At 41.6% G+C, this 59,111-nt stretch overlaps 2 protein-coding genes across 3 annotated transcripts; one reads left to right on the forward strand and one right to left on the reverse strand.

The window, feature by feature from the left end:
* The first annotated feature begins 3,636 nt into the window (after positions 1–3,636).
* Positions 3,637–23,458, forward strand: POLH (DNA polymerase eta). Its single transcript, XM_060244484.1, has 10 exons — positions 3,637–3,952; positions 5,920–6,054; positions 9,620–9,837; positions 11,126–11,295; positions 15,538–15,641; positions 16,345–16,464; positions 17,445–17,568; positions 19,003–19,068; positions 21,418–21,590; positions 22,301–23,458. Exons 1-10 carry the CDS (start codon positions 3,816–3,818, stop codon positions 23,157–23,159), a joined length of 2,106 nt encoding a protein of 701 aa, XP_060100467.1. The 5' UTR covers positions 3,637–3,815; the 3' UTR covers positions 23,160–23,458.
* A 2,777-nt stretch (positions 23,459–26,235) lies between these two features.
* On the reverse strand, positions 26,236–47,033 carry GTPBP2 (GTP binding protein 2). Of its 2 annotated transcripts, XM_060244495.1 has the most exons (12): positions 46,722–47,033; positions 42,310–42,336; positions 41,592–41,776; positions 40,698–40,806; positions 39,295–39,492; positions 39,036–39,210; positions 38,469–38,688; positions 30,316–30,451; positions 29,692–29,750; positions 29,089–29,260; positions 28,474–28,638; positions 26,236–28,243 (listed from the first exon to the last, which is right to left on the reverse strand). In XM_060244495.1, exons 1-12 carry the CDS (start codon positions 46,899–46,901, stop codon positions 28,046–28,048), a joined length of 1,824 nt encoding a protein of 607 aa, XP_060100478.1. In that variant the 5' UTR covers positions 46,902–47,033; the 3' UTR covers positions 26,236–28,045. The 2 variants fall into 2 exon arrangements, with proteins under 2 accessions (XP_060100478.1, XP_060100485.1); XM_060244502.1 differs by lacking the exon at positions 42,310–42,336 and having other exon boundaries at positions 27,489–28,243; positions 46,695–46,999.
* Between the last annotated feature and the right edge of the window lie 12,078 nt (positions 47,034–59,111).

Below are 59,111 nucleotides of genomic sequence, written 5' to 3' on the forward strand. Positions count from 1 at the left end.
GCCTAGTGACATCCAAGAAAGTAAAAGAATGTTTATTCCAGCACAAACGGAAAGTGATCTTGGGATCTTTACTAAACCTCATTTCTCAAATTGTTACTCACACATAGCCCAATGAAAAATGTGAATTGTATTGTGGAGATTATCAGAATATGGACTGGAAATAAAATGGCAAGTACATTGGAAAAGTAAAGTGGGAAGTACTTTGGAAAGTCCATGAATTAATTGCCTGTATAGCACTGTGTAGGTCAGAGGGGGGAGGAAAGATTGTCCTTTTCTGCACCAAGATTATAATTGGGGTTTAAGGTAAAACTGAAGTGTGTGAGGTTTTTCATTTTAAGGAAAAGGTGATTATAAAGTCATTTATAAGATGCATAGTGAGCAAAAAGTGGACAACATTTTTTCTTGCCTTTACCCAGTGACTCAGAATCATAGAGTGGGAAGGGACCTCAAGGGTCATCTAGTCCACACACCCCCTGCACAATGCAGGTGAAGGGGAGTCCCTGAATAATTAATTAATACCCCCAGTGATAATATTTATCATATTGAGTAAAAATACGCTTTATCTTCAAACTAAGGGGTCTACTGTAAAACTGCCGTTAGAAACACTACTGCCCAGTGGGTGTGAGCTCCAGCTGTAAGATTAGATAAGGGAACAGCCTCCTACAGGCGACTTGCTGTATATAGACAAGTAAGGAAACTTAGTCATGGAATTTTACCAGGGGGAACTTAGTGAAGGCGGGACCCTTTCAAATCAAATAAGCTTGTTGCCTGCCTGCTGGTTTTCTGTGTGAATAAAACTGTCTGTATGTAGAATGATTTGAACTCAGTCATTTTGGGGGCCCATGCCCGACTGGGTTCTGCTTATGGTACCATAAAGTAAACCTTGCTTCAAACCAGTAAGTCTGTGCGGACCTCGTTATTTCTCTGCTTCATAGGAACTTCACAAATACCTCCCCCAAACACACACACATACAACCCCAGTGACTCCTGCTCTATGCCCAGAAGATTATAAATGAAAAAATGTCAGGGTGAAACTATACTATCAAAACATATATGTAATAGGGAAAACCCTTTTGGCCTCTACTTCTGAGTAGACTCTGCTCCTAAATAAGAGAAATAATATAAATGTGCACAAAAGGCACTTTAATAATCCAAAGCTTCTACCTTAAACAGACTGCAATATGAAACACAAGAGTGTATGCAGGCACTTAGACATGACCTCTATTTTCAAACAATCTGCACCAACAGTCTGCAGAAAAATCACAGACACTTTTAAAGTGCACGCAGGCATTTTTAGAAGGTTAAGAGTCTACTGTAGACTAGGGTTGCCAATCCCCAGGTGGGGGCAGGGGATCCCCCGGTTTGGAGGCCCTCCCCCCGCTTCAGGGTCGTCAGAAAGCGGGGAGAGGGGAGGGAAATGTCTGCTGGGAACTCTGTTATTCGCTATGGAGATTTATTCCCATAGAAAATCAATGAGAATTGATCCGCGGGTATCTGGGGCTCTGGGGGGGGCTGTCTTTTGGGGTAGAGGCACCAAAATTTCAGTATAGCATCTAGTGCCTCTCCCCAAAATAGCCCCCAAGTTTCAAAATGATTGTACCAGGGGGTCCAATTCTATGAGCCCCAAAAGAAGGTGCCCCTATCCTTCATTATTTCCTATGGAAGGAAGGCATTGAAAAGGTGTGCCGTCCCTTTCAATGTGATGGCCAGAACTCCCTTTGGAGTTCAATTATGCCTGTCACAGCCTTGATCTTGGCTCCACCCCTAATGTCTCCTGGCTCCACCCCCAAAGTCCCCAGATATTTCTTGAATTGGACTTGGCAACCCTACTGTAGACTCATGAATCAAAATCATATGAGAACAGTCTGTAATGAATTCTTTCATCCAGATTGAACATAGAGACTTAAAGAAACCGATTATCCCACTTCACAGTCTTGCTTGTTCAGTCCACTGTTTTTGCATTGAAGTGTAGGATAATAAGTTCATCCACATTAAACCAGTCCACTAGCTGGTTTCAAACGTTTCGTTGCCTTTTTCAAGACTGATGGCTTTTAAGTGGAACTCAAAAATCCTGTCTCTTCCTTACAAGGCTCTAGCTCATTCTTTGTAAGGACAGAGTGGGTTCTCCTCAGAAGATGCCCAGAAGATGACAAAACCTCCAAGATCCCTTGCCAAACTGGCCCAGAGAAAAATTGCTGACTGACCCCAAAGTGGCAACCAGCATTTTCCTGGGCATGTATGAAAGGGCCATGAGAACTAAACCCTGATGAAACCCTTCCTGCCTTCCTTCTCATGATCTACCTAATTCACTGAATCAGCAGTGCAGTTTATGTGCAATTAATTCAGGACAGATGGTAGAAAGTACTTGTTCGCACTATCACAAATCTGCTACTGTCTGAATTTATTATAGGACGATACAAAAACATTTCATCTAATTGTATGTTTTTTCCTTGCACTGTTAACCTGATTGAAAATTGGTTCACGTTTTTCCATCATAGATTCTATCTATAGGCATGATTGGATTTATTGGAATCTGTGCTGGCTGATAAAAAGATGTAATCTGAGCAGAAAACTCTGAAGATTATTGGTAGAGGTTGACCAGACACTACAGTATCTGTGGTTAAATTTCTGTTTTCCACAGTGAGAATATGGGCCAAGATAATTTTCTCAGATTCTAACCCATGTTCAGGGAAAATGTTTTCTGAACACTAGTTACTTGAGTGCAATAATGGCTTGGGAGATGTTTTGGTTTTGTATGTTACTTAAAGATTTCTTGGACATCTAGAGGTCTTCTGAAAGAAACTGGATGGACCTCTGATCTGATCCAGCACTGCAGTTCATTGCAGGATTGTCATTAACCACTATCAGTCTACTGCTCCTCATTTGCAATGCCAGGTTGTTAATAATGGACTGTGTTAACATGCACAAATCACTCCACCTCAGCTGCTTGCAACATGTGTATAATTACTTTCCTCACATGACCTTTATTAAACAAACAAACAAAATACAAAAAGAACTGCACTGAGGACGGGAGGCAATAATCATGATCTTTGTATGAGTGGCATTGTTTCAAAATCACTGCAAAGCAAAACACAAATTCTGGGTTTTTCCATTGTACCCATGACTAGCTGACACTTTTGTATGTGTGTGAGGACTTCTGGGAAGCAGTCAAAGAAATAAATCCATGTGACACTTTTTATTGGACTGATGGTATTAGTACAAAACACTGCAAGCTTTACAGCTTACCAGGACTCTATCAAATTTGCTGTTAATGACAGAACGTTGGAAAACAGGTGCCACGATGTAAAGTCTGATCTTGCAGCCTTCATCAGTGATACGCTAGCAGGATAAAGCTTAAATTTATCGCTGCATGTTCTCTGGAACGCTTTGTTAAAGCCGTCTCTATTCTTTGCTCTGACGAATTGTCAGTCCTGTCTGTTTTTTATCCTGTCAATTTAGACGAAGTGAAAATACCCCACTGAGGCCCTAAAATTAATCGTGCTCCTCGAGGACAGGTTCTGAGCGTCTTTTTCTCAGCCGTCGTTCGGGAGACAGATCTTCCCCTAACACTACATGTCCCACTGTGCATTACTGAATGAGTAAGAGTGATGCGGGGAAGGAAGCATGCTGGGAGTTGTGTGTTCTTCTTCCTTTGCCGTACTAAGGGCGGGAATCGAGAGAACTTTGCTGGCTTGGTAGCAGACGCCGACTGGGAGCCTGGAAGGTCCCAGTCTCCGCTTGGCTCTAAATGGAATCCCTCAAGTTTAGGCCTCATATGTAACGTTTTCCTTGTCCTGGCCAGTTAGTGTTCCGGTATGTCTCGTGGACGGGATCGGGTGGTGGCGTTGGCGGACATGGACTGTTTCTACATCCAGGTGGAGCAGCGCCTGAACCCCAGTCTGTGCGGCAAGCCGTGTGCCGTGGTACAATACAAGAAGTGGAAAGGCGGCGGGTAAGGACCGAAACCTACACTTTAAAACGTTTGTTTTACTTATCCCACCCTTCAAGGATCAAAGGTTGAAATATATTTCTCCTCACTTCCTTCTTACAACAACCCTGTAATGTAGGTTAGGTTGAGAGAGTAACTGGCTCATTAGTTATCCATTGAATTTTACGACACGGGAGATGTGAACCCAGGTCTTTGCAGTCTGAGTTCCGCACTCTAACCATCAGGCTAAAGTAGGAGTCCAGTAGCACCTTTAAGACCAATAAAGTTTTATTCAGAATGTAAGCTTTCCTATGCATGCATACTTCAGACAAGGAATGAGGTATCGTGAGCAGAACTACATATAGCTGGTGGGCAGTGGTTGGTGTAGAATGCAAAGTGGAACAAAGTTAAAATCCAGTGGCAGAATAGTGAAATTAACAAATTGAGAGAACATTTGGTCTGGATAGAATTTGCCTGGGAAACCAGTTAAACAGTACCGTGTCAGAATGTGAGAATGTCTTTTAATTACTCTATTGCTAGCAAGCCTGGGCCAAAATGTGGACATTTCTTTCTTAGATGTTTTTCCACATCCAACTAATTTACCTTTTAACATGTAACATCCATATAAACATTGTTCTAGTTTGCCATTAGAAAAAAAATACATTAGTGGAAGATGAGTTTCGTATATGTAATGAGGTAAACAGCCAATATCCCTTATTTGAGTATGTCAATACAAAAAACATTATTCTGATACATTATTCTAAAAGAGAAATACATTGGAATACTGACGATATATAGCTATATTTGGTGAAACCAACCAACAAAACAACACTACAAGAAAAAAAAAACTCCACATGGACTTCTCCTGAGAGTCGCAGTGCTACACTGGATCACTCAGTATGTTGATTGCTTTCGCAGTAGAGTTCAGACTGATGTGATCAACAAACAACACTACCCACAGTTCTCAGGTCCATTCAGCAGAGACAAGCTGGCTCAAAGCATCAAGATTTTATTTGCAAGGACACAACTCCATGAAGATACAGCTTTAGCTGGCCATATGAACGCTGGAAAGTGAAACTGAGCTCCACTCTATCGAAACACATTGCAGCACAGACAAAGTCGCAAGGAAAATATGGAATGGATTTTCCATTACAGTCTCTGGACCCAGATACACTATCTGTCTATCTGGGTGCAGAGACCTTAATGGAAAATCAATTCTGCATTTTCTTTGCAGCTTTACAAGCCCAGAAGAGTTTCCTGCTGCAGCTGGCAAAGAGAAGGGAGAGGAGCTGGGAACTTTGGCAGCCTTGGAGCTTCAAAGGGTGAGGACAGGAGGGGGGAGAAAAGAGCCAGGGGCCTGATTAAAGCCCTGGGCAGGCCGATTGTGGCCCCCAAGCCAGACATTTTGCACCTTGGTCCTAGAATCTTGGTGAGAAAGGTGGGCTCTATGAAAAAATAATAATCCTTCAATCCATGATTTTGTGCCAGTCCTTCTGCTTAAAATATATTGATGGCTTTTTTAAAATGGTAAAAACAAAATTCTCCAAGCTGCCACATTAATGCATAGCAGGAGCATCTTATGGATATCACAAGAAATGAAAATTTGGCCACAGTTCACATCACCTCAGAAAAACAAAACCCAACATAATGGAATCCACCTTTCATAAGAAACCATATTGCTGTCAATTTCTTGTGGCCCAATACAATCCTAACACTTCATAAAATGTTTCCCCAAGGTAGATAAATTATAGTCTGCCTTCCAGCCTCTGGCATCCTCCAAATTTTTAGTTATGAGTGAATCTCCTTGGTATGGTGGATAAATGTGCTCTGATGGGGGGAGAGTCCCCATTACTCCTGGTCATATGTAGTGGTTTGTTTGCTTACTTGTTAAAATTCTGTTGCATGATGTTAAACAAGAAATGTTCTGAAAAGCTGTGCGGAGTGCACCTTCTCCCATCAATTATTGGCTAATATTTTAATCTTTGCCTCAGGATAATTGCTGTGAGCTATGAAGCTCGTGCTTTTGGAGTTACCAGGAACATGTGGGCTGCTGATGCCAAGAAGATATGCCCAGACCTTCTGTTAGCTCGAGTGCCAGAGGCTCATGGCAAAGCAGATCTCACAAAGTAAGTCCTGAGATTTGATGCTGTCTTGCAGCGTCATATGTTTAATAATATGTGGTTCTTGTCTTTACCTTATTACAAACACTTGTGGAATATAATAGTATTTAATGCAGTTATTGATCATTGTACTTGTTATGTCTTAGATTTCTTTCTGGAAAGATTTGGGAAGTGTTGCTGACTTTCCTAATATAGATGCAGCTTCTTATTTTCTTACTAAATGGCCTGCAAAATACTGTTAGACTATTGATCAACATAACTCAAGCTCTGACTATTCTGAATGTTTAGTTGGTGATACCAAAGATGGAAATTTGGAGCTTCTGTATATAATATTGGGGTCCTATCACTGATCTAAAGTCCCTCCATTTGCCCAGCATAATCACCTCTCTAGGAATAAATGTACAGTCCTTTACAGCTTTTTGTAAATTGGATAAGTCAGTTTGTTCACCAAATTGTTCATTATGCTCAGTTTCTAAGCATATCTACAGTGTGTAATATAGGGATCCTTACAAACTAAGATGAGTAACTTCACTGAGGTTAAGTAGCTCTGGACTTGGCTAGTACCTGGATTAGAAACCACCTGGGTACCTATGTGTGCTGCCTTGAGTTCCACGATGGAAGAAAGTTGGGGCATAATGTATATATGTATATATACATGTATATATATGTATATACATACATACACACACACACTGTGGCTAATAGCCACTGATGGACCTCTGCTCCATATTTTTATCTAACCCCCTCTTGAAGGTGGCCATGCTTGTGGCTGCCACCACCTCCTGTGGCAGTGAATTCCACATGTTAATCACCCTTTGGGTGAAGAAGTACTTCCTTTTATCCGTTTTAACCTGTCTGCTCAGCAATTTCATCGAATGCCCACGAGTTCTAGTATTGTGAGAAAGGGAGAAAAGTACTTCTTTCTCTACTTTCTCCATCCCATGCATTATCTTGTAAACCTCTATCATGTCACCCCTCAGTCGACGTTTCTCCAAGCTAAAGAGCCCTAATCTCTGCTTAGTTAGCTACCAAGTCAAATAGCCATTCCAGTTAGAGGAGACAAGTGAGGGACCTGCAAGGACTTGGCAGATGGCATCTCATTTCACTTCCCATACTATTTCCTCTTTCCTTTCTGTGCAAACCCCAATAACTTCTCCCCTTTTCCTGCTTCCTTGTCTCCTTTCCACCCACCAGGCAACCTACCTTTCCTCTGTCTTCAGCTTCCCCCTCCCTTTCATTCTTCCTGGTAGACTGTACTTGAGAAAACTATGGCCCAGTTGGGGAATTTGCAAGGAGCACCTCATTTATCCCTGTATCTCCCTTCCCATGGTATACCCTCTTTCCTTCCTCCTGGGAATCCTATATATTCACTTTTCCCTTCTCTCACACTAACCAACCTAATTGCCTGTACCCTCCAATTTCAGCTGTATTTCATTTGTGCACTGCTTCCTCCCCCGCCCCCCATGGAGACCCAAAGGGGATTACATAATACTTTTCTCCATTTTTTTTACTGAAGCCATGTGAGGTAGGATAGACTGAGAGTATACAACTGGCCCAAGGTTACCCAGTAAGTTTCTGTGGCAGAGTGGTGATTCAAAGATCCTAGTTTGAAACTCTTAACCACTATATGATGCTGGCAGGTTGGCTGCTGTTGAGCAGTAGCAAGCAGCCAGCCCTGAGTGAGTCAAGCAAGTCACATGTTAGCAAGTTTATTTATTTATCAGATTTATATCCCACCCTCCCCCGACAGGCTCAGGGTGGCTTAGTGAAGAAGAAGAAGATATTGGATTTATATCCCGCCCTCCACTCCGAAGAGTCTCAGAGCGGCTCGCAATCTCCTTTACCTTCCTCCCCCACAACAGACACCCTGTGAGGTGGGTGGGGCTGGAGAGGGCTTTCACAGCAGCTGCCCTTTCAAGGACAACCTCTGCCAGAGCTATGGCTGACTCAAGGCCATGCTAGCAGGTGCAAGTGGAGAAGTGGGGAATCAAACCCGGTTCTCCCAGATAAGAGTCCGCACACTTAACCACTACACCAAATTGACTCTCCAGGCTCTCCAGAAGTGGTTGCTTCCAGGCCTGATCCCAGTGAGTCCTCCCTCAAAGACTGAAAGGACCTTGCCCTCTGCCCTTATTGACAGAAACCAAGATCTCCCTTATTCTTTTAAAGTTTAACATCTGTTCATTATTAATGGTTACATGTTTGTTTATTCATCAGGAAAGGGAAAAAAAGAACCCAGATTCCAGAGTCTTTCTTCCCGAAGATTAAAAACTTTTAAGTTCCTTTGATTTCTGCACCCAAATTGTATCTGAGGCAGCCCATTTAATCACAGTTTATCTTTTGGTATCACATTTCATTTCTTAGTCAGAGTTCCTTGTTCAGCCATTCACCAAAGCAGAAGAAAAAAATCCAAAATCCTTTTTTTGAATGGCCTTCCAAATCCAGATTTGTTGATTGGAGTGCAGCTTTTCTCTTCTTAACATGGCCTGCCCCCTCAACCACAAGGGGAAGAATTCATCGCCATTTTTCCTTCTCCGCTTGATTTTACTGCAGCTTAATTTTGAAAGTGCGTCAGAAGAGACCATCTTTCTTTTCCTTTGTTTGCTTCGCAAAATATCAGTTTTCCCTTCTACTTTCACTGCCATCAATACACTCTCTTTAGTACTGGACCCCTGCAGATTTACCGTTTCATTAGCTGTTGGATCTTCTTCCCTCAGATCATTAGCTGTCAGCATAAAATAATCTCTCAGGAGCTGCATAAATGAGATAAGATCTTAAGAAAGCTGAGATTTGCACAAATATCTTTTCTGCGTGCCATTTCATTAAACGGTGCCATATAAAAACTCAGTCTCTTAAATCAGATGGTACATTCGCTTCAGGCTCCCGTTAGTCCCCGTTCTACAACAGCTTCAACTAAAGTTTTAGAAACCATTCTTTCAAATACAGTCAGGCAATAGAGAGAGAGCTCTTTACTGTATGTCTCCTTTGTGTTCAGATCGTATTGCAAATTCTTGGTAATCTCTTTGATATATATCCAATCATAGTCCGGGTCAATTTTGATGATTATATTCAATCCAATTTAAATAGTTAAGACTGCTTGTAGCGTTTCGAGGCCTTTTGAGCTGATCTTTTGAGCTAGTCTTTTGTTGTTATGCAAAGTGACCCATCGGGGAGTAGAATTAGAAAAAACACCTATTTGTTAAGTAGAGTCATCACTTTAGAAGTGGAAAGATGCTGCTTTAAAGATGTACTGGGAAAAGTGAAAGCATAAAAGCGGTCGTGAGTTCTTCTTTTTCTGCTGGTATGCCAGCTTTCATGGCCGCGGAGCTTCAGGACACATGGAGAGCATAGAGGGCAGTTGCCGTTGGCCCCCTCCCCTCTCCCGTAAAAGTCCCATGCTGAAGAAAAAGCCCTCCGGGCTTTTCCTATGGGGGCATCACTTCTGTGACACCCCTCCAATGGCTAGACTCAGAGTTGCTGCAGGGAGATGATCTGCAGGCAACTCTGAAGCCAAGATGACGGATCCCGAAAGTCGAGAATATGAGTGTTCTTGTGTGTTTTCCCTACAAAGGTACCGAGAAGCAAGTGCTAAAGTGATGGAAGTGATGACATGCTTTGCAGTGATTGAGCGTGCCAGCATTGACGAGGCCTACATGGACCTAACTAGTGCTGTGCAGGAGAGGCTTCAGAGGATGCAAGGACAGCCTGTTGCAGCAGAACAGTTGGCAACCACCTATATCCAGGGATTACCAGAGAGCTCTGCAGCAGAAGAGAACACAGACAGCAAAGGTATTTGCATAGTGTTAGTCTTGCTGTTCCACTTGCCCCATTTTGTCTTTTTTCCTGCATGTATGCTGTCTGTTACGTTAGAGACAGCTGAAATTTGTATGCATATGTGCATGTAGAAGAGTAGTATAAGGTATGTAAATAATCTCAAAATATCAAGTTGGTTTATTTATTGCTCCAGTGTCATATGACAGGTACAAATGGTTAGAAATCTAACAGTATGATTGTGACAACCAGGGCCTTGGGAAATGATGGGTGTGGCAGTGCAGTCTTGCTGTTAGTTCTTTGTACCAGAAGTCCTAACATGCATCTGTTGATTGATATAGAAATATCCTTTCCATGTTTAATCATTTTCTGACACAATTCTTGGGCTCACTTTTTTACATTTGGAAAGGCCAGTAAAATTCAGATGAACTAGGCCTCCAGGGGTGCTAAGGAGAAACATAAGGCTACTTCCTGGCCATCAGATAAGATGAGAACAGGGTTTGCCACTGGAAGGCCAGAATTGTGGAGGAATAGGTAATTAGAATAGTGGCAAACAACATGAGTAATCAAAACTAAGATATTCTGAGAGCTCATTGTTCAAGTTTGTGCAGCATTTTTCTATGTTACACTCATTGCCGCTAATACCTTCAGCTCACTAATAAAGTTCGGCATCTGGTTTAAGCTATCCTGAACATATGTGGAGGTGAGCAGTGTTCCCTTTAAGCTGAGTTAGCGTGACCTAGCTCACAGTTTTTTAGCCTCTGGCTCACATTTTTGTCTTAGCTCAAGAAAAATGTCCCCAGTGCAAACTAATTTATGCCGTTGCTCACAACTTTAATGCTAATAGCTCACAAAGTAGAATCTTTGTTCATAAGACTCCACAGTTTAGAGGGAGTATTGGAGGTGAGTGCTATATGAAAGAGTTCATTGGCAGGCCTTCAACCATATTAACAACTCCTGTTGCTAATGCTAGAGTATTCTTTCAAAGACGAACAATATGTGACTTTCCTTGTGTACCAGCTGTATGCTAGGATACTGGTTAAACTCTCACACTGGATTAATCTTGCCTTGGAACACTTGTTTCAAAGGAACTGCATCCCAAAGTCAGAAACCACACAGGCTAATTTGAGCAAAATTGGTTTCACTGGGTGCTTTCTGTCATCCTCTTTCTGCAGGTTATCTACAACATTCTCTCTCTCTTCCTTTTGTAGTTCTCAAGCCTTGTCATTTAGCCATGAGAACTATTGTTCTTTAATGCAAAGTGGATTAAAGATGCTTCATTTGATGTGCTTTTGGTCTCTTCTAGAAGAACTGCGGCAGCGTGGCGTGTGCCAGTGGCTTGAGTTGTTGCCTTATGGAGATCCTAGCAGCCCAGAGCTGCAACTGACTGTGGGGGCAGTAATTATGGAAGAAATGAGGGCAGCTGTGGAATCTGCCACTGGATTTAGGTGTTCAGTGGGAATTTCTCACAACAAGGTATGAGTGAGATGAGTAGCCACTTTTGTTTTGAGCTGTCCCACTTTTGTCTGCCACAACTAAATGTAGCCAGTGTCAGATGACATCATATAAAAATGGATTATTACTGTGAAGTTGCACAGTAAATATAAGAAGGAGGATGACAACAGGATAAAAACTTAATTATAGCTGGAATGCGTTCAGCAGCCTGACTTTGGTAGAAAGCTCTCTTTTTGAATAACTGGTTTCCTTTTCCAGAAAGTGGGAGAGGATAGGACAATGAGAGGACATCAGTATTTAAATCTCCTCTGTGTTAACAGAAGTATATAACTAGGTCCATTCTTTTGTCACCTGGATGGCACAGATGTGAGGCTAGCCAGCAAAATTATTCAATAGCCTTTACCAGATTGGATTATGCTTGTGACAAAGGCGAATCAGTTGTAAATGGCTGTCGCTGAAGAGTCAGTGTTACATGGATTGCATGGGTCTGATTACAGGCGTGCTGGGCAATACACATACACAAGGGTTCGTTGTTACACTGTGTATATGAGGGTCAGATTGTGAGGGATGCCAGTGGAAGAAAGAGACCTTTAATATATGGAGTTTTATTGTTGTTAAATATCTAAATTCACACTAATCACTCAACCATAGCTCAACACACACAGGCCTAAGAAACAGAGAGGTGATCGATAGTGACAAGAAGGGATTGGATATAGATTAGGGCAATAATCACTTGATCCTGAAGACTGGAATCCATGTGGAGAAAGGAGGGCGGGGAAGACATGACCAACAAGCAGTTCATGTCAAAGGCTCAGAGTACACTCTTATGTGTGCCTCAAGAGATGCACAAAGTTGGGTCACACAGTGCCAGTTAAAGTATGTTTTGGGGAGCCAGGGATGGGCTGGCCTAAAGTGTAATGAGAGGCTGGATTTAAACTGGGTATGTGTAAGATGCTTGGCTTAAATTTTCAAGGTCCAGAAAGTTGCCAGTGTTAGTCTTTCTGTGTGTCAGTGGCTCAATGTTGAGTGGAGAGAGGTGCTAGACCTTCAAAATTGTTTTGCAGGAGACAGTGCAGCTGTGCCAGAGTTAGAGGAGTTGGGATTAGGGATTAGTAGGAAGACAAGAAATGGCTATCAATGTTGATTGTATCAGTCATGGGGTCCTGTGTACGTGCTTGCTCTCAGTACTCCTTTTGGCTTGTCTTCCCCTGGGTCTGTTAGGCTGGTTCAAAGGTGGAGGCAGCACAGCCTGCCTTGTGACAGTCCCTTGTGAGATGGGAAGCCTGGTCTTATTGCCTTTCTGGTTGCCAGGTCCCTCCAAGTCTTTGGGGAGTGTGAGCTTAGTGCAGGTATATTTGGGGAGGTAACAACAGCTGTAATGAACTCATTCTGATTATGGAGCTTAGACGTTTCCTTGTCTTACTGTGTTGTTAAACAGTGCTGTTGCTGATCATTTAAAAGGTTGGAGGAAACAACAAAAAAGGAGAAGTGAGGGATGATCAAGATGGTCAAGCCCAGGATTATTTGTACAGCTAGTACCTGTTAGGTGATAAGTTCTGTTAAGGCACAGTTATGTAGCAGGGTGGATAAAAATCCATTTTTAAAAAAATCAGATTTCTTAATTTAAATTGGATTTTTAAATTTTAAATTGGAATTTTTTAATAAAATGCTTTTTGAGGGGAAAAAATCTATTTTTTAAATTTTCTATTTATGATATAGTCTAAAGGTTAAAAAGGTAAAGGTAGTCCCCGGTGCAAGCACCAGTTGTTTCTGACTCTGGGGTGACATAGCATCACGATGTTTTCATGGCAGACTTTTTACGGGGTGGTTTGCCATTGCCTTCCCCCCAACGAGCTGGGTACTCATTTACTGACCTTGGAAGAATGGAAGTGAGTCAACCTTGAGCCGGCTACCTGAACCCAGCTTCCACTGGGATCGAACTCAGGTCATAAGCAGAGAGCTTCGACTGCAGTACTGCAGCTTTACCACTCTGCCATTAATCCATTCACAATGTCATGCTCTTGTAGAGGTTTCTGTAAGATTATTGGGCAGTTTTTCTATCTAGAAGATAATATCACAGATGCTTGGTTTTACAGTTCTCAAAAATGAGTTTGTGTCTGCAGATATCACATGCTCTTCTTCACAGCAAAACTGTTATAAAATAAACATACAGAGTTTAAGACACCTCAGTCCTATTGGTCCTTTGTAAATCTATGCCCACAGAATCAACCCCTTATATCTGCAGTGCTAAGTTTTAAGAAGTTCAATGACTACAAGATTGTTTGGGTGGAAAAGGTCTGGATAAGGAGATATTAAGAGCTAAGGGTAAGGAGGGAGGGGCAAGCAGTACAAATGAAAGTGAAACTTTTTGAGCAGAATACTCCAGAAATCTTGAGATTTTTATGAGTGTATCCTCATAGAAGTGTAAGCAAATACAAGAATACATATGCTATATGTTATTTTTTTCGTTAAATAAAACAATTTAAATTGTTAATGATTATTTTTTTATCTTTCCAATAAAGTACAGCAGAAAAGTTGTCCAAATATGAATAATTAGCTTATGAAACTGGAGTGATTTCATAATTATCTATATAACTAAAACTAACCTGAAAAGTTATACTAAAATGAAACCTTCCATATGGGTAGTAAATATTAAGACCAGCAAGAATTAGCTTTCATATAGAAAACCATAATTTAAATTGAGTCTTACTGACTTGTGACTTAAATCATGAGTTAAATCAGCCCTGGTGGGTAGCATCTGAGAGTAAAGAATTCTGAAGTTTTGGATCTTCTCTTTCACATAGCTATTCTGTTATAGAATGAGAAAGCCCTCAAGCTGTACTGCTGATAAAAAGTTGATGCTCTCCTAGGATTTTCCATTCTTTGCTGTGATTCAATTATGAGGAACGAATGAAATTTTGTTTCTTTCAGCCACAGACTTCAGCAGAATAAAAGACCAAAAACAAAACAGAATACCTGATGTGACTCTTGACATTTGCTTTTACAAAACTAGTCCTGATTTTAGTAAACATTGCAATGTTGTGAGTCATCTTATTAGCACCTACTAACAAATCTGTTGTATGTATTAATAAATTATCTGGGGGATAATTGTGCTTATTTTAGTTCTTTTACTCAAAGAAGAAATGAGAGAAGAGATGTCTGTTTTCATATTATTTTGATTTGTTAGACCACTGAGGACACGGTTTGAAATTAATTCAATAAATTCTTAATTTGCAAGAGTCTGACTTAGGACAGGTAGCTTTCCAAGTAACTACTATATAAATTGTGGTAAAGCTTGGAAAGAGCCCCATGGCGCAAGGTGGTAAAGCTGCAGTACTGCAGTCGGAGCCCTTTGCTCACGACCTGAGTTCAATCCCAGCGGAAGCTGGTTCAGGTAGCCGGCTCCATAAGAACATAAGAGAAGCCATGTTAGATCAGGCCAATGGCCCATCCAGTCCAACACTCTGTGTCACACAGTGGCCAAAAAAAATTATATATATATATATACACACACACACACTGTGGCTAATAGCCACTGATGGACCTCTGCTCCATATTTTTATCTAACCCCCTCTTGAAGGTGGCTATGCTTGTGGCCGCCACCACCTCCTGCGGCAGTGAATTCCACATGTTAATCATCCTTTGGGTGAAGAAGTACTTCCTTTTATCCGTTTTAACCCGTCTGCTCAGCAATTTCATTGAATGCCCACGAGTTCTTGTATTGTGAGAAAGGGAGAAAAGTACTTCTTTCTCTACTTTCTCCATCCCATGCATTATCTTGTAAACCTCTATCATGTCACCCCGCAGTTGACGTTTCTCCAAGCTAAAGAGCCCCAAACATTTCAACCTTTCTTCATAGGGAAAGTGTTCCAACCCTTTAATCATTCTAGTTGCCCTTTTCTGGACTTTCTCCAGGTTGACTCAGCCTTCTATCCTTCCGAGGTTGGTAAAATGGGTACCCAGCTTACTGGGGGGAAAGTGTAGATGACTGGGGAAGGCAATGGCAAACCACCCTGTAAAAAGTCTCCCATGGAAACGCTGTGAAAGCAATGTCACCCCAGAGTCGAAAACGACGTGCTTGCGCAGGGGACTACCTTTACTTTTTAAAGCTTGGAAACATGAGCTCTCAGTACATCAGTCAGTGCCTGTGTCCTGTTTTCCTTTTTGTTTGGTTTTTTCCTCCTGAAGTAGTGCTTTCCCTCCTGAAGTAGTGAAGAAGCCCATCCTCAATGAGATCCTCAATAAGCTATTCCTTTTTTCTAGGTATTAGCAAAACTGGCCTGTGGTCTCAACAAGCCCAATCGGCAGACCCTGGTACCACAGGGTTCTATCCCTAAGCTGTTCAGCAAGATGCCAATCAGCAACATGTAAGTATGTGAGAATCTCCATCTATGAACCTCATGTGAAGTTGTAACCGTGAGCCGTAGAACTAACATCCTTCCTATGTTACTTGTTGGCTGTTTCCTTTAAAACAGTGCAGAAATAAGACCAGTAATAGCCAGCAATCAAAGGGCTAGGAATCAAAGGGTTATAGCAATCAAAGGGCTAGGAAGATCACCAATATTGTATGAGGATTGGAGATACAGCTGAGAAAACACTGAGGTGCCAGCATTTCAGTGTTTGTAGAAGCCGGAATAAAGCCTAGTGCAGAAATGAACAATTCAACTTATTAAGCCTGTGGTAAGCATGTTCTTAAATGTTTTTCAGCCCTGTTTACAAGAGCATGTAGATGTACAATAAAGATAGTATCATTGCAGCTCTTCTTTTGCACCTAATGGCATTAGCAGAGATGAAGAAGAACATGCCATTGAATCACAACCATGGCAACCCCATCCAGGAGGCAAACAGAGGTGGTTTTCCATTGCCTTCCTCTGCATAGCAGCCAGTCTTTCTAGGTAGTCTCTCATGCAAGAACAGGCAGAGAAGATGCTATTTGGTAACTCCTTCTGTTGCTATGTTTAACTGATAAAACCAAATTTTACATTCCTCTGTATGCTTACTGCTAGCTAGTATATTGGAACTGGTATCTGAGCACTTTTCTCCATTTAATTCCCCCTCTCCTCCATGTAGCCGTAGCCTTGGAGGGAAGCTGGGTGCTTCCATCACTGAACTTCTGGGAGTGGAATACATGGGTCAGTTAATCCACTTCAGTGAATCACAGCTTCAGACACGTTTTGGAGATAAGACTGGGTAAGTGACATCTGGATTCTGTATAAAATTAGGTTGATCATGTGCTTGCTCAGAATGAGGCCAAGAAAGGCACTACCAATACTATTATTGTATGCCTTATAGTATTTACAGTATATACAGGTTAAAATATGCTACTTTAGTCAGCTAATATTGAAATATTTCAACTGACAGTAAAATTTCAAGAAGTCAATTACAAAAGCCAGTATATTATTGCACAAATATTTTCCTGATCTTACAAGCATGGCAGGAAATGCTGTTGGTACTCCTGATATTTTTCAGGTGCTATAGCTAAGAAGGCTGAATTGTAAATTATATATTTGGCCAAGTTTTAAAAAAAATTGATAGCATCAGTATCCCTTAAGAAACTGATACTTTTTTTTTGGTAAGAGGAGTATTTATTACTGGAGTCTTGTACAGAGGATAATACAAGATGTAGTGGATCACATCCTCATTTATCTTTTAGCCACATTTAAAAAGATGTTGATTTGCTGGAATAATTTTTCCATATTCACATGATACCCAGTTTGTCCCTTGTTATCCTTTGCACTAAATTCTATGTGAATAGTATCAGGATTCACATCCCCAACATAGAAGAAACACTATCCTTGGTAGTTTGAAAATGTCTGTTGAAAAAAATTAATTGTTGATTTGCTTTGCTAAATAGTGCGCAGTATTCTGTCTCTGCACTCATCTTTTGTAAACTGCAGCTCAGGTTGAGGATATTCGCCAATATACATTAACTGTCCAGGTTTGTTTGTTTGTTTCTAACACCGGAATCTTTGAGTGAAACATTTATGGAAATAAGTTCTCCTTTTGCCCTGCATACATGTAGTTTAAGATTTAACTCTTGTGTGTGTTCCTGTTATGAACTGAATAACATGGAGCTGCCAAGTACTTGGAGAAATCCACAGAGTATAGATTAATGGTTTCTACGCTGAAAATATAATTTCCTAACTAAGGTTTCTAAATGCAATTTTTAGCTCCTGGTTGTATGACTTATGTAGAGGGATTGAGCATGAACCTGTAAAACCTAGACAATTGCCAAAATCCATTGGCTGCAGTAAGAACTTTCCTGGAAAATCAGCATTGGTTACTCAGAAACAGGTAAGTGATTGTGAAGAGGACAGATTTGGATCTGTTTTGAAGAGTAAACAAAACTGGACAATAGTTTGAATACTGTTGATTCCTTTCTCTGGTTTAAATCTTCCAAGGGCTGTTAACATGGCAGACGCCTTATTCCAAAGTTTGTTCTAAAGGGACTCTTGGATGTACTTTAGAGAGCCCCTTTAAGTGGGAGGAGAGCTCCTGATGCCTTCCCATAAAACACTATCTCTTAGATAATGTAGCAGAGAAGCAGTTTGCCCATAGGGCTGTATGTTGCTGGTAACTGAAATCTTTGTTCCATTTTGGTTTTTACGTGTAGAATGTTTTGCCCTGATTGTGTCTGCAACATTGTTGTTGTTGCTCCTTGGCAGTATTTCTGGTGGATTCTTAATATTTTTTTAAAAAAAATGTTGGTTCCCAGCAAATTGAAACCATGGATGACAGTTTATTGCATGCTTTGGTCTCTGCTTTATGGCAGCAGCATATTTAGCAACAGGCTTAGAGAATTACCCTTTTCAAACTGCCTTTGTATTCCATTTTAGTAACTGGTTGCTAATGGATTTTTTCTGTCATTTCAGACAGACCAATTTTAGTAACCGACTGTCAGCAGAATTTATTTACCTATTCATACAAATCCACTTTTGAAGGAAACTACTTTCCCCCCGTTTTCAACTACTTTGTTGCGCTTCTGAATCACTGTGGTATGCTTCCTATAAAGTTGCTTCCCCTCCCACACACCCTTTTCCACCATGTGATCTGTCTTCGACTTTTTTTTAATGCTCTGGAATGCTATAGCAGCATCTCAATGGTGGTGCTGCTATAGTGGTTTAACGCTGTAGTATTTTATTTTATTCAATTTATATCCTGCCCTCCCCACGAAAGCAGGCTCAGGGTGGCTTACACACTCATGTAAATACATGGAACATAAAACCACATTAAGATATAAAAACATAAAAAATGAAACGTTTCAAGTGCTATAATGATCTTTCAATTTTTCTATTCTGCTGTTCTATCTTGGTGTTTCATAGAAAGACTGATCTTAGGTTTGTATTCAAGGTGGTCCAGTTGTTTCGGAGTCTGTTGTAGTCTGTGATCTTAATTTACAAATGCCTGATGGAAGAGCGGCATCTTACAGGCCCTGCAGAACAGTGTGAACCCTCACAGGGCCCTAACCTCCTCAGGGAGCTCGTTCCACCAGCTTGTACTCACATTAGAATTTTTTTTTAAAGTCTGAGGAAGATTGCACAGTGAAAAAGGGTGGGGGGAGCACTGTTTGAAATGACCATAGTGCTTCAGAGACAGTTTGTTAACAGAAAGAAATCTGCTGTATTAAACCCTTGTCCCTGTGTCATTTTACTCAAAATTGGGCCAACAATGAATAACATCGTTTAAAACAGTAATGTGAAAAGGGCTAATAACACACTATGTTTGTAGGTGCAACATTGGCTGCTGCAGCTGGCCTTGGAGTTAGAAGAGAGACTTAACAAGGACCGAGACCAAGTAAGTAGGGGGAAAAAAGAGGGCCTCTTAGTTTCCAAAGGAGATATGTTTTGAGTTGGAAGAATGCTCACTTTGGTGCTGTTTCTTAAAATTCTAGTTTTGCTGTCTAGCTGCTAACCTGTCATCCAGTAAGCTTAAGTATATTTGCTTTGGTAGGGAACCTGAAGCAAGCAAATGCGGGGCTCTGGGAGAATCAGAACTAAATGGCTTATTAAGGGAGTAGATACACAAGCCAATTTTAATACTTAAGCATAGCTTTGGATGAGTCGTCCTTGGAGAAGAGGCAGTTATTAGACCTCTGCTCGAAAAGCCTTTATTGGCTAGGGGTGAGGTGGCCAATTACAGGCTAGTTTCCAGTTTACCTTTTCTAGGGAAGGCAAGAGTGGTGATGGGGCAGCTTCAGGGCTTCCTAGATGATACATTTGCCCTTGACCCATTTCAGTTTGGTTTCAGGCCTGCATTTGGTACCAAAACAGCATAGCTTTTATTGCACTGGTGGATGATCTGTGCTTAAAGTTGGATAGGGAACAGTCTTCCCTGTTGATACTGTTGGGCCTCTCAATGGCTTTTGGTATAGTTGACTATTCTATTCTTGTCCACTGCTTGAATATGGAGTTATTAAGGGCATAGCCCTTTGTTGGTTTCACTTTTTTCAGTCTGACCAGATGCAAAGGGTCTCCACCAGAGGTGCAGAATCAACTGGGTGGCATTTTTCTTGTGGAGCACCACATAGTTCTATTCTCTCTCTCTTTTTCTCTCACCCCCCCCCACAAAGCTGCTTTTTCTCTCACCCCCCCCCCCCACAAAGCTGAGAGCTTTGGGGTCATCAACATGCTGATGACACCCAGCTCTATATTTCATTATCCAAGCCTCTAGATGCATCTGTCTTGGTTCTAAACTGGTTTGAGGCTGTGGTCAGGTTGCTAAGGCAGAACAAGCTGCAGCTGAATCCAGACAAGGTAATGCTGGTAGAGAAGGCTGATATTCAAGGCTGAATCCACTTGTCCTAGATAGCGTGATTTTGGCTTTATCATAGGAGGTTAAGAGCTTGAAGGGTGCTCATGGACTGTGCCTTGCTGTTTGAAAAGCAGGTTGGCATGGTGGCTAGGAATGCCTTCTGTCAGCATCTAATTTGCCAACTCTCTTGTTACCTAGACTCAGCTGATATGGCCCTGCTGATTGATGCTTCTGTAATTTCACAGTTGAATTACTGCAATGTTCTCTATGTGGGGCTGCCCTCATGGACAACAACTGAGTCAGAATGTGGCAGCCTGATTATTGTCACGGGCTAGCCACTGGGAACATATGTTACCCATTTTGAAACAGCTACATTGGCTGACAGCCTGTTTACAATTCAAGGTCCTGGTTATGACTTTTAAAGCCCTTCCTGACCTGGAACTCACATATCTAAGGGGCTGTGTCCTTCTGTATGTCCCTGTGGTCATCATGTACCCACCTGTGGGCTGTCTCACCACCTAGGGAGGCCAGTCTGGCATTGACCAGAGCCTGGGCCTTTTTTATCATGGCTCCATCTCTGCAGAATGATTTTCCTGAAGAGGTGGGGGGGTGTCTCCTTGGAGATCTTCAGGAGGCACTGTAAACACTGACTGTTTGCCAAGGGTTTTGAGAGTGTCTGAATTGGCAGGTATTTTTAAGAGGGAGAGAGATTTAGGGTTTGTTTCAATTTTGCTTTTAAACTAAAAATGTTTGTGATTGTTTTGAACTATGAGGAAAGGTAGGATATAAATGTTTTAATAAAAATATATTACTTTCTTTTCCATCTCAGGGGCTGTGAAGCAGGTGTCGGTCTTTGTAACTAAACATGTTTCCCTTTTCAACTAAAATGACCTTGGCTACAGCACTTGGTATTTCTTAAATGTAGTCCAGGTGCATTGATGTGGACCCTGTATTCCAGCCATAATAATACATAGCAAATTCGATGCAGTGACTATGGTGTAGGGTTTAGATGTGGGGAAAACACTCAGATCCATGTTTGGCCACAAAGCTTGTGGGATAAGCCTGGCCAAATCTGCTGCCCGTAATTATTTTAATGGGAAAAATTCTTTTACCCTGAGGGATTTTGGAAGGACTGAATGCAAATGTTGCAAGACAAACATCAGTTTAGGATATGGGCAGGCTTTTTTTCTCTCTCTGGCTTCTAGTTATTTGGATTTCTTTGCAGTGTGGAGACAGCAACTAATGAGCTGCAGGGGCAAATTTTACAGTGAACTGAAAGAGTGCTATAGACGTAGAAATAGATATGTGGAGTTACAATCTTCCATCAGCCTCTGAAGTTGTTGATGTCCAAAATGTATTTTATCTAAATACCTTCTATTTCTCTCCAAACAGAACAAGCGGGTAGCTAAACAGATGAGTATTGGGATCCGTCTAAAGGGTGGTAAACATGTTAACAGCCTATCCCGCTGCTGTGCCCTGTCACATTATGATTCCCAGAAAATCAGCAGAGATGCATTTGCTGTCATCCAGAATTACAATACAGCAGGAGGCCAGCAGGCTGCATGGTGAGAAAGTTTCTTCTGGAATGCAAGAACAACTACTGTAGAGGGAAGAGTTAGGTTTTATCCCTGCTACTAGCCTATGAACTACACTGTCTGTGCCAAACAGAATAAAAGCAAAACAGTGTTCAGAAAAGCTGTATAGCCAAATAAATGATGCTGAAAAATAAGCATTCTCTCTTTCAACTGTAAAATGAACAAAAGGATTTATGTGAGCATGCCTCAATTCAGTGGGAGCTCACAGGAGTACAGCTCCTGAACCTTTCTGAGAGCTCCTCCTCCTGAGAGTTCCACCTCCTTGTCCATTGAATAGTATGTGCAGCTGCATAACAATCCCTGGATGAGCTCCACCACCTATTTTTCTACGAAATGACTCCTGTATGTGAGCATACCTTAGAACTACTGAAGATGTATACTAAAACTGGTAGTTTATTGTGAAGTATGCATTTGAAGTTTGAGAAAACATAAAGATAATGGGTTAATTTGTCAAATAGGAAATAGTCTGAGGTGTTTGTTGCCTCAGGGTACTTAGTTTAACTACTGTGAAGTTAAGGAAGATCTCTCCATATGAAAGCAAACGTTTGGGGAAATTATTGAGGAAAAGAGCCTAAAATATTTAAACCTTGGGATAGCATCTGCTCTGCCTGTTGAATCATTAAAAAAACTTTGTTCTGAGAAGCTTCTTTGGAATGTTGCTAATCTGTCCATGTTTTTAGGTCTCCTCCAATCACACTTCTCCAGCTTTCTGCAAGCAAGTTTATGGAGGTTTCCACAGTATCCTCTGACATCACTACTTTCCTGAGTACTGATAGCAAGTATCCCCAGCCCATTGGTATCACTGCAACCAGCCCAAAGACTAAGTCTCTTGGAAGCCCCAAAAAAGAGACAAACAAGACTGTGAATGCAATTCAGATTCTCTTTCAAAGGGCAGAAGAAAGGAAACAGGCTCAAGCCATAGCTGGGTCCTCTTATCCTGGTGCTACTAATGCAAAGACAGTACCATCAGTAGTAGCATCCACTTCCTGCCATAAAGAGTTCATTCCCACCAACAGCCAGAGTCCAGATAATCTTTTGGAACAAAGTATCACCAGTAGGAACTCTGACTTGAAGCACCAGCCCTCTGTAGAACAGGCTTTGTGCAGCTCTGATGCAGGCCCTATGGAGACTACTTTGCTTAAAGTAAACACCACATTGGTAAAAGCAGAAGTGCTCAAGGCCTCTTCAGAGCAACCTGATCTGCAGAAAGAAAAGAGTGTGCCACTTTCTGTTGGACTTTCTCAAGAGGAAACTGATAGTGGAATTCCACACACCATTACAGGGGACCAAATCTTATGTGAAAAGTGTAACCAAAAGGTGTTGATGTGGGAGTATTCAGAACATTTAGACTATCACTTTGCTGTGGAACTTCAGAACTCTCTGTCAGGACCCAGCTCTGGCAGGCTACCTGGGGCTGCTAACAGCCCTCCAACTAAGGGCAAAAGTAAACCAAGGAGCCCCACAGCCTCTAGTGCCAAACGGGCAAAGAAAGACATAGTTGGGACACTGGATTCATTTTTTAAGCGTCTTCCTCCTTAGAGACTGAAGTTCACCTGGACAGCTGAAGCCTTATCTCAGTTAAATTTTTAATTGTGTCTTATTCAAATATGCCTAATGAATTATTTCCAGCTGGTGCTTTGAGAGCTGCAAGAACTGCTATGATAGTTGAAAAACAGCACTTGCTAGACTTTCTGCAGCTCAAGGTGATAACAGTGTAGTATCAAGTTGGCACTCAAAGTAATGCTATATCATTGCTCTCTGATTAACTGGCTGATTGCTATTGAAAACCCATCTCATTTTTTTTTATGATGAAGTAAAATAAACACTTCTTAAATGGGCTGTGGTCTGATGATAATCTTGAGAGCAGCTGGGTTCAGACTGACAAGCTGCTGGAAGAAATCTAGAAGTGTTATTCACCTCATTTTGCCAGCTTGACTGCTGCAATAATATAGATTCTCTGATGAATTGAATTTTAAGTATTGTATTAGCCCTGTACTGGATACAGTAATTGGCCAAAGCTTTCCAGGTGTTGCTATGCTATACCATGCATATCAAGAATGCAAATTATCCCTGAGTTCTAATTCCTATGTTAGTTTGTTGTGGCAAAAGCAAAACAAGCGCTGTGGCACTTTGGTGATGGTGGAAGGTGCCATCAAGTCACAGCTGACATGGTCATCCCTTAGGGTTTTCAAGGCAATATAGACCTTCAGATGTGGTTTGCCATTGCCTGCCTCTGCATAGGGACCATGGACTTCTTTGCTGGTCTCCCATCCAGGTACTAACCAGGGCCACCAATCCGACTTAGCTTCCAAGATCTGACAAGATTGGACTAGCCTGGGCCACCCAGGTCAGAGCAGTGGACTCTTACATTTGCTAAATTTTGTTAGTTGTTGTTCGCCAAGCATCTGAGAGTGAGCTGTAATTCATTGAAGCCTATGGTGGAATAAATGCTGTGTTAGTCTTTAATGTGCTGCCGGACTTCACCTCACTGTGTGGTATGTTCCTTGCCTCTGTTCTGAATGGAGGAGGAGTACCTTTTTTCTGCTGCAGTCAGCATTGCTTTTCTTTTGGCTTGTCTTCATTAAAACTGAGTTGGATCCCTGGGACAGTAGATTGGCATTGTGAAGACTTCCCGGACATGGGCCAGAAGCAACTGTTATTTTTAGAAAGTCTCCTTTTATATTTCAAGTAAAAAGTCAATGACACTGTGATGTACTTAAAATACACTGGAACATAGGGTTGAATTTAGATTATATTTTACATTGCTGGAATGGAATTTTCCTGTTCCTCCCCTCCTCCTGCAACTTCCTGGTCTTCATGAAATACTGCTGCTGGACATAAGAGACTCTGAGGAAAGACAGACTGCAGCAGGAAAGCTGGAAACTGCCAATGGATCTGACCCCTCGGAGGAAGTTTATAAGTATGTAGCCAGTTCATTTATTTATCCAGCATAGTGACTGGATTTCTGCATATGTAGTACTTCAGGCCAGCAAACTGAAATCCACTGGCGATGGATAGAGTTTGTGAACTTTGAAGCCCATGTGTATAAATTATATTTCACATTTAAAAACCCTATAATTATACTGGCACTTAGCCATACTTTTCTGTATAGGGTTGCCAGTAGTCTGGAGAAAAATGTTTCCTTCCTTTCAAAGAGGTTTTGTAGAACGTTATTTAGCAGATGATTGTAACTTACCACCATGCCATGAAAAACTTCACCTGCCCATTTCCACACATTAAACCTCTATTAAAGGGTAAGACTTTTAAAAAAACCCTCCAGGATGGTAGCAGTCCTTGCAGTGATCTATGCTGGGGACACTCAACTTAAATGTGTCCAGGGAAATTTTGCTTCAATTTGTTACATTGTTCTAGAACATTAATTATTTTTGAGTTGAAAGGGCTCAAACCAAGAGCTCTTAATAAATAGGACAGCTAATGTAAGGTCATGGTCCTGAGACGGATTGTTTAAGAAGGGTCCCAATTGAATTATATACTGGAAACATTGCAGTTTGCTTTCATTTTAGGGACACTATTGTATAGCAGCAATAACAAACTGAAGAATTAGAGACTTACAGATTTGCATGATTTTTAGTTCCCCCAAGACCTTGATTTACGTTTTCTCTTTCAAGGGAAATCATTGCAAAATATCCCCCCCCCCAAAAAAAAACACCAACCACCACCACTACCCTGTATTCTTGCCAATGTGATAGGAACTCCTTCAGTAAAGAATGCTAGCACTGGGAGTTCTGCAGCTTCAACGGCCATTTGTTTGGTAGCATTGTCCCATAACAAACCGCATGCAAAGGTCACTAAACCAGTTAAGTGACACTGCAGTGTTATTAAGATGAGGAAATGAGTCATATCAAGCAAGCAGAATGTGACATTCCATCCCCCCTTCTTTATGTAGCAGCCAGTTAAATTCCTTACTGAACTATTTTGCTCTCAATGGCTTCTTCCCTCCATACCCAAATTGCTGTGCTCAGGCTGATATGGTTCTCAAACACATGCTAGGCAAGGTCAGATAGGCATGTAAACTGTGTACAATCCATCATGCAATAGGGATTTTATAGGAGGGAATTTAAGATGTCATTTTGCATGTGGTGGAGAGAGCTCAGATGGAAATTTTTCTCCCTCTGCCAGAATACTAGAACTTGAGGGTGTCCAATGAATGAAGGGCAGAATGTTCAAGGATGGACAAAAGGAAATACTGCTTTACACAGAGTGATTAAAATGTGGAATTCACTGGTAGTGGATGTAGTTATGGCCACAGGAATAGACACCTTTAAAAGATTAGACAGATTCATGGAGGATAAATCTATCGATGGCTACTAGCCATGCTGCCTAAGGGGAACCTCAACATGCAGAGTCACTAATCCTGAGAATCCCAGAGCCAGAAGGCAACATCAGGGAAAGGCCTCAATCTCTTTACTCTGCTATTGGCCATGCAGAAGAACTGGTTCAGCATAACTACATCCTGTGTGAGACAGGATGCTGGACTAGGTGGATCACTGGTCTGATCCAGCAGGGCTGTTCTTACATTTACGAAGGAACAGAAAGACACTCCAAAGCTGACACTTCCCAGCAGTATTACTGTTACACTGATATTACAACAAAGTTATTATTCAATAAAACATCTTTATTTTGTACATTATATATATAAACAGGAGATGAAAACAGCTCCCTCCTTTTAAAGAATCCACACAAACAGTGAACATGAAAAGCATGGCACTGAGAATACTCACAACAGAAGGCAAGGGTAGACAACAAAGTGTCAGCTTTTACAAGGGTCAAAACAGCACCCTGAATGTTTGCAGTTGAAGCAGTTCACTGTAACTCAGTGATGCTAAAGCACTCCTTTGTACAGGGCAGCTTGGTGACCACATCAAACCTGATAGAGGGATCTGTTAGGCCAGTTTCTTAAGTGCAATCAAAAGTGCTGTGCACATGGGACCATGCTGATCTTTTAAGGGAGAGTCAGAAAAGATACTATCTTCTAAGCTAATATTTAGATTAAATTAACTGCTGTCTTTCTCCTCTCCCATTAAATGAGGGCGAATGTCCACAGTGAAAATGAAAGGAGCATCATCAGGAAGGAAAGCAATCAAGGGTTCCAGTTTTCTTTTTAAAAATCATAAATAAGCTGTTTATCTGCATGGCTCTATCAGTGATCCAAAAATATCTGCACTGAATAGAACAAAGATAAAGCAAAACATGGTAACAGAATGAGGAGTGTCTTAATACAGGCCATTTTCACTGCCATGTTAATTCTTGGCTACTTCAACACTTACTGTATCAGTAGCTAAAAGATATAGGAATAATTAAGCAAAAACATTGTTACCAATTTTCTCCCTTGAAGAGGCACAGCTGTCAGTATGCCTGAAAACTGTCCTACACCACACATTCTGGGGCTATAGCTGCACTTGTATATTTTAGATATAGAGATGGTTAGCAAGGCTGAACTGGAGTCATAATAATTGCAGTCATGTGTCAAGCTTTCCTGGGATGGCCAAGCAGCTCTTACTGGTTTGACCATATCAAATTAAGGCAGGTCTCTCAAGGAACACATTAGGCTTGGGTGCCTAAAGCTGATCAGAACATAAAGCCAACAGCAGAACCTCAGCTTATGAAACAGCCAGCAAATATTGAGAGGCATGAGATCACCATACTTGGCTAGAATTCCTTCGGGAAACCCCTTCACATATAGGACACTTTTGTCAGCTCTACTGCGGAAGCAAGTAGTTGTTGATGAGGGAAAGAACAACTTCAAGGTCATGATATTGGGAGAAAGTGTGTACTGTTATTATCAGATAAAGGTTTTCTCAGGGAGATGTTCCTGCCCCATACCAGCCCTTTAAAAATTTAGTGGAAATTAGGCTACTAAAATTCAGCACACAAATTAAAATTGAGGAACTAGCAGATTAAAATGAAACCAAAAACAATTTTAAAATGATTAGAAAGGTCCTGAGCTGTATTGTGGGCAGTGCAAAACTTTCAGCTGTACAGCTCATCTGTGACAATCTGAAAAGGCAAAGAACAGGACAATACAGGGACTGAGCCCAGCAGGGAGAATGGGTCAACTATTGCTGCCTTAAGGGTGGCAGAATTCCTCAGGTACAATCCAATACACTCACCCTGCCCTCAGAAATAACTTCCAACCAAAGTAAACAAAATCAGGTGTTGACAGGCCTGGCAAAGATGCAGCCCCTCTTGTCTACTTCAGGGAAAGCAGGGATATGAAAGCAGCAGGTAAGGTACAAACATGCTTAACTTGCTCCAGAGCACTCGGTTCAGGAATCCTCTGCAGTACAGAAGAAATGTGATGATGTAAAAAGACTGGCCAGCAGCAGCTCTGGACAGTGGCTCGGAGGAGGCTGCTTCCCTTCCTCTATTGCTATCATGAGGAGATCTCACAGATCTCATGCAAGTCAGAAACTGACTAGCCCAGAGCTTAGGCCTTCTTCTAAGCCGTTCTCTCCAGTGGTGATCGCTTGGATATATGTGACATGTCCAATACCTTTGGTAACTCCTTCACGGAACAGAAGCTTGGCTCCTATCTTCAAATACTCAGGATGTTTAATGAATCTGAAACGAACCACAGCCTTTTCTCCTGTCCGCAGCTTGTCCTGAATGAGAGGAAATGGTATGATTATAGGGTAAGAGCTAGCCTAGCTATTTAGCTTTGGGATTCTAGGAACCAGGAAGAAAAAGAAGGGTAGCCCACTGAGAATGTTTCAGTCCCAAGGTGCTGGAGAAACTAAAGGCATCTAAAGTGGAAGGCCTTGATGCAACTGCTGAAATGATGAGAGGGATAAGATGCTCAGTGAGCAGACAGGAAGATATCCCTCAGACCTACCTTTCCCTGGATCTTTTCCACAATTGCTGTTTGCCGCACATTGCCAACATGCACTGTTACTTGGAATCCCTTCCGGAAAGTTGTGGCATGGAAGAGCAGAACAATTTCAGCTTCAAACACTGAGCAAATGGTAGGGTTCATCTCTGGGCTTACCATCACCATTCCCTAAGTGACAGTAAGATTGTTAGGCCAGTTCTCTGGACAGCAGCACCCTTCCCATTCCATCCCATGGGCAATAAGAAGGCTACTACCATCTTTCCTGATGTTTTCCAGTTGGAAGAAGCTGGCCTTTACTCAGACTAACAGAATGGAGGGATAGTAGAGAAAATATGTATAGGAAGACATTCCAGGAAGGGAGCAGGGCAAGGGAGAGAAAACCTAATTACTCATTTCTGCTCTACAGCTTTAAGTCTACTGTCAAATTTAATAATTCCATCTGAAGACTATTATTCCACTATTTCCAGCCTGAATCAAAATGCCTACTGAAAATCAATTAGTGTCTTCCAGAAGAACCACAGTCTGCAGCCCTTCACATCCTCAACCCATGACACAGTTCTCAAAAGGTGAGAGGGGGATCTTGAAACTATAGCTTCCCAAGATAGGAGGTGGACTCACTTTGCGCAGTAGTGAGCGATCAAAGTGTCCAAGAGCAAGTGTAGCAGCTTGCCCAGCCCGAAGTACACGGCATGCTGAACGGTTCCGCTGGATACTGCACACTTTCAGCTGGAGGAATTTGCCATCATCAGTTGGACCAACCACCAGATTCTCTCCCTCTCTACATATTCCACTGGCAAATGCACAAAATCAGGAGACCATATTTAGCCCCCAAACACAGGGAAAGCCATTAGATACCCAAAACAACAGCTTCATGTTAAGAGAACTTGTATTACATTCTCCAAACAGACAGCACAGCTATCTGTACAGGTGGACATAAGGGACTTTTAAAGAAATAGTTTCATCATTGCTTCTGTCTTTGCAGTGCAATCAGATCTCCTTTACTCATAGATGTAACATTCATTTTTAAACAAAAATATTTTTATTTTGCTTCTCACCACGAAAACACGGTACCCAAGAATGTGGCATATAGAGCAATCCTAGGTTTACAATACAAAAAGTAAATATTCAGCTACATGGCTCGTTCTCTGAAGGCCTAAAGTTCTTCGCATTCCCTCCCTACCCATTGCATCCCTAAGACTTTGTGCATGGAGCACCACCCACCTTGACAGAGTTCCTCCAACAACAGTGCCCACCTCAGGTACTGTGTAGATTTCATCCACCTGCAATCAGACAGGAACAAGAAGTTCAGACTGCAGCAACTACAGTAAGAGCAAATAATATGTCCTTTCTTTGGAGATTTAATACATGCCCCCCCCCCCAAAGATTCAGGAAAAGTTCCTAGGCCTTTTATCAGAGCTGAAAAAAATACTGGGAATCAATTAAATTCTAGCAGGTACATAAGTGAAATCTATTTCCTCATATAAATTAAGACTCAATTTCCATGGATCACCACCCTTCCATCTGTAAATTAAGGTTTATTGGATTTATATCCCACCCTCCCTGCCGAAGCGGGCTCAGGGCGGCTCACAACCAGTAAAATCAACTCACTCATATTACTTACATCCTAAATTAAAATTAAACAGTTAAAACAGTCTGGTGCTAATATCATTTGGTATTGTTTCATTTCAGATGGTGCTCAATATATTTCAGTGTCATTCCCTATTACCATATCAGTCATTCCAGATCAATTAAAGGCCAGCTGGAATAATATTGTCTTATAGGCCTTGCACACAATGGAGATAGTACTCCCTGAGACCCACAGTAAAAGAAGGGATCCTTGTGTACCTGAAATTCAGTAAGCTGCTGCATTAGATCTTCTTGCTCTTTGCTGTTTGTAAGAGGAGGAAGAATGTTGAGGAAAACTTTCAAGAGATCCAGGTTCTCTCCAGAAACACTGGATAAGGTGAAGATTGGAGTGATGCTGCCAACACACAAGAAAGAATTCATCTGGTGACTAAAGAAACCACCACTCTGTTGTGAAATAGATCATCCTAAAGCAAATTACAGTAAAATCTTTCTTATCCACAACATCCAGTTAATTGGCACTGCTCAGAGAGCAAGCTCCACTCCCCCAGCCAGCACATCCCTATGTCTTTGAGCATGTGTACAACTCCCATTTCTCCAGCCCACAATCTAGTCTTTGCTGTCACTGATAGGCTTCCAACAGGCAGCACTGCCATCTGACATTCTTGGGTATCTCCTTTGTTCTCAGCCTGCCTTGAGCAGAAGGGCTGCCAATCAACTGGCTTGCTTGTCTCCCTGCTGCAAAAGATGGCTTCATAGCAAGGAGAAGGGTCCCACCAAGCATGAGGGCTACCACTGTGGCATTCCCAATGGTTGCTGAGAATTCTCTGAGTAGGGGTAGGAGAAAGCAGTAAGTTATATTATCTGCAACATCTGATTAACCGCCAACTCTCATTCCCCATGAGTGTACATATTCAGAGGAGTTAGCCGTGTTAGTCTGTTGTGGCAAAATAGTAAAGAGTCCAGTAGCACCTTTAGTCTTGAGATTTGTTAGTCTTAAAGGTGCTACTGGACCCTACTATTTTACTACATATGAAATAGATCCAGGTGGATTACACCAGCCCTGTAGCTAACTGCTCACTGAGTTCACGAGAATTTTTCCCAGATGAATTATTTCCTGTGAGCTGGGAAATATTTTCAGATGCAGCATAATAATAATTCCAACTGGAAGACAACTGTATAGCTCAGCTCATGCATGTAAATAAGCTGTGACTGTGAGTTTCCACAGAACAGGTGAGCAAATTTGTCAGTTCTCCCTAAGAGGCGGAGGACATCTTGGGTGTTTCCCACCGTCCAATCAGGGAGGCAGGATCAAAAATCTTCCTCTTCCTGTTGCTGTGGGAACCACCCTCTTGCTCAGTTCATTTCCTGCCTCGACAGGGAGAGCAAGTTTCCAGGATAGGCTCCTATCCCTTTTTCCTTATTCTTACTCTTAACTTAAAAAAAAAAAATTACCTTCCTCTTCTTCTTATATTTAACCCTTCTACCTTCTACCTTCATTTCACCTCTCTTGAATAATTTTCCCTTTACCTCAACTCTGAGGGAAGGGAGCGCTGAACAGGCTCAGGCCCCTTTAAGGGACAGCTGCGGCGCGAAGAAAAGGCGCGATGCAACGCCGTCCCAGGGACGACTTTATGGATGACCCCGACTCCGATGCCTGGCATGGGGCTGAAGAACGGGGATCCTCCGGAGCCGGCATGACCCGCGGGCTTGCGGCGGCTACCGGCAACGTGCCCTGTAGGGGCGGGCCGCCGGCGAGCGGCAGAAAGCGGCGCTGGTCGTCCTCGGCCACAGAAGAAGCGCGAGCTGCGTTCTCTTCCCCCGTCGGCCATTTTGAAGCGCGAAAAACAGCGCGAAGCGGGCCCGGGCTGCGGCAACCCTTTGCTGAGCAGCAAGGGCTTCCAGAGGCCAACCTCCAGCCAGGAGACTTCAATCACGGCCTCCAAGAGAACGCACAGACATCTCAGCCCCTGGTGGGGCAGGGTAACGTACCCTCAGTGGGAACTACTTCTTCTTTTACATTTGATTTTTTAGAATGCATTAAGCAAACAGTAGACAGTGCAGTCAGAGCTGCAACTCTTAAAAGACCTTATGCTGCGAGCTCTGTCTCTTCCTCCAGGTCTCCCTCCCCAAAGAGGTCCAAAAGCCGTACCTGGCTCACCAAAGCACAGAAAAAGACCCTAGCAAGTGAATGTGCAGGGAGAGCGTGATCACCTGAAGTGGATCACTCTGAGGATTCTGAGAGGGAGGACCGGGAGGAGGGCGAGTTTATCTCAGATGAAGAAATAGAATGCAGTGCAGACCCAGAGCCTTCCTTAAGATTTTTTAAAGCAGAGGAGTATCAACCACTCCTAGCCAAGGTACTGGCAGCCTTAGACCTCTATGAATCACCTGAAGAGCAGGAGGCTAGTTGTCCCCTAGCAAATCCTAAGAACAAACCTAAGGGGAACACAGAGTTCTTCCCTCGGTACCGTGCCACGGATAAGGTTTTTCCTTTCCCTGAGTTTTTTGAACGCCAGTTGAAGGCGGAGTGGGCCAAACCCAATTCTAATCGCCAGGTGCCAGGTTTCCTTAAAAAATTGTATGCATTGCCTTCTTTTGCAAATGACATGCTGCAGGTACTGCTGGTTGATGCGCCAGTGTCGGCCCTGCAGTCACAAGGACTCTTGTCTGAGGACGGACATGGATCGGTTCGAGACAGCTGGGACAGAAAGATCGACCTAGCTCTGAAAAGAAACCATGAGGCCACGGCCTTGGCAATTAAGGCAGCGGCTACAAACTCTATCGTGTCTCATGCAGCAATCGTTTGGGTTCGACGCTTAACCCAACTACTTCCCAACACAGATAGGAGGATCCTCGAGGGCACCAATAAACTTCTGAGAGCGGCCGAGTTTTCTGCGGATGCTTCTTTGGATACTCTTACCTTCGCCGCCAGAGCAATGGCATCATCGGCAGTAGCGAGAAGGGGGCTGTGGCTTCGGGCCTGGCCGGCAGACATTCATTCCAAATCAATAGTGTCTTCCTATCCCTTCCAGGGTGAGAAGCTGTTTGGAGACGCTCTGGACAAGATACTCGTGGAGACACGTGATAAAAAGAAGGCTATGCCTAAGTACCTCAGACGTCCAGAAAGGAAGGGCTTCGGATCCAGTCCCTTTCGAGCTTCAAACAACAACAACTCCAAGCCAAAACAGGACTTTCGAAAGTCACCCTGGGGGCAGCCCAGACAAGGGTTTCGCAAGAACTTCGGTAACCAGAGATTCCAGAGGCACCAGTCCGACAGATCGAATAAGCCAGACGGGGACTCTAAGCCCAATAAGGCCTGACTGGACTTCCATTCCCGTTGGGGGTCGCCTTCTTCATTTCCAGCAGATCTGGGCGACTTCACTAGCCGACTCTTGGACTTTAGAAATTGTCTCCCAGGGATACGCCATAGAGTTTCGAAGAACCCCTCCAAATCGTTTTCTTGAATCCCCTCTTCGTTCAGACCCAACCAGGAGAGACATCACTTTCAAGGCAATTCATCACCTATTGGAGTGTGCAGCGATAGAACCAGTTCCACAGAATCAGAGATGTCAAGGTGTCTATTCGATTTTTTTTACGGTTCCCAAGAAAAACGGGGACTGGAGAGCAATCCTGGATTTGAAATTTCTGAACAGGGCCATCAAACTCCGTCACTTTCGTATGGAGTCCCTCAAATCCATAACGGAAGCTCTCCATCATCAGGACTACATGACATCTTTAGATTTGACAGAAGCATATCTGCACATACCGATTCTTCTGGCACATCGCAAGTTTCTGCGTTTCTGCGTGAACGGGTCGCACTTCCAATTCAGGGCTCTACCATTCGGCCTGGCAACAGCACCCAGGGTGTTCACCAAAGTACTGGTGAACATAATAGCTCTGCTCAGACAACAGGGGATACATGTACACCCGTATCTCGACGACCTGTTAATAAGGTCATCGTCCATGAGGAGTGCCCTACAAGATGTACAACACACCATCAGTTGTCTGCAACAACACGGCTTTATAGTCAACCTCTCCAAGAGTCATTTGCGCCCGACTCAGAGGCTGGAACATCTGGGCATGGTCATAGACACGAACAGGAACGCCCTCTTCCTACCAGAGGACAAGGTGCTGAGAACCAAGACTATGGTAAATCAGGTGATCAAGGAAAGTTCATCATCCCTCCAGTCCCTGGCAAGACTCATGGGTCTGTTGGTCTCGAATCTCGAGGCAGTCCAGTGGGGACGATTCCATACCAGGTCATTGCAGATGTTTTTACGACCTTACCAGCTCCAGATTATGGAAAAGCGTACCCTGTCTCTGACAGTACCTCTAGAAGTGAAGAAGAGTCTAAGATGGTGGACAATAGATACCAACCTACGACAAGGGAAGATCTTCTGGGTGGAGAAGGAGATGCAGATCTTCTCAGACGCCAGCCTTTCAGGTTGGGGGGCGACCCTCGACGAGAAGCCCACGCAGGGTCAGTGGTCCACCAGGGAAGCAAAGCTCCCGATCAACCTATTGGAGCTCCGGGCCATTCGATTAGCACTACTCCACTTCCAGGACCAGATCATCGGTCAACATGTCTTAATCCGGACAGACAACATAGCGGCCAAAGCATATTTGAACAACCAAGGGGGATCCAGGTCCTCAGCTCTGTACAAGGAGGCCGTGAAGTTGTTCAGCTGGGCGGAAGACCATGTGAAATCAATCAGAGCAGAGCACATTCAGGGAATCTGCAACATCAAGGCGGACTGGCTCAGCAGAGAGAGCATTCAATCCGGGGAGTGGTCGCTCAACAAATTGTTGTTTCAGAAAATAGTGGATCACTTCGGTCTACCGATCCTGGACCTCTTTGCATCAGGTCAAAATCACCAGCTTCCAAGGTTCTTCACAAGATTCTTCCACAGCCAGGCAGAGTCCACAGATGCTCTAACATCCCCGTGGCCTCAAGGTCTTCTTTACGCCTTTCCTCCGATACCTGTCATTCCAAAACTGCTCAGAAGAGTCAAGCTTCTGAGAGCCGAGATTTTGCTGGTTGCTCCCTGGTGGCCGCGACGTCCGTGGTTCTCCTCAATTCACCAGATGTCGACAACGGAACCACTCCACCTGCCTATGTGGCCAGACGCGCTATTACAAGGACCGGTGTGGCACCCGCATCCCGACTGGCTGCGATTGACCGCGTGGAGGTTGAGAGATCGTTGCTAGATCTGGGATATTCAACAGAAGTAGCTAGCACTATCTTAGCATCCAGAAAAGACTCCACCACACGTATATATAACGCCTCATGGAAAGCCTTCCACAGATGGTGTCGGAGAAAGGGGGTGGACCCTTTACAGCCTTCTATTCCGAAGATCTTGCAATTCCTCCAGGATGGCTTACGCACAGGTCTTAAACCAGCCACCCTTAGACGTCAGCTGGCAGCACTTTCATCAGTACTTCACCAGGTGGAGGGGTACAAGTTGTCAGCTCACCCTCATATTCGCCGTTTCCTAAGAGGAGCCTCACTAACATCTCCTCCTCAATCTCATTGTTTTCCTACGTGGCGACTAAATCCAGTGCTGTCAGCCTTAACCAACCCCCCATTTGAGCCTTTAATGTCGGTTCCTTTGAGGATGCTGCGTATGAAGGTCATCTTTCTGGTGGCAATAACATCGGCCAGAAGGGTTTCCGAACTCGGGGCTCTATCCGTCAAGCGGGAACTATGTGTGTTTCACAAAGATAAGGTGGTCCTCTACACAGACCCCACCTTCCAGCCGAAGGTTTCCTCTAAATTTCATAAAAACCAGGAAATCAACTTACCATCGTTTTGCCCGAATCCCAAACATCACAAGGAGAAGGTATGACATACACTGGATGTGCGTAGAGCACTAAAGATCTATCTGGCCAGAACTGAACAGATTCGTCAGTCAGAGTCTATGTTTATCAATATAACATCGCCCAGACTGGGCCAGAAAATGTCCAAAGCGGCAATAAGTTATGCCATCAAACAATGCATAGCAGAGGCTTATAAAGCGATGCATCTCAAAGTGCCCGAGGGGATTACCGCTCATTCAACAAGAAGCGCAGCAACCAACGCCGCACTTGAGAAGAACGCTTCGGTCGAAGAAGTTTGCAAAGCAGCCACGTGGTCATCTGTCTCCACATTTGTCAGACATTACAAGATCAACACTTATGCCTCTGCGGACGCAGCCTTTGGCAGACGGATATTGCAGCACGTGCTGCCCGATTAGGGCGATCCCTCCCTGACTAACACTGCTCTGGGAGCACCCAAGATGTCCTCCGCCTCTTAGGGAGAACGACCCTTGGCACTTACCGTGAGGGGTCCTTCTCCTAAGAGGATAGGAGGACATCTTGCCCTCCCGTCTATCGCCCTATCTGTGGAATGTTATATCTCTTTTCCTTCTGGCTAGCACCAAATTTCCAATGTTTATTAGGTCAAGTACTACGACCTGTCCTTTTCTCTTTATACCAGTTGTTTTTTCACAGCGATATCTTTCGGATTAAAGTTGCAGTTTTTGATGTTTATATATAGGTTAAGTTATTCATACTGCTGCTCGGAGTCACCCGAACTGAGCAAGAGGGTGGTTCCCACAGCAACAGGAAGAGGAAGATTTTTGATCCTGCCTCCCTGATTGGACGGTGGGAAACACCCAAGATGTCCTCCTATCCTCTTAGGAGAAGGACCCCTCACGGTAAGTGCCAAGGGTCGTTCCCATCACTATTCTGAGAGCATCAAGGTGAGGCCAAGAATGTCAGAGAAGAACAATTCACAAAACCCTGCTGAAGATTCTACATGCAGACTGTATGGGTACACTTATGTGTATTCAGTAGCCCCTAAAAAATACAGGAGGGGGGATATAACACAGGCATCAATGCACAGATTCTTGAAAATCTCAGCTTTCTGTTCTCAGAAAAATGCCCTCTGCAAACAAGTTGTTTCCCCTCTTCCCCTTCCTTCTTGCTGTCCTTGCCCGAGAAGCAGAGGGCACTTGTCTTCTCCTTCTGTTTGCTGGGTAATGTGTCACCAATGTTCCCTCTAATTTCCCCCCTACTAAACAGATCAGTTTACATTCTGACCAGAACGCAACTGCTGTAATCTTAAAAAGGGCAATGGGCACTGCAAGACCTTGCATGGCTCCACACTGTTGTAAGTGGGGCTTCCTGTGTTAATAAGTGGCTGCTCATGCACACAGTTCAGAGGGAATGTCACCAGTTAAGCTGTGTTCTTCCTTTTCCTACCCACAGCTTTAGTCATGGACATGGGTACAGTGCTGTCTCTCACACTCCCTGCCATCCAGCCAGCTAGCTGTCTGAGTCCAGTCATTCCCATCCTGCTGATCTGTCACCATAAAGGAAACTCATCTCCTCCTAGCCTACAATTCGATTTGTAGTTCTGTTCCCAGAGAAAGAATGTTTCCTCTGAGATCAGGGTCTCCCTAACTTTAAGGTATCCTGCATCTCTCTATCTTAACACCTAGCATTCATGCCAATATTTCACACATTGGGACCATACTTTGCATTGGCACCCAGCTATGAACTGGAGTGATAGCCTGAAATTTCAAAGTTACAGTAGATCGCCCCCACAGAAGTTTATTGGAGCAAAGCAGGAAGTGCAGCAACTAGTCAAAGCCTCTAAGCAGCAACACAGATACAGAGTGCTAGATGTGTCAACTCCAGAGTTGCTGGTGGCAGCAGCTGTTACCCAATGCACTTTTGGTACTCCCTGGGAGCAAGGAAAAGAAGGAGTGTCACCAAACAGTGACTCAGGACAGTTGTGAGGTTTTCAGAATGTGTGGGGACCAGCTTGAAGGAACAGGAAGGATCTGCAAGTTCATTCCTTCACAGCAGGCAAGTGTGAGGAGGAGGAAGAGGAAGGAGGAGTTGGATTTATACCCCACCCTTCACTCAGAGTCTCAGAGCAGCTTACAATCCCCATTCCTTCCTTTCCCCACAACAGACACTCTGTGAGATAGGTGGGGCTAAGAGACCACTTTGAGCACTTCTCTTGAGAGAACAGCTCTGAGAGAACTGTGGCTAGCCCAAGGTCACTCAGCAGCTGCAAGTGGAGAAGAGAGGAATCAAACCTGGTTGGTTCTCTAGATTAAAGTCTGCTGCTCCTAACCACCACACGAAATCGGCTCTCAGTGCTTGTTGAAAGCCACAATTCTAAATACAGTTATTGAGCAACTAGCACATTTTAATTACCTGTGGGACTTGCATCCAAATAAAGATGCATTGGATCATGGGGAACAAGGCTCCACCTGCTTCTTCAGGAACCACAGGTATCAGCCCTCACATTTTCACTGCTACCAGGCCATCACTTGATCTGATCTTTTCCTTCCTCCAACAATTTAGTCACAGTTGACCCACAGCTGACCTTTTCCTCCCACTTCTAAAACAATTCTTACTTAGGAGACTGGGCAAACTGCTGTGCTGCTGTGACAGCATCATCATCTGATGTTACTAGCAAGGGGAGCTTGTTGCAACCAGGCTGCTTCAGGATCCTCTCCAGCTGCTTCACTGTCCGTTCCACAGTGGCTTTTGAGCACAAGTCCACTTTGCTAATGACTATGAAGAAAGGGACCTTGAGGGCCATAGCCAAGCCTAGATGCTCTCGGGTTGTACCTGCTGTAAGAGAAAGGATGTTGTAAAAGACAAGCTGAGAGAAGGTTAAAACTATTATAAAATAGTTAAAACTAATATAAAATATTAACGCTCTGGTACTGCCACTCTGGGATTGCCCTGCTGAAAACATTTTCTGTAGATCACCATGGAGATGGCACCAACATAACCTCATAGCCTATACAACCTGATGAAAGATGTTTTTGTGCTGCTAAGGATAAGTGGCAAATTTTATTCTAGTCTTTTTTTATTGGCCAAACATAAGATTTTACGATGATGATGATGATTTTAATGAAATGTTATGGCAGTACTCTAAAATCTCAATAACCAATGAAATGAGAACATGCATTTACCAATTCCAGTATTGGCGCTAACCACCAGCATGGCGAAGTCTGGGCAGTAACTTGTAAGTCCAAAGATGGTGGTTTTCAAGTACTTGTGATGGCCAGCCAAGTCAATGAAGGTGATCATCTTGGAGGAACTCTCACAGATCTCCTCAGCTGTTCGTGAGTCACTGTAGTTTACTACCTAGATGGCAAAATAAACAGCTTTCAAAGGCAAGGAGAAAAGCATCCTCTTTACCTCAACGCCAAACACTTTTGAGACTCCTACCTCTCCTTTGCTGTTGAAGCCAAGGATTTCAAAGCTAATGCTGGATGTCCTCCCTGACTGGATCTCATGCAGGTGCCGGAACAGATTGAGACGAGCTCTGCCTCGTCCGTTATCCAGCTCTCCCTGTGTCAGGACACCTAGTAGAGTTGACTTGCCTGAATCCACATTCCCAAGCACAGCCACTCGCAAATCTAAGAACTTACAGGGAAAAAAGGTTGAACTATAAAGATCTGTTTGTAAACAGAATGCAATAATAGAGATGGCTGTTTCTAAAGTGCAAATTCTGAGTTGGACTTTGTCTTGCAAACTGATCTGCCAAGGCATTTAGAGGTACTTTTGGCAATATGCATAATAATCTTTGATACCACAACACTGTTTTCAAGAATTTAGAATTAGCTATTTTGGCCTCCAAACTGAGCAAGAGGCTAGAAGGCAGCACTCAGAAAATGAAACACCTTCTAGGACTTTCTCAGCCAAAGTCTCCTTCAGTGATTCTCCATATTAGAGGATACTGAAACCAAAGTGGTAGTCAGAACCCTCCTCTCACTGAGGGGAGCTTTATAGCTAGAAAACTATAAATACTTTCCTAAAATATCATCTTAAAAATCGTAAGTGCAAGACATGGCCTGGCCCAAAAGAAGCCTGGACATGTAGTTTAGAAGTGTGAGGAAAAGCAGCTGGCTAGCTGATGACCTCCTCCACACCCTGGAGAGATGCATAATTTAGGACAGTGGGTCTCCCAAGAACTACTGACTGACCTTGGACAAATGTCATCAACACCCCCACTCTTGCAGCCATTTACCCTAATTAAGCAACACTAGTAGCTTTTCCCATCTAGTACTCACAGGGCTATCAAGCCCCATTTACACCTACAGTCCACCTCAAGGGGAAAAAAAAACTTGTTAAGTTATTGTTTTTAAGGCAAATATATCAGCTTGCCTCAAGGAACATATCAAGAGCACCTAGCCACTGCTAACTCAAGCTTAAAAGGAACACTAGCTACCAATACAGTGAGAGTGTGTTCTTGGATCCATACTCACTTCCCTAATCCATTTGGTTTTCTCTCCATGAAATGATGGTTGTTTTGCTATTGCCTCTGCAGACCTCTTCCTTCGAGACTGGTAATTACAGCCTTCCCCAAAATTGCTTTTCCCCTTTTCTCCGATTTCCTCTTAGCTAGCCTTGTGCGTGTTTTCGGTGTGTGTGTATACTTTTTGGTCATTTCATTTTCTCTAAATAAAAACCCTTTCTGGATGAACATCTGTCTGGTTTATTTGTAGAGTTCTCTTATGGAAAAATCCCCATAAATATTGGTGGAGATCCCAGTTACCCACCTCTCGCTCAGTCTCCTTAAGCAAATTCCCCCAATTAAGCAGGAGACTGCCTCTTTGGATAACAGTTACCTGCTGGTTATCTGGGACCTTTCGGACAAGAACCTCAGTTATCTTCCTGGGAATGTCACTATCATAATCCACCTCTCTTTCACGTAGCACAGTGATATCAGCTCCCACTCTGCAAATGGCAAAACAGAAAACTCACAGATATTAGTGAATTATATGCAAGGAACTCTCCATGAGGCAAAGAAACTGTTTTTGCAGTGCTTTTCTATAAAAAGCTTTTCATTTTATTTACAGATACAGGGGATACTTTTGACACCTTTCTCTCTTGACAACAAAAATTAGTACCTAAGAACACTAAATATCAGCACGCTCACCAGTTTTACAGAGCTTCGTTTATGTTTTGGCACAGACATCAGCTAAGTATCCTAATTTTAAAATTTAAGGATTCTGGTAACATACAGCATATCACATGTAACAATCCTACCAAATAGAGGTATTAAACAAGAGGGAGAGATACTCTTGTTGACATGAAATCACTGAACATGTAGACAATGACATGGTGACAGATAAGACTCTCACCATGTCAAAGTGAAGTAGGTCAAAGTAGGTAAAGCAAGGTGTGCATCTTATTAAGTCTCTGTAGTTCTCATTTAGTAAGCCTCATTAAAATGAATTCATCAGAAACTACGCAGAACTGTCTTCTATATGAGCTCTTGTTGTGAGGAAGGGGGAACCACTCTCCTATCACAACTGTGATATGCTTCTCGAAACACATAAGGAATATAGTAAAATGAGAAAATGGCCTTTGTGCAAAGGCCTCAGTCACTCAATTACTAGAAGTGCTTTGCCAGGTTGGAAATATTCTGTGGGGTGACAAGACAAGGCCCCAGGTAATTTCTTGAAATAACGGAGTACAATCAGTTTGTCCTGGCTCAGAAGCAGGACAGATGCACATACTTCTCAGCCATCCGTCGCAGTGTTTTGAGAGAGGCGCGCATCTCCTCTTCAGACAGTCCCACCAGCAGCCCGTTGTCTTCTACACCAATCTGGTACACTGCCTCACCACGGCCTTCTTGTAGACGCCACTTCATCTGCGTTACTAGATGTTCAAAGCGGTACTGGGAAGGATTAACTAGTTTCAGCTGCCCAAAGGAAGATTACAGTCAGCAAGCAAGGGAACCCCACAAGGGGAAGCTGTTTGTGCATGTGTGTGATTTCTTTACTAGAATTCTTGCCCATTTTTACACAAACTGTTAATATGGTCAAAGGATTTCCCAGCTGTACTTTTATTAAAATCTCTTTGCCCAAAGTAACTCCACTAAATGAGTTTAGATGGAGCAGTTACATTCCAGACACTTAAATAAAGGAGCAGTATATAACTGAGCAACATATTTGACAGTTTTTCAAAAGAGAAAACATAACAAGCAAGGAAATTCTTTGTCAGCTTAATATCCAATTTTTAAGATAAATTCACAAACATGCATTTGAGATGACCAGCACAAATTTTTGATAAGGTTTTTAAAAAAACTTTAACTCTACCAGTTCTTAAAATATATGTATTTTGAAGCATGCTCCAATTACTAAGTAGTAATTTGACTATTTACATCATATTTTGATAGGTAATTTTTAGACTAAAGAACTGTAACCCTGCAACCTCCTCCCACAAGCAACTCACCTTGTATTCTATGTTTCCATCTTCTGCCTAGTTAAAAGAAAAGGCACAAGTTAGTGATACCCAGTGTTCCCTCTAAGCTGAGTTAGTGTGAGCTAGCTCACAGTTTAAGCTTCCGGCTCACACATTTTTGTCTTAGCTCAGGAAAAATGGCTCCAGAGAATGCAAATCTATGAAGTAGCTCACAACTTTAATGCCAGTAGCTCAAAGTAGAATTTTTGCTCATAAGACTCCATAGCTTAGAGGGAGTATTGGTGATACCTATGCACCTGAGCATTTAATATACCTCTTAACCTCACATTTGATAGCTCAGGAAAGTCAGCACTCAGCAATGACTGGTTTGGACAATGCTGCTTAAACCCAAATATAATGAAAGAGCCCATATATTAAAAAAGGACGAAATGATGTGAAATTTTACATATTTCTCTCATTAGTACATTTCCAGAAACAGTTCTGCTCAGGGTGCTATTGTATGTTTGGTAAACAAAACAGCCTACAAAACTTTTATTATGAATGCCACAAGGGTTGAAAACGATCATATACTTCAATCTGCTAACAGTGGTCATGATGCTTCTTCAGAAACCATTCTCTCCATGTAAACCTCAAGTACAGCCTGAGTGGGAGACAAAACTAATAACTAATTTGTGTCTGCACAAACTAAAGCATTACAGCAGTTCTCATGGAAAAGTTACACTTCTGATCTTCCCTTTAGGCAGTAAGAGATTTCCCTCCCCCTCAGAAGACAGGGCTACCTACCCACAAAACTACCTACCCATTTGTTAATGATCAGTACTGAAAACCATTTAATATACCATCCGAAAAAAGACTGGAATCAATTTCTAAAGAACAGGTATGTCTGAATCACATCCTGTTAATCTTGGTTCAGAGGTCTTCCAAACAGGATTGGTCTATGAATTCTCAGGCAAGGTGCAATAAAACAGACTGGCAGCAGCATGAAAACAGAACAGCTCAAGTTTAATTTCTTCTTGAAAAGTGCTTTCTTCTTTGGAAGTAAACATAAGTCTCTTCCCAATTATAGATTCTCACTATGAGCAGATTCAGTTCTTTGTCTACAGTAGACTTATCTGCTAGCTCAGAGCCTGAGAATGGCAAAAAAGAAAGGAAAGGAAAGGAAAGGAAAGGAAAGGAAAGGAAAGGAAAGGAAAGGAAAGGAAAGGAAAGGAAAGGAAAGGAAAGGAAAGGAAAGGAAAGGAAAGGAAAGGAAAGGAAAGCCTAAAAATGGCATAATAAGCAATATCCTAGAATCTACATCTTTTATTATGAATGCCACAAGGGTTGAAAGAGAGCCAGTCTGGTGTAGTGGTTAAGTGTGCGGACTCTTATCTGGGAGAACCGGGTTTGATTCCCCACTCCTCCACTTGCAGCTGCTGGAATGGCCTTGGGTTAGCCATAGCTCTCGTGGGAGTTGTCCTTGAAAGGGCAGCTTCTGGGAGAGCTCTCAGCCCCACCCACCTCACAGGGTGTCTGTTGTGGGGGGAGAAGATATAGGAGATTGTAAGCCGCTCTGAGTCTCTGATTCAGAGAGAAGGGCAGGGTATAAATCTGCAATTCTTCTTCTTCTACATTTTGGAAATAAGACCAATATGAAGACTAAGGAGGACTCCTTATGCCTACCTTTTACTGTATTTATGCAGCTTCAGCTCCCCCTGCCCCCAGTTTAAGTTTGGGGAAAATAGCTATCAGAACTCCAGGTCAAAATCCACACTTCCTAAGCAGCAGCAAGTTGTATTTAACCATTACCCAGTGAGGCTGAAGTGGAAGTGATACAGAAAATGACAAGCACAGACTTGCTTACAAATGTTATCTGAGGGCAGCAAAGAGGAAATCTCAAAGATCTGTCTAATGTTGCTACCTTGGGGAATGAACCAGATGAGATTTGGCCCACTATCCAAAATTTAGGATAATAATGATAAAACGCGCATCTTAAATAGCTTGATAAGTATCTCATTCGTTTGGATTAATAGGAATTTCTGAAAAGAGAAGATCACAGGATGCAGATACTATACAGCTTTACTATGAGACATCCAAAGTTGCTGGTGCTCTCAAAACATGCTAAGCATGATGGCAGAACAATTTATCTACTACCACCACTCAGTAGCCTATTCCAAGGGCTGCCTTTGACAGTGAACAAAAAAATTTCAAATGGTAGAGAATGCTGCTTGCTTATTAACAGAAATGAACAGGCAAGTATACATTACATCTGAATTGGTCATTGCTTATTTTTGAGCCCAACCCAACCTGCAAGATTTGACCTTTAAAGTTCTACATGCCTGGGGTCATTTCTGGGTATATCTTCCTCTATATGCACCTTCTAGGATTTTAAGATCCACCACCAATGAGGCTTTGCTCCAAGGGCCATCTTTCTGGGAGCTGAGATTAGTTTCTACTAAGAGCAGCCTTTTCAGTTGCAGCTTTGGAGCTGTAGAATATATTCCTTCAAGGGCCTGTCTGCTCTTCATTAACCTAATTTTGGTAATAAGTAAAAAAAAAATTCAACCAAGTTCCTGGGATTTAGCTACATATGTGCTTTTACTGTTAATTTGTTTCTGAGAAGTTTTAATTTTTTTATTAGTCCTATATATAATAGTTATGCATTAGCCTCTGATAATTCTAATGAGAATTTAGCCTGATCTTCAGTTATATTAATTCACTGGAGAATCCAAGAAAACAAAGATGTTTCAAGTAGCCCCTGACTGCAATTTTTATAATAGCTGGGGAGTTGTACAGAGCAAATCCTGTACACAAGCAATGAATTTACTAAACAAGCAATCTTTTTCAGATGGTGCAATGTGTAGTCATCTATAGTAACCCAGTGCTGAGCAAGTGCCCACAGAAAATTACCAAAGATGGCTACAGTTGAAAACAAAGCCACGCAGGGGTAGCCAACAGTAGCTCTCCAAATGTTTTTTGTCTACAACTCCCACCAGCCCCAGTCAGCAGGGCCAATGGCTGGGGCTGATGGGAGTTGTAGGCAAAAAACATCTGGAGAGCTACTGTTGGCCACCCCTGACCGAGAGGCAGTGAAGATGGGAGGAGCATTCAATCTGATGAGCCTTTCTCATGTAGTCTCAAGTGGTACAAGCCTGACATGCTCCATGTGACTATAAATCTCTTCCCCAATTATTAGCTTTCTTCTGTATGGGAATGCTTTGGGGCTTGTGGAGAAGTATTCCACTAGGTAAGTAGTACACCCCAAAAACAATTTACTGACGCAGTGCAAACTACGCCAGCTTTCCTTAGGGACTACCTACACCTTTCATCAAAACACATACACAAGCTAAACATCTCTGGCAAATATTTTTGGCATTAACTAGTACAGAAAACTAATTTTGACTTAAATATTTGCTACTCTTATGGGCACAACCTACCAAATCTAATTGGCTGCCTGCATTTGAAGTAACAAGTGCATGAACCAACTTAAATGCAACTTCAGTGAGTCAGACAATACTCAGCGTCACAACAACTTGGAGGAAGATAAAAATATTACTATAAGAAAACATCAATAGTTTTCATGTTTACTCTTGCCAATCGACAAAGCCACATTACCAGAACTACTGAAGGTTTCCTCTAGCACAGCTTCAAAGTGTCGCTAACATCCATTATGTCATTACTATTAACGCAACAGATAAACATCAGAGGAAACCAAGCAACAGAGGAAACAAAAGTATGTCAAATCACGTAAGGACCGATGGCTTGGAATACAACAGGCGTAAAAAAGGAGGAAACCCAAGGAGAAAAATCACTGCAGTCCAACACCACCAGAGCTGCACATGCCAAATGAATCGTAGGAACTTATAACTACCAAGTCAAAATACTTCAAACAGTGCTTCATCGGATAAGATCTGCCATCTCTGAAAGATTTTATCTCTTTCCCTAATACCACCTAGCAAAGACGCTCCCATTCCCGGCCGGCTGGCCGCCCACCCACAAGTGACACCTGTAGCCATACAAATATTTCTTACATACAAGCATTTCTTACAAAGGTCCTGCACCTTTCCCAAGTCAGGGAGGGCACTGTACTCCGGAACACGACTGCAACTCACAAAGACCAAGGGAGACAAGGATCTAGACAGACGTCTCGCCCTCCGTTCAACCCCCCCAGCAGGCAAACATCCTTCTTCATAGAACAAAATAGGAGTCAACTGCATCTTTAAGACCAACGTAGTTTTATTCAGAACGTAAGCTTTCGTGTGCATGCACACTTCTTCAGAAACGAAAGCTTACGTTCTGAATAAAACTACGTTGGTCTTAAAGGTGCCATTGACTCCTATTTTGTTCTACTACTTCAGACCAACACAGCTGCCTATTTGGCTCTATCCTTCTTCATACTAGTCCAAGAGCGATCTCCACACAGCGCATTATTCCACCACTACCCCTCGATAGGCTGTACTCACCTCCGGCGGCAGGTACGGCGGGTTGTTGGCCTTCCCTCCGCGGTGTCGCCCGTTCTTTTTCCTCCCCTTGGAAGACCCGCCACCAGAGCCGCTGCCACCGCGGCCTCGCAGGCTCCCACCGTTGCCACCCCCCACGGGCCGGCAGCAGCCCCCAAATAGTTCTGACACCCGCGAATCCATCCTGGATCTGCCCGACTGCTGCCACCCCGGCCGCCCCCCCCCCCCTCGCTCCCTCCCCGCGCAGCGCAGACGCTGCTTCGTTCTGACGGCGAGCCTCTATCCTGGCTCCTAGCGTCAGAAAACAACCGCAGGGCACCACGGGAAACAGCCCCGACGGCAGCCTTATGGACTACAACTCCCAGCAGCCTCTTCGCCGAGGCAAGCACATTGATACAAAATCATACTGTCCCAATCGTGACTCACACTGATTCGGAGCCGAATAATTGGACCACATAATGTAATCGAGGAAGTTCTCTGGGGACGCAAATGCTGTCAGTCTCACAGACACTGTAAAGTACTTTAAGAACATAAGAGAAGCGGATCAGGCCAATGTCCCATCCAGTCCAACACTCTGTGTCACACAGTGGCCAAAAAAACCAGGTGCCATCCGGAGGTCCATCAGTGGGGCCAGGACAATAGAAACCCTCCAGTGAATAGAGAGCATCACTGCCCCAGACAGAGAGTTCCAACAATACGCTGTGGCTAATAGTCACTGATAGACCTCTGTTCCATGTTTATCCAATCCCCTCTTGAAGCTGTCTATGCTTGTAGCCGCCACCACATCCTGTGGCAGTGAATTCCATGTGTTAATCACCCTTTGGATTAAGAAGTACTTCCTTTTATCCGTTCTAACTCAACTGCTCAGCACTTTTGAGCATTTGGGTATAGTGTTGGCAGTAGGGAGAGCCCCAGAAGCCTGGTCTGAGTAAAGCAAGTTTTATTCAATGGTTCTTACTCTCAGGAAAGACTGTTTAGGATTGCAATCTTTTGTTCCTCCATGAAGATCTACCAGAGGTGGTGTTTTAATTACCTGTTTCCAAATAGAGTTGGCATCCTCCAGGTGGGGCCTGGAGATCTCCTGGAATCCAAACCGATCTCCAGGTAACAGAGATCAGTTCCTCTGGGGAAAATGGCTACTCTGGAGGGTGGACTCTATGGCATTATACCCCACTGAGGTCCCACACCTCCCTAAACCACTCTGTCTCCAGCCCCACCCACCCCAAATCTCCAAATGTTCCCCCAAGCAGAGTTGGTAACTATTTCCAAAACATATTTTAGCTTCACTTTCAAAGCTTATGTTCATTATCTTCCTCTTTCAGAAGCCAAACTGAATGTTCTCAGTTTGAAATTTTTTGTTAGTTTTCAGAAAGTTAGACAGAACGGGAAAGGGGATTAGAAAATAAAGTTACAATTGTCAATGCTATAATAATCTAATCTGCACGTAATATGCTTTCTTAAGGTACAAATATTGTCACATATTATCTCTTTAGATTAAATCATCAACATCTATATAATATATTTCAGTGATTGTAAGTTTTCTTATAAAAATGTCTATTTGAGCTTCCATTTCCAATATAAATGATATTATAATCCAAAATATAGGAGAAAGGAGATATAAGTTCACACCAAAGAATCTTAGAAGTCTTGAGCATCTAGCCAAACATATAATTTCGCCCAATATTTTCATGCTTCTTCCTTAGATTTCCCAGCCATCAACTGGAATAAATAGTCCATCTCAGCCATTTCCAGAATTTTCCCCACCAAGTCCAATCTTGTGAGGATCTCCTGAAGCTTCCATCTCTGTGCCAAAAGAATTCCAGCTGCTGAGTTAATATGCGCCGGCAAATGTCTCATCTCTTTGGAATAGTCACTGGGGGTGCGGCCAGACGTACCATTAGTGGTGACACAGCTCCGTCTCGCTGACGGATTAAATGTGTTCGTTCAGACATCCACATCTGGCAGTCGAGCGTGATCCAGCGTCATTCCGATTTGCTGCAGATCAGTGCCGCATTAATTTGACACCACAGAAAGTCTGGCCCTTTTTCAAAACAGCGACACAAGATCGGCTTTTTGTTGTTTGGACAGCTCACGTGCGATACTGCCTCCCAACTTGTTTTTGAAAAAAAGCCCCAGCAGACATGCGCATTGCCAGATCATCCGGGAATCTGAGATGACGCTTCTGCTTCTCCAATCAACACAGGCTCGGAGGGGAGGGGGGAACGTTATCCCACTTTTCAGAACAGGAAAAAAATCTTTCTTTTCAATGTGAGGATTTCAAGATATCATTGTCACTGCCAATTTCTAGGAAAATAATTCCTGCCAGTGCCTTGGTTTGGATCGGCAACGTTAATTCCGGAAACTTTCCCCCTTTCCCCCTGCCGCTGAAGTAATGTTTGATTTCCCAGCTGCAAGCAGTTGGGCGCATGTTCAATTGACCCCCCCCCTCCCAGAAATCACCATCACCGTGTGATCGATCAACTGCTTTTCACTAACGGGACCAACTCTTTATACGACCGTTCATGTGAACGCCGCCACTTCGGATTTTTCTGCCCGGTCCAGAAAAAAGCTCTTTCGTCTCGCTTTAAGTGGTCTGTCTGGCCGCACCCTGGGATATATATTCAATAAAAATAGTTCTGGTTTAAATTGAATCTGTGTCTTCACAATTTTCTGTAATAGTTCGTGGACCATCTTTCAATAGTCTTTCACTACCTCACAGGTCCACCACATATGATAAAAGGACCCAACATGTTTAGTACATTTCCAATATTTGTTAGACATGTTAGTATACATCTTATACAATTTCTGCAGAGTTATGTACCATTTATAGAACATCTTATACAGATTTTCTTTAAAGATTACTGACTTAGTTAATTTAATATTGAATTTCCATAACGTCTCCCATTCTTCTAATGTAATATTGCGCCCCAGATTTTTCACCCATTGGACCATACAATCTTTTACAATCTCGTCTTGCATCTTCATCTGTAATAAGTATGAATATAGCTTGAAAATTAGTTTTTCTTGGGGACCTAAAAAGATTTTGTCAAATGGATGTTGTTCTATATTAAAGTCTGTCGTCTTGTCTTTGGCATATCTGGATTCAACTTGTGTTCTCAACCACCAACTCATTTTAATGTCCATATTTTCTAACTCTTCCCTGGTTTTCAGTTGGTTATCATTTTTCAACAGTTCTTCATATCTATAACTCTGGTTAGGTTTCATAAGGTTTGGAGGTGTAAATGCTTCCACTGGAGACACCCATCTTGGAATTTTCTGGTAGATTCTCGGTTTTAGCCATGACCATGTGTGATAGAGAGATTTCCGGAACCAATGATTCTTGAAGTAAGAGTGCCCTTCTAATCTTTGATACCATAAGTATGCATGCCAACTCAGATTAAGATCGTGACCCTCCAGCAACAATTGTCTCCTATCATTCAATAATGCCCGGTATCTTACTCAAGAAAGCACTGAAGTTCTGTAGTACAATTGCCAATCTGGGAAGCACAAGCATGCTCTCAGTTTAGAGTCTTGCAATGTCTTTAACTTAATTCTTTGTTTTTTACCTTGCCAAATGTAATCAGAGACCATCTTATTCAGTTCTTGAAAAAACACGCTAGTTAATAGCACTGGAATAGTTTGAAATAGAAATAACAGTCTTGGCAAAATGTTAATTTTTACTGAGGCTATTCTTCCCATTAAGGATAAATTTGAATCTTGCCATTTTCCCAAGTCTTTTTAAATTTCTTTAAGCAGTTTATCATAGTTATCTATCTTTAGGCTGCTGCACTTATTTGTGATGTATACACCTAAGTATTTAATTCTTTTCTCATAAGAGAATCCTGATTTCTGTTGGAGAAGTTGAATATGTTCTGTCATCATATTCTTCATCAAGAATTTTGTTTTATTGTAATTAATCTTCAGCCTTGCCCAATGGTTAATCTTATTTATCAAACAGTCAATTGAATCTATAGGTTGTTCTAATATAAAAACCAGATCATCCGCAAAGACTCTCAATTTGTATTGTTCACCCTTAATCACCGCTCCTTTGATACTTGCATCTTCTCTTATTTGGTTATTCAGTATCTCTAAGCACAAAATAAAAAGAAGTGGTGACAGTGAGCAACCTTGTCTTGTACCCTTTTGGATAGAAATTGCTTCTGTTAGTTCACCATTCATCTTTGCGAGGAGTATATTGATTCTATTGTTCTCAAAAAGTTCTCACCACATTCCATTCCCTTCAGTTGTTGCAACATAAATTGCCAACAAACATTGTCAAAGGCTTTCTCTGCATCCAGACAGATTAATGCCAGTTGTTTCTCTGGATGGTTCTTATAATATTCCAATATGTTACGTACTGTTCTAACATTGTCTTTCAGATGTCTTATCAGATAGGAAGAAATCCTGCCTGGTCTTGATGTATTATAATCTGTAAAACCTTCTTTAAGCGTTGTGCTAATATTGCAGCAAAAATTTTATAATCCACATTTAAAAGAGAAATTGGCCGAAAATTTTTTATTTCTTTCACATCTGCACCCTCTTTTGGAATTAAAGATATTGTAGCTTCCTGCCATGAAGCTGGTATTTGAGCTTCTTCTTGAATCCTTTCAATAAGTCCTCATAAGCTTTATAGAACTCTGCCGGTAAGACATCTGGACCATTCTTTTGGGATTACCATTCATTTGGCTTTACCATTCTTTTGAGATGCCATTGTGTCTCCCACTTCCCTTATCGTTATTGGTTCATTTAGAATTTTCTGTTGTTCTTCTGTGAATTTATTAAGATTGTTTTGTTTAATATATTCTTCTAAGTCTTCCTTTTGGACTTTTTTGTCTTCATATAGTCTTTTGTAAAATTGTTCCACAATTTGACGTATCTCCTGTCTTTGAAATTTCTCTTTATTGTTTTCATCTTTCAGTACCAGTATTGGGATTTTTTTTTTGGCCTTCTCTTTTCTCAGTCTATAAGCCAACCACCTTCTGGGTTTATTAGCATGTTCAAAGAAATTCTGTTTGGCAAATCTTAATTTTTTCTCTATTTCGGCTTCTCCTGCTTGCAACATTAGTTTTTGGACATTTTCAGTTCTTTCTTTCTTTTTCTTGGCATTATATCTAATTGCAAGCCCCCTAAAATATGCTTTGGCAGTGTCTCAGACCACTTGCATCTTCACATCTTGAGTTATATTCTGTTTGAAGAAAGAATCCATTTCTATCTTAGTTTCTTTAAGAAAGTCTTTGTCTTTTAAAATAGAGGTATTCAATCTCCTTCTCAGTACCTTTGAGTTTTATCTTACAGGACTGTGATTTGATATAACTCTTGGCTGAATTTCTGTCTCAGCTAAATCTTTAACCAGGTCTGTGGACAACCAACGCATATCAATTCTTATGTTAAGCAAAGTTATCCAGTCCTTAATCCATACCAAACAAACTGCATCGTGATATAACTTAAAATCAGGCAACTGGAAACCACCCCTTTCTTTCGCATCCGTCAGAATTTTCATTTTAATTCTTGGCTTTTTACCCGCCCATACAAATTCTGAAATCTTTTTTTGCCAATGATTAAATTGTTTGCTATCTTTCACTATTGGAATTATTTGAAAAAGAAACATAATTCTTGGTAGAACATTCATTTTGATTGCAGAGATCCTACCCAGCATAGACATATTCAGTTTATTCCACTTTAACATATCTTCTTCAATTTTACGCCAAAGCTTTTCATAATTGTTTTTATACATATCAATGTTTCTCATCGTAATCTCTACACCTAGATATTTTACCTTCGAGGTAACTTCACATCCAGTTATACTCTGTAGTTCTTTCTGTTTGCTCAATGACAGATTCTTATTTAGAATTTTCGATTTTTCTTTATTTATATAGAAGCCCTCCAACTCTCCATATTCTTTAATTTTATTTAACAAGGGCATCACTTGTAATGGGTTTTCATTAATAAACATCACATCATCTGCAAATGCCCTATATTTATAAGAGAAACCTTTTAATTTCAGCCCCACTATTTCTTTATTTTCTTTGTTTTGCATCAGCAAAATCTCTAAAGTCATTATAAATAGCAATGGAGATAGAGGGCAACCTTGTCTTGTTCCTTTGCTAATTGTCATTTGCTCTGTCAGGTCTGCATTCAAACAAAGTTTAGCTTGTTGTTCTGTATAAATTACCTTGACCGTTCTTATAAAATCACTTCCCAATTTCAATTTCTCCATCACCGCAAACATAAAGTCCCAATTAAGATTGTCAAAAGCTTTCTCTGCATAGGCAAAAAACAATGCTACCTCTCTTTCTGAATGCTTTTCGTAATATTCTACAATATCTATTACTGTTCTAATGTTTACTGTCTATTACTATCTAGTACTATCTAGTACTGTCTAGTACTATCTATTACTGTTCTTATTTGCCTTCTGGGGAGAAAACCTGCTTGCTCTTCTTGAATAAAGGTATTTAAGTGCTGTTTGAGTCGTTCTGCTAGTATCCTAGCAAAGATTTTATAGTCATTGTTAAGTAATGAAATCAGTCTATAATTTTTAACACTCGTGGCATCTCTGTCTTCCTTTGGTATCAATGAAACAACTGCTTCCTTCCATGTATTTGGCACTTTCCCTTCTTGTCTAATATTATTCATCAACTTTTGGAGTTTTGGTACTAATAAGTCTGCCAGGACTTTGTAAAATTTTGTTGAAAAGCCATCAGGACCTCGTGCTTTACCTAATTTCAATGAATTAATTGCTGCTTCTATTTCAACTTTTTCGATTGGTTCATTTAAAGTATTTTCCATAGTTTCTGTTAATGGCTTTACTTTTATTCTCTGCAGGTACGCTTCTATTTTCTCTTTATCTACTTGTTGACCTTTGAATAGTTTAGCATAGTATTTGTAAAATTCCCTTTTAATTCCTGCTTGATCCACAATATCTTTACCTCCAACTATAATTCTGTTTATAAATTTATTCTCCCTTTTTTTCTTCATTTGCCATGCCAGGTACTTCCCAGGTTTGTTAGCACCCTCAAAAGATTTCTGCTGCAGTCTTTTTAAGTTCCATTCCACCTCCTTATTCAATAAATGCCTCAATTGACTCTGTAAGATTGTAATCTCCCGCAAAATTTTCTTCTTCCCCGGTCTTTTCCGCAGGTCTCTTTCTTTTTTGCCAATTTCTTTTTGTAAATCCACCATTTGTTTTTCTTTGTCTCTTCTATTTTTATTGTTAAATGTAATTAAAATTCCTCTCATTACAGCTTTATACGCGTCCCACACAGTTTGATATTGAACGTCCTGATTTTCATTTATTTGGAAGAAGGCTTTAGTTTCTTTTTCAAGAGAAGCCACTATTTCTGCATTTTGCAATAAGTCCTCATTTAATCATCTCCTCACCTTTTTCCTGTCTTTTGCCAATCACAATAATGGATTATGGTCTGCACCTATTTTCGGAAGAATCTCTATTTTATTTGTAATAAGTCCCAAATCTTTGGTAGTCCATAACATATCAATTCTTGAGAAGAAGTTGTGCCTTGCTGAAAAGAAAGTGTAATCACGTACATTAGGATTAAACTTTCTCCATACATCTTCCAGACTTTCTTGTTTTATTAGTTCAAAAAATGACTTTGGCAGTTTGCCATCTGTATTTTTTCCCCCGGACCTATCCAAAGAGTTCATAATAGTTCCATTAAAGTCTTCCATTAACAATATCTGGTCATATGTCAGTTGGTCTAATTGTTGCATAATGTCTTTAAAGAAAGCATTCTTTGCCCTATTTGGGGCATATAGTCCCAATAACAACTTTTTTTCGCATTCATCAACACCTCCACTGCAACATATCTACCTTCACTGTCCTTAAAAATCAGCTTTGGCTCCAATTCTTTTTTGATATTAAAAAATCACTCCTTTTTTCTTTAGTCAATGAAAAAAATTCTACACCCAAGGATTTGTTCCATAAAAATTTGTAATCCATTTGTTTAATATGTACTTCTTGTAGACAAATTATATTACATTTTTGTTTTTTAATCTAATGAAGTGTTGCTTTTCTTTTTTGCATTGAATTTAGTCCATTTACATTCCAAGAAATTAGTTTGTAATCCATAATGATTCTTCAATTATTCTGTATCTCCAAATTCTTTATTGTCCGCAAAAAACCTCTCCATGCCTTGAGTATCTATTATTGTAATTCTCAGTCTTTTATACTCAAAGCCAAGGCCTTCAGGTAGAATCCATCTGTATCTTATTCCCTTCGCCCATAGCTTGTCTGTCAATTTCTTAAATTGTCTTCTGTCACTTATGACCTTCCTTCATTATTCTTACTCTTTCCTCCACCACCATTTTTTTCATATTGCTGACTTAAAATCCTTCCCACCATATCTCTTGTAGTAAATTTTACTACCATATCCCTTGGTAGCTTGCGCTTTCTAGCAAATTACGAGTTAACCCTGTAAACATAGTCATACAAATGTCCTGTCATCTCAGGGTCCTCTCCCATGTACTCAGCAATGATTGTTGAAATGTACTTCTTTAAATCCACTTGTTCATTTTCAGGAACACCTCTTAAACGAATCAAGTTTTCCATTAACTTGCAATCTTGTAGTGTTGCTTTCTCCTGCATCTTCTTAATAATGGCATCTTGGTCTTTGACTTTAGCTTCAATCTCCTGTGTCTTCTGCGCTGTTGCTTGTGACTCTTTCCTGAAATCTTCAATCTCTTTTTTGATTTCTTTCTTGACTTCTTCAGCACTAGAATTAATTTCTTTAGTTAGTTTCTTCTCACTTCCCATTATTAAGTCCTTCATCACCTTCACCAATGTTGCCTCCATCGCATCCAGTTGCTCTTGAACTTGTTTAGTCATTTTTCCTTCCCCCAATGAGCCTGATCTCAAACGCGTTCCTGGCTTTTGATCAGACTTCACTGTCCTCCCATTGCACAAAATAGGCTCTAACGTTGACCTCACCAATCAGCAAACCAATGACAGAGTTCAATAGATTAGGGCATGCCCTTTCCAACAAGCTCAAAATCACCGTTCTCTGGGCTTCCTAGCTCAAGATATTAATTTTTGAAGTTCTTATAAAATCCAAAATGGTGGCCGCGACTTTTCCAAGCTGCTTTTTCAAAAAGTTTTCCTTTCTTCAATAATGCTTAGAATTTAGTTTTGCTCATATAGTCCAAAATATTTCTCCTTTTTAGGATGATTCCTGCCTGTTTTATAAACTTTTAAAGTCTCGTTCTTTATTTAAAAATATAAAACCTTTGACTTTTCTTTAATGGCTGCTGATGTTTCTCTATGATTTCAAGCTCTAGAGATGCCCCTGGAGGCTTGAAGATTTCCTTCTTCCAGTATTTACTTCCTGACTCTCTGGCCGTGAAGTCTTGTTCTCAATGGTTAGTAGTCTCACGATTGTTGTAAAATGTCACTTCCTGTTTTGTCTTGAAGATCAGCAACTCTGTTATGTCGGGGGGGGGGGTTTCAAAACCATAGGTATGTCAAACAACAGTTATTTTTCTGCATTTTCCTGCTTATCTTAAGTCCCCAAAGTTCCAAATTTACCCCCTTCTTCTTCTTCTTCTTGACTTTATGCTCTTACAGTTAGTCCAAGATCTTAATCTTTTAATTTTAAAAAGCTTGTTTTAGTCCCGGAGTGGTAGATAAAGATCTTTACCTTAACAAAAGTCTATTCTTCTTTACACCGATCTCTTCCCTTTCAGATGTTATTGTAATCCATAGAAAGTTGGAATCTTGATGAGCTTATGTCAATTTAATGACCCCGGAGACCCTTTGTAGACAATGGAATGCAATTCTTCACCGGGGGCCCTTCAAAGCAGAAAAAAAAGCCCTCTGGGACTCCTCGTCTGCCAAAGTAAACCCCCTCAAAATTCTTCAAGCATGTCTTGGAGAGTTCCCTTTCTGGAAAATGTAGGCAGCAGGAGTTGGAATTGCCTTTTATGCCCAAAACAAAGGCTCTGGTCCGCTCCTCTTGGAAGAAGCGGGTCAGCTCTCCATTTTTCCAACCCCGGAAGTTTTGAACACATATCAATTCTTTACCACGATTGGTGGCTGGCAGAGTAGTATGTAAAATCTTTCGAATTTGGATATCTTGTTCTCCAAGCATCAACTATCTCTAATTCTTCTACAAGCTTCCAAAAACTTGTTGGTAGTTGAAAACCTTTAGCTTTAGTGTGTTTATGTGTTTTTCTGTCCAGTTGTCTATCAGGAACTTCATTAAAGTCTCCTACTAAGCAGTATTCTGCACAGTCCAAATTTGATAACCTGAGGTGTAGATCTTTGAAAAAATTTTCTTGGTAATCATTTGGAGCATAGATGCTTGCCAATAAGAATTTTTTTACTATCCACCATAACTTCCACTAGTAAAATTCTTCCATCTTCTGAAGCATATTGTAGCTGTAGGTTGAATTTGTCCTTAATATATATTGCCAATCCCTAATTCTTTTTATTTATATTTGTTGCTGTAAACAAATTGCTGAGTTTTTGAATTGGTGGCTGGCAGAGTAGTATGTAAAATCTTTCGAATTTACTTCAAAAGTTAAATAGAAAAGGAGGGAAAAAATTTACAATCGTCCCCGAAGTGATGTAATCTGATGATATCATGCAGAGAAGTTTGATAAAGAAAGAAGAAAAGCTCCGGTAGTCAGAAAATGTTGATCTTTTGCCAAAATATGAGTTTCTTGTAAGCAAATTATATCCATTTCCAATTTTGTTAAATATTTAAGGGTCTTTCTCCTTATTACGGGAGAATTGAGTCCATGCACGTTAATAGAAATTATTGATGCCATTATGAGTTTTTCTTATCACTATCTTTTTTATCTTTTTTGGTCTGCAATCTTGTTGGGTATTTAAAAAATCCACAAGGAAAAGCAAAAAAAAAGAAAAATGGAGAAAAATAAATGAAGAGAAGTAAAAGAAAAAAATATATTCCAACCATATGTTTAAAATCCTCCAGGCAAAATGACATGTAGTAAACACACAGAAGGAGAGGGAGAAAACCAAAATTGGAGAGAGAGAGAAAAAAATACAAAAATCACCTTCAACCAGCCAACTTATTGTAATCCACTGATAATTTAAAGTAAAAGAAAATACTGGTAACCATATTCAACATCAAAAAGTTTATAATCCACTAAAAAGAAAAAAAGATTTCACAGCTATTCTTCCAATAGTCAACAAAATAGCTGCACTTTATAATCCACTGCAACAACACAATGTGATCCTAAATAACCGGGCCCCAAGATGCTTGGTTACTTCGCTTCAACACAGCCACCAAACTACTTCCTTTCTTTTTATAACTTTAAAAATCACAAAGGTTTATACAGCACTGTATCTTTCCATTAAAAGTCAATTCTTTAGAACATTCATTGGCTTGACAGTCTTAACAGAGAGTTCTTACAGCAACTATTCTTCTCATCCACATATGTTTGCAAACAGCTTTTCCAGCAGCAAGATCTTCCTTTCCCCCCAAAAAATTTAAAATAAATCAATTCAATTCAGCCATCAAGTCTTTTTTATCTTTAGAAACTGGTGTGAGTAAATCATATTTTTCAGGATAACACAAGAAAAGTCATCAAGTTAGGCAGGAACTTTTTGAAGCCTCACAAAAGAAAAGTAGAGAGCTGAGTATTCCACCCCCCTTTCTCTTCGTCTTAGCCTCTGTCCGTGCTCCACTTGACTTTCAGTTCTCTAGTCCCGAGATTCCACAAATTTTACTTCAAAAGTTAAATTGAAAAGGAGGAAAAACACTTACAACCATCCCCGAAGTGATGTAATATGATGATATCATGCAGAGAAGTTTGATAAAGAAAAAAGAAAAGGCTCGGTAGTCAACCCCGATGCTATTTAAAAATGGCAATCGGGGCAGTGAGGCTCACAGCGAGCCGGGCTTGGGAGACAGCCACTGCTGACAATCCTGACCCTCGGCTCAAGCTGCCTGTCTTCTGGGACCCTTCCTGGGTCTCAGACTCAGGTCTCCCTACAAGGAGACCCCTCCATTGCCCGATTAGAGAGCGGCTCTGGACCAGCTGATGTGAGTCACTCTCTAACTTGGGTCGCTGAAACCGGAAGTCCACCAAGCTGAATTTTTGAGAGGAGGATATGAAATAATCCCATAAAGGTTTAAAACAACTTTTGTATTTGATGTCTGATCCCTCTCATTAAATTATACTCAAGTATTGAAACTGCACCACCAAAATTAAAACAGAAGGATTTATAAACAAAGTATTGAGTTTTAATTTAAATCTTTTAATTAATCTTCAATTTAAAGTGAGAGAAATTTATAGTCTTTAGATTTTGCTGTTATTACTGGGATATAACTTTCACTCCCCCCAATGTATTTAATAATAACTGGTACACACAGTCAGCTAGCAATACCATGAAGTCTGATATTTTGATGCAGCACT

Source organism: Heteronotia binoei, chromosome 1, assembly GCF_032191835.1.
Source record: "Heteronotia binoei isolate CCM8104 ecotype False Entrance Well chromosome 1, APGP_CSIRO_Hbin_v1, whole genome shotgun sequence".
Lineage (NCBI taxonomy): Eukaryota > Metazoa > Chordata > Lepidosauria > Squamata > Gekkonidae > Heteronotia > Heteronotia binoei.

What these genes read in the sequence shown, in the direction of transcription:
- POLH (XM_060244484.1), top strand. Translation starts at nt 3,816, where the DNA reads ATGTCTCGTGGACGGGATCGGGTGGTGGCGTTGGCGGACATGGACTGT. An exon ending in TGGGAATTTCTCACAACAAG is followed by an intron (nt 11,296 to 15,537) that starts GTATGAGTGAGA and finishes CCTTTTTTCTAG; the next exon opens with GTATTAGCAAAACTGGCCTG. An exon ending in AAGATGCCAATCAGCAACAT is followed by an intron (nt 15,642 to 16,344) that starts GTAAGTATGTGA and finishes TCCTCCATGTAG; the next exon opens with CCGTAGCCTTGGAGGGAAGC.
- GTPBP2 (XM_060244495.1), bottom strand. Translation starts at nt 46,901, where the DNA reads ATGGATTCGCGGGTGTCAGAACTATTTGGGGGCTGCTGCCGGCCCGTG. An exon ending in AGGTCCCAGATAACCAGCAG is followed by an intron (nt 39,493 to 40,697) that starts GTAACTGTTATC and finishes TTTCCCTGTAAG; the next exon opens with TTCTTAGATTTGCGAGTGGC. An exon ending in AGCAGCTTACTGAATTTCAG is followed by an intron (nt 29,751 to 30,315) that starts GTACACAAGGAT and finishes GTCTGATTGCAG; the next exon opens with GTGGATGAAATCTACACAGT.